The sequence below is a fragment of the Athene noctua genome, chromosome 2, assembly GCF_965140245.1.
Source record: "Athene noctua chromosome 2, bAthNoc1.hap1.1, whole genome shotgun sequence".
Lineage (NCBI taxonomy): Eukaryota > Metazoa > Chordata > Aves > Strigiformes > Strigidae > Athene > Athene noctua.
In genome coordinates, this window is record NC_134038.1 from 95436947 (window position 1) to 95509035 (window position 72089).

At 38.5% G+C, this 72089-nt stretch overlaps 2 protein-coding genes across 2 annotated transcripts; both read right to left on the reverse strand.

The window, feature by feature from the left end:
* Positions 1 to 11889: 11889 nt before the first annotated feature.
* BLOC1S5 (biogenesis of lysosomal organelles complex 1 subunit 5) lies at positions 11890 to 31228 on the reverse strand. Its single transcript, XM_074899654.1, has 5 exons — positions 31049 to 31228; positions 29724 to 29806; positions 27137 to 27266; positions 22915 to 22973; positions 11890 to 13985 (listed from the first exon to the last, which is right to left on the reverse strand). The coding sequence occupies exons 1-5, from the start codon at positions 31158 to 31160 to the stop codon at positions 13806 to 13808; spliced, it is 564 nt and encodes a 187-aa protein (XP_074755755.1). The 5' UTR covers positions 31161 to 31228; the 3' UTR covers positions 11890 to 13805.
* Positions 31229 to 39106: 7878 nt separating this feature from the next.
* EEF1E1 (eukaryotic translation elongation factor 1 epsilon 1) lies at positions 39107 to 56276 on the reverse strand. Its single transcript, XM_074897892.1, has 4 exons — positions 56137 to 56276; positions 54184 to 54384; positions 46549 to 46644; positions 39107 to 39776 (listed from the first exon to the last, which is right to left on the reverse strand). The coding sequence occupies exons 1-4, from the start codon at positions 56242 to 56244 to the stop codon at positions 39636 to 39638; spliced, it is 546 nt and encodes a 181-aa protein (XP_074753993.1). The 5' UTR covers positions 56245 to 56276; the 3' UTR covers positions 39107 to 39635.
* Between the last annotated feature and the right edge of the window lie 15813 nt (positions 56277 to 72089).

Here is a 72089-nt window from a genome sequence, read left to right on the forward strand (position 1 = left end):
GCCTGCAATGCAAGCTTGGCTCTTGGTCGCATCCTGCTGTTTATCTGTGGCAGGCAAGCAGCAACCTCTGTGCTTCCAGAGCTTCAGCCTCTCCCTGCACTGGTGATAAGTTACTCCCTGAGTCCTTTCTGCCAATTGTTCTTGGCAAATGGACCGGGGAAGACTATTGTTGTTGCTGGCTGTTATCTCTGCCTCTGACTCCACTTGGCGGGGGTGCAAATCCATCTCTCTGGTGTGGAAACAAGCTGCTGGACTCTGGATGAGTCAACTCATTAATAAACAAAGAGTTACAAAGGAAATGGGAATCAGTCTTAACAATATAAATGCATAAAAAGTTTATTGGATGCTAGGGTGTTTGTCCTCCCCAGCATGACACTGCTTTATCTCAGGCCCCAGCCTTCCTATCAGAAATTGGGGAAGTTAGTAGTTTATCAAATTTTAATCAGCTTAAATGTTGATGTATTACTTACATAGCATGGAAAGTATTTTCTGTGTTGTTACTGGTGAAGGTGGGTTATTTTAAAGTATTAATTTATGTCTGTTTCTTCATTTCTATACCTTCTCAGCTTTGCGGAGTATGCCAGTGCTAACTGGAAAGCCTTCCATCACCTACTGCTCACCCCGCCTCTGTGAAAGAGCCCAAGCCAGCTGCTCTGTGGGAAACTCAAGACAGAAGTATTAAATTCTCATGAAATTTTCTTCTGAGTTGAAGCAGAAGTATGTGATCAGATTCAGGAACGGGGGATTTGCCGGGGGGGGTGGGGTGGGGTGGATGGTTTACAAACTTTTGGTGTGGGGTAGTGGAGTTTTACTTCATGGGGGTTTTTTAAGAAAAAAGGAGAGGATTTTTGTACTTGCTCCTTACAACAGCAGCCTTGTCCATAGCTCACTGTTGGCCAGGGGAGATTTTATTTGGATTGGGCCTTAGTATTGGCCAGCAATACCATTATAGTGATAAAAAGAAAGCCTGGCTCTTCTCAGGTCACTTGATACTCCTTATACTAAGAATAGTACCACCACTTTTCTTGCAGCAGCATTGGGAAATCCTCACAATTTGCTCATTTGTGAGATGTCCACAGCTATATCCCCTTCTCTCACGATCAGAAGCCAGTCTTGCTCTCCAAAAGACACTTCAACAGTCAGCCCCCACACAAGCGCACAACTATTCCAGTGGTGTTAAAATAAAGCAAGATAGATACATTACACTTCAGAAGAAAAGCTAGAAGCAAAACCAGCTGTAGGCAAACATGATGCTGGACCATTAACTTTTACATAAAGCAAAGCTAGCTAGTTAGAAAACTTATTTAGAGTGAACTCTTACTAAGCAAGAGCAACAAGAATTACAAGTTTGGCACAGACAGCAGTCACCTTGTCTTTCAGTACCTTTGCAAGGTAAATTTATTTCAAAGCCCCAGAAAGTCTGTCAAGTAATTGCTCTGCAGGAAAAAATGGGATTATTTGTATTTTCCTAACAGGAGCATGCTCTCTCTCTCTCCCCCAAGTCACCATACCATGTAGTTAACCCCTGTACCACCTTTCAAAGTCATGCAGGATCCAAAGCCATCCCACAAAGTATTCCTAACAAACAGCACTGCCTTAGTTGTTCTTCTTGCCCAATATTCACTGACAAGTTTAACTCTGGAAATAAATCAAAGATGACCAGCCCTATGCATTCTCCTCATTAAGCATTTTGTGAAATACACATGAACCTGTATCTGTAAAGTACATTGCTTGAAAAACTGAAGTCCGTGGAAACTGCATACTTAAAGCTAAGTGTCTGATGAGATACCCTCATCTGTGTTACAAAGTGTTGTGCAAAGGATAGGGCTCAAGAGTTCAGAAAGGTCACGATGAAATTTGCCTAAAAAAGCCAATAGAAAGTTTCCTAAGTGGAGTCCTTCAATAAAGTGTGGGCAGTTTTCTCAGAAAGTTCATCTACAAAGCAGGCAGTCGATGGCAATCTGTAGTGTGGATTACAAATCAGTTGCATGTCATGTAAAAAACAATTTCTTAAATCAGTTGTAAGACTCAAATAGATTTAATCCATTTTTCTCTCTACTCTTGAATAATAAAGAAATATAAATAGACATATGATTTATTTTCTGTATTAAAGACTATACTCTCAAAGTTAGACCTCTACAGGTTTCTCCCTGCATACACACTTCTCCAAACTTCATTTTATTTTCACTGTCCTTTGCTTTTCCCAACTCTTCTGAGATGAAGCAGGCTGTATTTAGTAGTCTATGTGAGTACATACTATATGTCATGATATTACATTATTTCATTTTTATATTATTCCTTTCTCTTAATACTACCTAATTTCCCATATATTTATTTGCTTTTCAGCCAACACTGCATAACGAAGAGATGGTTACACTCAGTTCTTCACAGCAACGTGTGTATCTTTTCCCTAGCTGGTTCCAGTAACTTTAAAATCTAGTATATATACAGTCAACATTGTTCTCTAAATCTCATTACACTGCAATTGCAGCTCCATCATCATGTCAGGTTGTCTGCTCTTTGTTAGGTTTTTTTACATTTCCTTCTCTTCCTTTCTAAATGTGACCAAGCAAATCTTTTTTTGGTCATGTGTTGATTTTACCACCCCACTCCTTGTGCCTTCCTCCAAATCATACATTAGACAGTGCCAGCACCAGTACAAACCTTGGGGGAACTCTGTTTAACTTTACTTAAAACTCTATGAAAACAACGTGCATCCACCTTTTCCATTATGAAGTCTTTGACCTTCTACCATAAAGTAAACCAAACTGACCTTTTCATGTTAAACAAAAAAAAAAAAAAGGAAAAAAATAATTGGAACTGTGCAACCCCTGGTTTAGGCTTGTTGAAGAAAAGCATGGTCAGGGACAAGGTGGGTAAAAGAGGAATGTTAGAGCTCAGAGGGCAACTTTGTTCACTAGGAAGCCAAGTACAGAACAGAAACGAGAGGAGAGAAATGACAGAAGTGTACACACCCCTTGGGAAACAACTCTGGGGGGCAAGTCCCACATCACACAAGGAGGCCATACACATGATGTCCACTTTCTCAGGCGTACCACTTACACACTACATGGTGAAAGAGGGGACTGATCATTGCTGGAAGCGTACGTGTCTGAGAGGATCTCGTCTCCTCCAAGTCCAAAGGCAGCTGTTGTACCCATTGCCAAAGGTTTATGAAATGCAAAAAACAAGTCATAAAAAAGAAAAAAAAGTGAGGAAAAAAAAAAGTGCTAGAACTCTCCAATTCTCCTAGGTATAATTACTGAAAATAACACAAAAATAAGGTGGCTTCTGGCAGTTTTGGTGTTCCGAGGCGTTTACTGTTTTGAGTCTCGACTGCGGTAATGTGTAGGACGCATAAACAGCGATGTTGGCCAACCAGATGGGGCACGCAACCTGCTAATTGGGGAAAGTCTGCCCTAGCATCCGGCCACTGGTTGACAACACAACAGCCCCCAGAAAGTTAATTTTTGTTTTGATTTTTTTAAATTATTATTTTAAATGCTGGCTCCACCACTGATCTAAAAATTAAATGAATATGCATTTGGTAAGCCAAAGAATTTTTCTTTCTATGTATTAGCTTTCATCACCTCTTCATTTATAGCATCATTTAACAGCAAGAAGTATAGGAAGAGAATCTAACTGCAAATGCCTTATCTGTCTATGTAGTACCACTACCCCTACAGCTTTGTTTTTTTCCTTTTCCTTACTTACACAGAAATTATACAGATCCCAGGAGCAAGACATTACACTTATCACAAAACATAGCTACTCCAGTAAGACATTCAGGAAAAAACCAAATACCTGCCCCAACATCCCCCCCAACCCTCCGAACCCTACTACCCTTGGATGCATGGTACAGTTACCTGTTCGAAAGAAGCACAATTTGAAACCTTTTCTTTCCCTTTCAATTTTATAGAAAATAAATTTTGAGACTTCATGACTCAATTATTTGCACTGTAAGAAAAGGCGACAATCCTGTTTTCTACATACATTAAAATAACAGATAATAAATTCCACTCTTCTGTAATAAATTCCATGTTCTTTTTAAAAAAATAGATTGCGTAAGGTTTCCAGACCATATGTCCTACAATATACTTTGTTTTTAAGCAAGCTGACACTTGAGTCTTCTAATCTTTAGCCATTTACCACTCAGTTCAATTTCTTCTGATCAAAGAGCTTAGCAAAGTATCAATAATAACAAGTAGCTTGTTTTACTCAACTCTCTGGGAATGTTTTTTTTCTCTTTCTTCTTTATGATCCTATAATGGAGTGAAGGTCTGATTCTCAGTCCAGGTTTTAATCCTTTGTGCATGCCTAATTGCATGGGGCCACAAACACTCAGAGTATTATGTAGGTAAACTACATGCCTGTAATTGTGAAAGGTGGCAACTGAAATAGTGTTCCACATTGTAAATTATCTGACCTTTCCGTTAAACATCTGTTACCAGCTTAATGGCCACTAAAGGTGTTCTTATAATAGAAATAGTTTACTACCTTTCAATCCTTTAATAGTACATTGCCAACTCAGCAATGAGCTGAAATAAAGCCAGATTGACAGTACTGGTGAAAAGCAGAGCACCAAGTCCTATGGCAGGCCTGAATGCTAATATCAGTCACAACTATGAGACCATTTGAAAAGGATGGGAGGGTGAAGCCCTCCACCAAAGAGCTCCACCAAAACAACTGCAGAAACTATTAGTATATCATCTCTTTACCATGAGCAAGAATACAGAAAGGAAAATGCAAATAAGAAATTCACCTTTATATACCCCTGTTTACGTGTGCAGGGCTGGCAGGTAGGAAAAGAAAGACCTATTTAACGATAAATTTTTCTTATTTTTTGGTTCATATAAAAGTCTCTGTGACATTTTGGTAGTCTTGCTATTTACACTTTACAGGTAGCACCAACCAGTCTGCTGTTCACAAAGCGTGTCAGGAGCCATGAAACATGCTAAAGGTGTTGGCCTTCATTATTGATGAGATGCCTAGCAATTCTAAATGCTTAGAAAAAGCTAGGGTTGTGATGAACTAATCAAAGCTTGATACAGCAAACAGCATGACACTTTTCATTATTTCATAAAAGAGAAATAAGTAGATAAATTGTCCCCAGGGAAGTGGTGGATTCCCCGACTTTGGGCACTTTTACGATTCAGCTGGACAGGGTGCTGATCTTGTCTAGATCATGTTTTGCCAAGGTTGGACCAGATGATCCTTGAGGTCCCTTTCCAACCTGGTATTCTATGATTCTGTGAAATTACAAACCTGCAACAATAGATTCAATTTGAAAAAGATCTAAATAGTATGGGCATGAAAGTGGTACGAGAGTAGTGATTACATTAATCACATTTCTGTACCATAATGCAACGTTATTTAAAAAAGGGACTGCTTCTTTTGTCCTTGAAGAGTCACGCCTGATTCCAAAAACACTAGCTAAATTCTAGCTGCAGTGAAATTAACGGGAATTTTGCTAAAGATTTCAACAGGAGCAGGATTTTGTCCTTCTGTTTTCCCTGGCACAAACAGAATATGCTGTGGATACATGCAAACCTCTCTGCTGAGTCTAAGTCTTTCTGGCCGAGTGATCCCCTGTAAATGCTGAATCCACTTCAAGATGCTAAGTACAGAGCTAGATCCTGCAAGCTCTGCTGGCATGCAGCAAGTGCTTATACACTTGCCCCTGAAACTGATAGGACTACTCAGTCAAGTTGTCTCAAAAAAGTAGAAAAACATCTCTTAGAAGAGCTATATGATATGTGTATCTTCTCATTAAATCAGAACTCTTGTTTTAATCAATTAAATGTGATTTATATCTTTACCATTTAAGAGGATGTTCTTTGAGCTTCACCCAGCAGCAAGAACGAGAGCAGGTTCAGTTAAGAGCTTCTGGTTTAATACTATTTGATTTTTGATGTGCACTGATTTGCTGTTTTCTTGCTGTGACTTTGTAAATTTAATAATGCAAGGTTCCCAGTGCTACCTTGCTAAAATGCTTCACTTTGGATCCAAACACACACTTCTTCAGAACTATCTTCCATCTCCTTGATTATTAAATACCTAAAGCGAGCTCTTCAAAAACCAAGAGCATCAACTCTTTTCTCGGTAACAGCATTTCACTTTTCTATATGCCTATATAATGTTTATCATACAATCCGAGTTTATAATCCATCTAAGAACTATTCAAACACGAAATGAGTAAGCTGAAAATTACTTTCAACAGAGAACTTGCAAAACCAATATCTGAACCCTCTTTGAGTATATTTACTGTTCTTTCCTTTGCACTAACCAAAAAAAAAAAATGCATACAATGAGTATGGACAGCAGATGTAGCTAGTCATTTCAGTGACAGAAATGGGACCAGGATAAGTCTGGTAAAAATTGCTTTCCTTGAGATGCAAGACAAAGAAGTAAAGATGCTTTTTCAGTACTCATTATTCTCCTGTTACAGTCCAGTTCTCAGAGCATGTTACTTTATTTCACAGAGGTAAAATGGAAAAAAAAAAAAGTCTTTATTATACTTTCCTATCTCTCAATAAATTTGGTTTGAGGTACTTTGCTGCCAGGTTCCTGTTTCTTCTATGTGTAATTCATGCGATTGCTGCTGAGAGCCCAGTAAGAGCGAGCCATGCCTGTCACTGGACAAAGGAGGATGTAAAAGCACTTCATTGTTCCTGCTCTGAAGAAAAACAATTTGCCACAGCCAGACCCCCCTCCCAGCAGTGCCAAGTGCACAGTAATTTATTACCTCTGGATGTCTGATTCCAAGTGAAGGAAACTGAAATGTCATACCTTCATTCATAACACCGTCTCATGGAATTATTTTTTCCGGATTCCTGGGAAGTTGAAATATTTGAGAAGAATATCAGGAACTGTTGTTTTAGCCTGTTTGGTGAGTAGATAATTGCCTTCCAAGTCTATTCTTTCAGGAAATGATGTGAGTGTTGCATTGTTCCTAGATGGGGGCAGCAATGTTTTTTAACAAGACACATACATACATATTTTTAAAAGAAACAAAACACAACAAAACATGCAGTCTAAGCCACTGTACTGAACCAGACTTTTTGAATCTGGTGCAGATAAGAAGCTGGCCCAGACAACGTGTCCACATTTCACATAACTAAGCGCATTCTTTAGAAGGGATGTAAGCAACACTTTTTGTTGAAGGAAAAAAAAAAAAGTCTAAAACAAAACCCTTTATGATGTGGGAGTAAAAAGCTCATTATGTTAAGTGATATCAAACATGAGCAGAAAAGACCCTAGGGAGAAATTACACTTTTTTATTGGATTCTGTGGGACAAACTAGCCTGGGAACTTGAAAGCACTGGCAAGGTGCACGTGGAAATCACATCATATATGAGGAATAATTTCTTACCGTGTGAAAATTATTTGCAAATAGTTTTCAGCCTAAGGTTTCTCTTTATGGCAGCCATTTCAAAGGGAACATACTGAGGCAATGACCTACAGTAGCACTAATACAATAGCTGCTGGATAATCTCCTTGCAGAGGTATGTAGTCCTAGTCCAGTTCCATGTCGACAGGCAAACATATAATCAGCACTAAAACTTGTAACAACAGAGGCTCAATTTGAGACTCTTACTTTATTTTGGCTGAAGATAATGGCAAAAATTCAATTGAGTTTTTGAATTTCAATTTAATTTTTGATAAAAGTGAGCCTGGAAAGAGAACTACTTTTTCTTCTTCAGGAGAGGCTGCAAGGGACAAAGGGGCAGCATACTGCTATGGCTTTTCATGCTCTAGTTTGACCCCCCCACACTTCTCTAGGACTTGCATTCTCTAAAAACAAACTGAAGACAGATTTTGCATTCTGTGATGCTGTGGTGATGGTGACTGCCACCTCAGTGACAAATACCAACCACCACTGTACAGCAACCTGATGGAGTGGGCTGCATTATCCATTTCCTCCCTACTTCAACATCTGGCTAAGAAACAAAAGGTCAATAATTAAACAGTTTTATTACATAAAATTCTATCTGTTCATGGATGTTTTAGAGGAAATTGTATTTGCTGTACCACCTGCAAGTCACAGACAGCTGCAAGAAAACTTCAAGACACATACATTCTGGTCATCCCACATTTTTTTAATGGATATATATATATATATATATATATATGGTTTTTTTCAATCAGAAGTGGCAGCCTGTGTTTTGGTCCACTTTCCCTGGAAATATGGATATGCAAGAAGCCTTACACAAAGTGAGAGAAAGATGCTGTCCTACACTAGGTATCTGTGCAGCATTTGTATTCTGTACTTAAGGTGTCCCCCAGACAATTAATTCAACACATTTGCTTAATATAATGAGCGCCTCCAAACTTGCTCAGGACACAAACATCAGTGTCCTACTAGTCCGAGTGCTTCCTGATTCCAGAAAATTTTTCCAACGTTGCGATGTATGGTGAGCTGCTCGTTCTGAAAAAAATTTTGAACCATTTAAACTTTGATATTTTAAAGGATAATTCCTTCTTAGGATTCCAAATGCTAATTAGTTGTGTGAAATAAAACTGTTAACTAGGTGTACTACTGTAATTCTACTGTAGAATTTCTAACATTTTAGTAAACATTTTCTAAATTATGCTCAATTTTCTTTCAAATCAGTACACTGGAGCACATTGGAAGGATGCACAGTATTTCCTATTTTATGTAATTCAGCTTAGAAGCTTTCTAGGTGACATAGTAAATATTGGACAGATTTAGAGCCATCTGGAGAGGGGATTTTCAGGAACCGGAATTTATTTAATGAGGGCTAAAAACATCTGGAAAGGACAAACTTGGGTCCACTCATAAAGGACTTCCTATGACCTCAAGCAATCCGGAACTAAATTTCCCGAAGCTGAAGCTACTGAAAAGTGCTGTGCATATTCTAGAACACATTACAGCAAGAGGCATTTTTGCATATCCTAGTTTGGGAGAGCACTGGCTAGGGACTACCAACAAGCTATGCAAAGCAGCCTTGAAAATTTGTATTACTACTAACTCAGAGACAACGAAAAACGCTTATCCAAGTCCTGTAGTATTTGCTGAGACAAAAACAAAGGCTATTTTTCTCCAGATTACAGAATATAGGGACCATAAATCATGAAATGCTGGATGAATTTATAGATTATGTCCATCTAAAAAAATCAGTAATGATTAACAAACAAAAACCTCAAACAGTGCTTTGTTTCTCACTAAATTCCATTGCATCAAGTTAAATACAGTGTCCGCTAAAAACCCAATAATACTCCATTGCAGGTATCCTTGTAGCTACCCAGAAAGTCATTAGTGGAGAAGACTGAGGAAATGTAAGGCTTTATTTCAAATCACAGTTTTAAAATAGAGTATTATACATCCTTCTGTGCAATGGTCCTGAAAATTCATATCTAAAGAGTCAGCTTTTTCACCATCTATAAAATGATGTTAAATAAAATTCTGAATCATTCAGATTTTGATTTGGCCCAGATAAAGCATTTAAGAAAGCAATCTAAAACCTAGGTGGATAGCTCTACTAGATTCCTAGTTAGGAAGCACAAATCTGAGCCCGATTTTCAAAGCTACAGCTTCAAGCCCTAGCATGGCTTCTGCAAGCTTCTCTTCTTTCTAATGGTCACCATTATCTTGAGTAAATTTGTTCCTAACTTTGCTTATTACTATACAAAAAACCACAACGGTCCTGCACGCAATACAATACACTCTTCAGAACTGGAAGGTGCATACATGGAGTAACGTATTTATAAAAGATTTCTTTCAACCCTTATAAAACTCTCTTTGTTAATTACCCAAAGCAGATTTAAGCATTTTTGACTTCTCCCTTCTCTTTTAAATGTCTGTTATTTGGAATTTCTGAATAATCTTATGACTATGAAAGTTGTGTTATTCATTAAAATCCTACTACAGCAGCTGCAATCCCATATTCCTGCAGATTCTGCTGTATCTTGACACACAGACCATAAGCTAGACCAACAAGCACTGAGTGTACTACATCTTTATTACTTGAGAAGTTGATTTAATTATAAACAAGTAAAATAATCGGCCCGTTTAAAAGTGTGTGGTATAACTTTGTTCACAAAATTTTTTGCAAAAGTCTCCAATTCTTTATTATGGCACAGTCTCTACCAATAACCATAAACTTTTGTCTCAAACCTCTAGAAAACCTGACCCACTAATCTGAACAGCAGTGTAAGAATTAAGCATTTGAAGGTTTTAATCTCTGACATTGAGTCTAACTTCAGATTATAATAAATCTTAATTAGAAAGCATAAGTATTGTGAACAACATTGTTCAGATCAGCACACGTTATAAAAATAATTTTAAGAGGTACCTGTTGTAAGCTTTTTTGGGGACAAATGGGGCAATATGCTGCTGATAAGTAGTGCCATTTTTTATATAAAAGCATGTGGTTTCATATACAAAAAACTGTTACAACTGAACATTACATTCTATACCTCGTTAAAACAGTCTTTCTAATTTTCCTTCTAGGGCTTGCACTGACACCTACTGGGGAATACTTGTAAATCTCAAAATCTATAGCCTTGGGACATAGGAAGCTTTTCAACTCAGGAGTGAACTATACAGGATTCAATTTTTGGCTGATTATGACATGTACTTGATACTTTGACTACTGAAAAAAAACCCAGTTTTTGAGGAAAGATTTAACAAGCCATAAATTGAAATATCAGACAAGATGAAATGTTCCAGCTGTAATTATGGAATTTTTCTATAAGAAGTATTACCTAGTCTTAGCATAGAAAGAAGCAGAGTAAGAGCAGATAAATCATCTCTCTCTCTCTCTCCTTCCTAAGATTAAAAAAATGTGATAGGCCTTAGATATAAAACATTCCAAAGAGAACAGCACATAAGTTCATTAACAAGGCAGTTAAAACCAAAACAAACCCTTAATTATTTCTTCAGTTCCTCAGTTTGTTATTACTCCTAAATATAGCAGCAGCAGGAGATGCTTTCATACAGCAGTTTCAAGGCAGATACCAGTTTCTTGCTATGTATGCTTTAGAACAGAAAGACTAAGAAAATATTCCAGTGACATGACTTCCAAACCAACTTCCAGTTACAAAGAACAGTTAAACCAACAGTTCAGTGTAAAAAACAGTGCTAATAGTGAAGCAAAATGTTATCTGTCTGGTACAAAGACAGACTGCAAAACTCACCAACCATACTAGGAGTTCACTTAAGCGTTGAGGACCCTTTCCAGATTCTATTGGAATCCAGTACAAATTTCTAGTGAGTTTAACAAGGATTAAATGAATTATCAAGCTTTTTAAAACTATGAAATTCAGTCATGTAAATATTGCAAGTATAAGGTAAAACACTTCCTTCATGCACCAGTGACATAAAACTAAAGCTGTTAGTTTTTCTGTTTCTCCCAAATGGTAAAGATTACCAAATAACAAGAATTTGAATCTTACAGAGTCCCACTGTGGAGAACTACTGTGTCCAGACAGACCACAGTCCCACCTTGCAAAAAACCTGCTGAAGATAGGAACCTTTTTTATGTCAGATGTGTTCTGAGATAAAGTTGGACACATCAGGTTTGCAGATTTTTATTATTTTTTAAGCATTTGGACAGAAAAAATAGGTTTTCCTGTAAATGTTGGCAAGTTGCTTCGAAGACAATTAAGCTTTTCCAAGCACCTCAAAACCTACAGAATATCATATATAAAAAAAGTGGAAGTTACTGAATAATTCATCAGCAGATAGTTTTCAGGTAGTACCCACAATGAGTAAGAGTGGGCCAACAGGCAGATATGGACTATGAAGAAAAAAAAGTGTTTTCAAATGATCTTCGGCATGAAAATATCTGTATCATTCTAAAAGGGGAATACATTTTCAGAGTTAGCATTTAGAAGCTTTTCAAAGAATCAGGAGCACACATCCCAGAAGATTTTGGAAATACTACTTTATTTTCCAGTGAATTATCTAACTTGCAATACTGTATCATTGCTTAAGAGCCCTCAAATTGACAAAATACTAAAATCTACAGCTCCAGTGCAGTAAATTAGATATCTAAATCTTAATAAAAATTATCAGTGCAAATATAAAAGTGAGTCCAGTATGCAGTTAAATGCATTTTGTTATAAAGATGTTTGAACTTTGAGCACATATACATCAAATAATCTAGTAAGAGAAGCCATTTTCAGTCTGTGCTCAAAACAATCAAAACTATTTCACACCCAATTCTGAAGACAGGCAAGAACTAACTTTTTTCTTTTTAAATTAAAGTCTGCACTTAGTTACAACATTCATCACGGGTACATAAGCTGAAAAATATTACAGAGATCACCTTCTACTCAAATAAGGGTTGTTCTAAAAAAGGCTTTCCTATTTTTCATGTGTGGGTTACTTACTTCTGAGATATCTATTTTTTTTCCATCCACAACAGAGAATTAGCAACATTCCAGCATGCCCCAGTGTCAGGAAGTCCTCTTTTCAGTCCAGATACACCACAATGATTGATGAAGCTGTTGGGGCTACAGTAGCAGGCAGAGCAGCTTGGCAGGAATTCAGTGTTATTGAAAGAAATCTCAAATACTTATTCCATCTCCTCTACTAACTTTAATCACACTATCAACATGCTGCCAGGAACGGAGCCTTGACACCAAGCCATAAACTTACACAAGCAACCACTGTTGGCATATTACTGTTGCAATACAGGTAAAGGGTAAATTCTGTTTGTTTTTACCTGTTTCCATTCTATATTGGAGAGCAGCTAAATTATGAAAGATATTTCCTGTACTAATGGTTAGTTTGCAGCAAATTTCATTAAGGTACTATGTCTCTTTTTGCTTGGTTAATGAACTGATTAAATTAACTTCTTCAGTTACACTTCTGTTAACTACAAGTTTCAAATAAAAGAAAGCAATACAGGGGTTTCACATATCCTGTAAGAGTAACAGTTAGCAAGAAAGCAGATCAGTACTACTGGTGTTTTACCACTATCTGCTTCTTTGTCATGCTGACGAAGAAACAAAAATCTTTTCTCAATTGCTTTATAAAGTTCTAACAAGCTTATTCCAAGTAAACCAACAGCATGTCAGATATTTAAGGTAAATACTGTACTAGCTACTAAGCTAATGCAAAGACCAATATGCTTCTCATGATTACTTTTGAGCTTGTTTTGGCTTTGCTTAGCATAGTAAAAAGAGAGGCCTGAGACATTTAGAGAGACAAAATGAATTGTCCAAGCTCACTTAGCTATTTTTATGTTAGCAAAACCTCATTTAAACCTCAACTCTATATCATAATACTGAACATACAACCCAAAAGTTGCAATTACAAGTGGAGATCTTTCATTGTTAAAGCTTTGAAGTAAAATATTCTGTAAAAAAGGCTGTTTTTCCTGAAATCCATGAACAGGATTTATGGTTTTCCCTGTGAATTCTCAGCTAACTATGGCTGGAACCTATTACACCTACTTTTTGGGAAAGGGCTGTGGCTGCACACTGGGAGTGTTAGTGTTACATTAGACTCCGTTTTCCCAAATGATACGATACTCTCTGCAGATGGGCGAAAATTCCAGTTTGCAACTCCCTGAGCTGATGTAGTCACACAACATAGTTTCCAGTTCCACCTTCCAACAAACAAAGAAATACTGGCATTCCACCTGCCCTGAACAAAAGAAGCATAGATAGGCACTTAAGTTGAAAGTATGCAAACCTCTTCTTCCCATACCAAACCTGTAGAGCAAATTGTCATTTTTTTCCTTCTGTATTTCAGCTTTCCAAAAGAATCTAACTTTTAAGTCAGAAGCAACTGAGTATTGGCACAAACTCAGCATTATTAAAAAAGAAAGGTCTTAAAAAGAAACATATTTGGCCAGTTCCTTCTCCATCTCAGAATACTGCTCCTTGAGGCGCTCCATAGCTTTTCTGTGCTCTTCGTCCACCTCTGCTTGTTTGTTTTCTTGTTCCTTCATGAATTCCTCCCAGTGGGCTATGCGCTTCTCTTCACGAGCCATCAGCTTGTCTGCCTGAAGCTGAGATGAGGAAAAGGTGAAGTTCTAACAAATCATTAAAACAGAGCGTTTAATGAGAGCTACATAATGTTCAAGTATCAGAGAAACTGGACTTTTACTTCAGTAAAGTGAAACTTGCAAGAAAACATACGAAAAGGTGAAACTGAAAACATGTATACTTATAAATTAGTCAACTATACTTTATTTTTATAGTCAATCCAAAACAAATGGTAAAATGTCTATGATACTGTTAATGTGATAGCATTAGCAACAATAGCTTTTCTATGCTACAGTCTGGTGGAAAATAATTACATAAATGGAAAGACACTTGGAAGTTACCAGCTTGTCTAGTTCACTTCTGTTAGTTTCTAAAGATTGTTGCATTATTTGCTCCTCTAATTACTGACAATGTAAGTAGAAGTACTTTAAGCAGCTGATATAAATCTTTATTATCTCACAAAGATTTTATTTTAAAAGGAACTTCTGATTTTAAGACCATACAGTATTCACTGCTTTTAGCCCCTTAGTTATAAGGAAAAAAACCCATTTCATTCAACAAATGAACACTGCCTTCCCCTCCACCCCCATCCTTCTTCTTTTCCTGTGTTCACACATAAAGAAGCTGCCTACTGACATGAACGGATTCGGGGAGTCCACTGTTCTGCAAGTAACCAGAAGAGAAATAATTTAAATGAAATGCATCTGATTTTTGATTAAGTGGTCTTAAAGAACCAACAATCTTTATCTAGTACAACAAGTACAGGCAGACCCATGTTATATGTGATACAGACTAAAAGTGCACTGGAAGCATTGCTGTGTCTGAGTTATGAAAAAACCACTAGGCCCACTATATTTCATATTCGTGAGTGCTAGCCAAAATTTTAGAGAATTATGTATGACTATTATTTAGGTACATACGCATTATCAGAGATTAAAGGATCTACATCAACACTCAAGATAACGTTTCAGATTTTATGTCAAATATGTGTAAATAGAATGATTCTGTGTTTCACAACAAACTATGCTATATGTTAGCCAATCCTGCAACATATTGCTCCTCTTTTCTTGACATTTGCTATTTTCCCCTTGAATGTCTGATTTGTTGAAACAGAAGTATTTTCCACATTCCTGAATACCTTTTTAAAGCTAGAAACAAACCACATTCCTATTTTAACACAATGCTTAGGTTCAGCATAGTCATCAGATAATAGTCTTGATGAAAAGCCTCTAATACAAAAAGGAAAGAGTGAAATATAACAACATAGACAATGTTTTGAAACTGGCAGTTAGTGTTTCTGCTTTAGCCAGTTAGCTCTCACTGATTAATGTCTTCCTTTATAAACAAGTCATTTTTCCCCTCATACTTTCATACTGCTTGGCTTCTGGTAAGTCCGATTCCTTTCACTCTCTTATCTTGAAAAAAACCTAACAACCCCCAAAATAAAAAAAGATATCTAGATATCTATAGAGAGAGATCATACACACATCCAACATGCATGTCAAAGTAAGACGTACTTCTGTGGATTGCTTGCAGACAGTATTAACAGTACAGCCTCTTTATATCATAGATGCTGAAGTCACAATAATCTAGGCAGTTGTGCTTATATTTGCTCCATTTTCTAGCAAGAGAGAGGATTAATCCTTTTCTCTTTTTCTCCTTTTTAATAATGTATCAGCAATGACTGTTTTCTACGTAATGGTACTTTTGTGTAGGAATAAATACTATCATACAGCTTCAATAGAAATCTGGCATTTTTGTCAGCTAAAGGCATTGGGAACCCATTTACGTATTCTTCAGCACTCTGTATGCATCGTTCTTCAAGATTACACATGTTGGGTTAAATACACTGGTTTTGCCATGCAGCATTTTACATACATTGTAACAACATTATGCCAAGTTCCATTTTGTTTGTAACAGATGCAATATCAGCTACTAACAAAATACACCAGTGTATAGTTTGACTACTACACTACTTCATATTTAACAGGTTTTGAAACAATTAGTGCATCACACACTTTTTGAGAGGATTACACAGCACCTACCCAAACCACACTTCAGCTAGTCTAACCCATGCTCCTCACATAAATAGTTTGCAAGGTACATGAAACTCATGTTGCTACTTTCTATTTTCACTTTCCACCGCACCACTTCTATCCAAGGATATAAAACAATTTACCTGGCAAAACAACCTATGAAATTTCTAGAACATGAGATAGCAAAATTTACTTTATCAAAAATCTGTGGTCTAACTACTTTCTTCTCTCAAAACCCCTCTTGGATTCCCCTGTTCAATCATTCTTTAGCTTGTTCTGACACAAGAGAGGTGACATTGGGAAAAAAAAAGGCTATCAGCAGCCTAATCTATGCCTGAATAAAAATTTAAACAGTTGAGTACTGAGAAGCAATTGCTGTAAGTACTTATTCTTTAAATAAATAAACGCAAGCAGCATTCAGCTGAAATAGTAACTAATTTTTAGATTAAGATTTATGCTGGAAATAAAGTAACTCCAAAATAATTGCAACTTGCACCTTTAACAAAGTAAAAAGTTGTGGATATGTATAAACACTCTAGAAAAATAGAAAAGTAAAATGAAGCTATGCTAGAGCAAGCAAGAACGACAAATACCAAGTAAAAGACACCAAGGACTTCAATACGGTTTTCACTCTCCCACCCTGGTAACGATTTTGAAAAATCCCACTGTAGAAGTTCAGTGCACACCTTGAGCTCTCCTTCCTAGAAAACTAATTCAAACCCAACTCTTCTCAGAAGCACCTTCAGATTATTAACACTTACAGCTGCTGAGTGGATATGTTGTGTGGGAGACAGTCATAATCTTGAAACCAGTATTCCTACTCCTACCAGATGAATAGCAGCGTCAACAGCAAAAATAACAAAATGTGATTCCTAATGGATGCATTGCCTTAAGATACTGATCTTTCAACGAAAGCATACGCTGCAACATAAACTTGCTCCATACCCAACTGCAAGACCCAAGCTGCAACAGACACCATCCCTGATGCCTAAGGTACTAAATGGCTTCCTTCCCTCATCCAAGCCTTCTCTGCTGTCTCCTAACAGCTGCTACCATGGTACAGCCTTTCACTTCACAGAACATCACTAACAGTCTCTTAAGGACCCAGGCTCCCATGCAGGACATCAACACCTAGCGCTCCAGCCACAAAAAAATTTGGTTTCTCAGCACAGAAAGATGACTTTCACACTGCAGCTCTGTAAGTACCCTTCAGGTTTGCCCTATATTGTGCTTTCTTACCATGATGCTCTTCACTCCTACCACATCCTCTTCATATCCAGTGCTATTAACTTCACTGTGTTAATCAATTGACCATAATACACAGGAGGAAAAACTAATGAAATCAAGACACTATGCAAAAAATACTGTGCCCTAACTCTAACTGTAGCACTGCTAGGAAGCACAGAGGTCCATATAGGTAGATGAATAATCCCTCTTGTTAAATATGCCACTAACAGTCATGAAAAATCTTTAAAATGCAAAGTTTTGCAACATGTATACACATCTTGGCATGGATTTGTATTGGTTAGGTCAAAAGTCACTCTCAAAAAACAAACAGTTGCCGGAAGGCAGCATATTTACGTATATTAGTGATCTGTAAAGATAATACTGACTGAATTTTATACTATCAATTAGTAATTTGCAAATATATAGATTTGCAATAAGTTTGTTTTCCAGAAAACATTACACCTAGAATTTGATAGTGTGCTTGGCAAATTAATTTCCAGAGTGATTTTGTAAAAGTGAGAAAAATGTCTTCATTTTAAGATAAGAGAACTTCAGGCTATATTCTATCAATTTCTTACTTAGAAAGCTTTCCAATGTCATACTACATTTCTCATTCCTGAAAGCCTGACTACTTAAAATTGAAGAAATAACCTCAATCAATTTAATATAAATTCGTGTTATCATCTTAAAGTGTCAGTATCCCTACTTATGAAGAATTAATTCATTGCACATTTAAATTCCTGCCAAGTAGAACAGAGCACACGAACATCATTTAGGAGAAGCAATCTGTGAAATAAGTCCCTCCTCTTGCTAAATATCAACTGCAAATTGAAACAAAAAGTTAAGGCCCTAGGTTATCTCATACAGCTTGCTGACGCAGTATCGCAACAGCAAGAAGAATGATCAGTCTCTAGAGATCTGTATGACCTCAGTGCTGCTGATATACATAAAACTCCAATGTTCCTTTGCAAGTTAAAAATGAGTTGTCACGACTACAATAACTGTTAGTAATTTACACTCCAGCTTTTGCATGTTCTCAGCAATTTTGTATCCAGGAAATGTTTAGCAGCATTCTAAGCAATCTCAAACATGTTGCCATGTCTCAGTGGTTTAGGTTTAAAAAAAAAACCCCAAATTCAATAAGAGAATAAATATAGTCAAATGAATTACCAGTCCTCCAAAATTGTAATCTGGACATACAAGGTAATAAAGATGGCCATATGAGAGTAGTCCATGTTTTGATAGAGATGGGTGATAAAATAGCTTTTTACTTAAAAAAAAAAGTCTAATCCACATATCCCAACTCACAAGACAGTCTTGGTATTACAGAGCTACAGATTATTGTGGGATCAATCTCTGCAGCTTCCCTAACCTGATGTATTCCCTGGGCAAGCAAAAAAGAGAGAATTGAAAACCTTTTGCTTATAGCATTTATCCTGATAGTGGAGACCGATTTCCAGTTCCTTATACATTGTTTAAGTCCTAGATAACTGATGTCAATAACTATCTTCCATATTAAAACAGATTATTATTCTTACACGCTTTTTTTAGTCAGCTGTTTCAAAGGAATACAGAACGGATGCACAGCCTTTATCTGCTTGGTTATTGTGTAAAGAGTAACCACTGACATTTCTATATATATACACATATATTTATAAATCTGAATTCATCGAGTCAATGACTCATGACAATTATCTTAACTTCCAAGTCAAACAATAACCCAAAGACCTTGAGTAGCTGGGCCCCTGTAGGTGACATATGACATATTAAGGGACTAAGAACTTGAAATTGCCTTTGCATACTGACGGTCAGCTAGGAAGCACTTTGGTCTTATCACAAAATTATAATGTGCATTCTGAATAAATACATATCCATATTTCATGAAGGTAGAAGAATTTTTTTTTCCTGAGGTCCATAAACCACTTGCAGTAGTAAGAAATAACTTCCGATCTGTTAAAATTAGTATTTTTTTTACTGTCATGAAGGAGGAAATAATGCCTGCACATTTGAGAACGTAGGCACAGTTGCATGAGAATGTAGTCCCTTTTTCTCCTTTAAAAAAAAAAAAATTGGAAGAATAGTAACTCAGTGTTAATTTTAATTATTTTTAAACCTGTAACGTTGCAACCAACCCAACTACGTAAAAGATAAACTGAAATAAATTCTGGCCCATGAACAGGCAGCAAAACAAAATGAAATAAAGATTTACAAAACTCTCAAATCACTGAAAACTTCTCATTGCAAATTCTGGATTACTGGTAATGATTAAAAAAACAGATACAGACACCTTGGTTTTTAGGTTTCATTCTTTTGCTTCCAGGGCTGCCAACTGGAGAAACTGTGACTTGTAAACTAAGAAAACATCAAAGAACAGCACATACAAACATGAAAATCAGTATACTTTTGTAGAACAACTTTTCATAGCATAGCCTAATTAATTCCTACCTTTTGTGATTTCAAGTGTTAAACAATCTATAAAATAACTACAGCCTAAACTCACAAGTAAAAAAACCAACAAAAGAGAAAGAACACAAGGCCCTTCAGCGAGACTTCATTATAAATTAGAAAACAGCACCTAATAAACACAACACAGCCACCTCAGAAAACATGTAAGTTTCCCCTGTTCTCCTCATCCAGTCAAGAAGTGTCTACAAAGTTGTTTTGGCATTTAATTGTACAAACATACCAGTACATGATAACAAAACAGAAGGCAATATTATGATACCACATTCGGGCTTCAGAACACCACATTTTGTTCTTAGACAAAACATCATGACCTTTGCAGCATGGGAAAATTGCCATATGAACTAAAGCATGCAGACAGATGTACCTGAGCCAAGAGAAGCCTTAGGCAGTTCATGGTATTGGTACAATACTTCGACAGGAACCAAAGAGTCACCATAATTAGCTATAAATTGTAATGTGTTAAGCATTAGACAATCCAACATTTCCTGCCATGCTGTAGATTTCTATTTGAATCAAAGGATCATTTAACTGTCGGCAACAGTATATTATGCTTTATACTTCTACTGTCTGTGTCACCAACTGGCACTTACTATCATCTGCTGCAAAGAAAAAAAAATTTTTACCCCACCTGAAAATACCTATGAGGTAGTACAAATGGTATTTCTCCATGACTGTTAATTTGGTAAAATTTGGATAGATTTTTTTTTTTTTGTTGGTTTAATCAGAGAATCTTCTCCTCACCCTCTTACACTCTTAGAGTTCCAGCTCTATCCTATAAAGTTTCCAGCTCCAGAACACACTGATAAAGCTTTTTCCTGACTTTGTCTGCTGGTTATCCATTCTTTCAGCATTCCTCTTCTCCGAAGAGTCTGTCAGCTGTTCTGCTAGAAGTGTCTTCTGTCACCCAACAGAACATAAGTCACAGCAAGCTGTTAATCTTCACTTTTCATATGTAACCTGAATACTTGGCTTCAATTTATGTCTCTCAGTATAACTTCATAAATACAAGGGCTTGGGAAACTCAATCTAAGCTTAGAATCTGCTCTATGTTTGTAACAATGCCTACTACTTTTATTATAGGATGTTTACCACTAAAGTTGGAAGATTTTCAGATTTCATATTCATATAAAAAGTTAAAAATACTTTTAAGTTTCATAATTTGGTTTAGATATAAACCAAAGCTCATCTAAATTACAAACATAGCTGCTGCCTTATTAATTCCTGTTCTGGGAATTCCCTTTGGTATGTTAGCAAATTTGCATATTTTGGCAGTGACGTCTTTCATATTCCTTTTGTATCAACACCTACGTTCAGACATTAGTTATTTGGAAAAAATCTAATCTGATTATGAAACCGTTTTTTCACTCAATAGTGCACAATGATTGAGCTTGAAAGACTAGTAAAGCCTTCTTATATACTGTACTGACTCTCATGAGTTGGTTGCATTTGTTCCTATCCTCATCTTACTGTCATTAGCTATGCAAAAAATTAGCATTTTCAAGACCATAAACTTTTTCAGTAAACTTTGTTTTTTGTATTTCTTGAGCTATTTTTTCTGAAAGAAAAAAATCCAAACAAAAACACATCAGAGAAGCCCAAACCAAAAAAATCCACTATTTGAGGCAGACAGACTCTTTGAGAAATGTTACTATACCAGTTCATGCTACAAGAAATTAAAAGATAAGACCATAATGGGAAGTGTTAGGTAGCCTCCAATATAAGCATTCCATAAATGCTTCTTTCAATGACAGTCCTGTAATCACGAATCACTTTACACCTTAAGTGAGAATGTGATAGGGACAACATCATTTCCCTTTTGTTACTTGGCTGATACCAGTAGCTGGAAGGAATTGCACAAAAAGATAATTAGTAAAGCAAATAATTTTAAAATTCATTCTATCCAGCAGAAAATGAATTAATTTCACTGAGGGCTGCTAACACTAATCACTTGACACTAGAACCTACCAAATCCCCCTTATCTTTTCAGAACACATGATTTCAGAAAGAAAAGCAAGGAAATAGTATTTCTCCTCAATGACAACTTTTATCGATAATTTAAAAAAGGTTACCTCTCTTACTACCCACATTCGGAAAGTTTCAAGCCAAAAAGTCTTACTATACAAGCTTCAAGGAGACGCTACAAATCCTGAATAGCTATTAGTATTCCTCCACTGCATATGAAAAAAAAAAAAAAAAAAGAGTGGAAACATACAGCTAATATTTTTAAAAAGAACAGTTACTATTCTTGAGTGTTCATTTTATAAGTTACAAATTTTTTATTAAAGTTTTACTTCAAACAAACAGTACCAGAACTGTAAGAATTTCCAACTTAACCAGTATCTACACTAGTGTTAGACACAAGCAAACTTTGTCAAGGTTCAGCAGTGTGCTGTTCACACAGTACCAGTATTCAGCTGGAACTGGACTGCCCATCTTCATCGATTACAAAAAGGAAAGAAAAACACGCCTATCAGCTTACATAAATCAATGCAGAGCCTGTTTTGCATGATGGTCATCACAGAAATGTCTTCAGTTCTTCTGAACTAAATGATTATAAATAACATTTTGCAAGTAAAAAGATAAAACAGGAACACAATCATGAAGGAGTAATGAGAAACGTGAAACTAATTTCTAGTGTAATTTTCCAAATTTTAGATTCAGAGCACATGTATTTCAAATGAGCAAAGTGTAGCCAACTGAAAAGATTCCAATGATTCGCATGTTCCTATAATGTAGCCCTTCATTAAATAACCCATCCACAAGCGAAAAACACACTTCCTTTTCAAGAAGCAATATATATAATATGGTCAATGTTCTGAGCTAACTAGGAAAGATTTACATTTCCATTCTGGTAGGTTAGTAGGTGTTTTTTGTTCCACAGAAAAATAATTTTTTTTACATTTAAACTTTCCCTCTATGTGACAAATAATATAGTCTGAGCTAGGAGGGAAAATAAAGCAAAGGAAATAAAAAAAAATTAGTTTCCATATATCAGGAGATTGTAGGAAGAGGCAGTGATCCATTAACTTTGCAGTAGAGACCATATATACAGCTGCAGTGTTTTCTAAGTGCAGAAATCACCCCAAAAGTTTTACTGCAAGTCTGTAACATATAGAAAAATATGCTTTTAAGTGTTGCTATACTGAAGGCAGATAAACTTGCTGTAGAAGCACAAGACTCTGAGATCACATTATAAAAATCTACCCATCCATCCATCCTTTACCTTCCTCTCTCCATGCTCCCTCTCTTGGAGTCTACGGAACATATCATTGGCAGCTTGCACTGAAACAACAAATTGCAGTAGATCAATCTGCTGTTCTAAATCAAAGAAACTCACCTAAAAGGGATTTAAAAGACATGAGGCTGTTGCAAGTCAAAGATTATATTCCACTGTGTCACTTTACTCTGCATGAAAAAGATTTGCCAGTACTTGCAGAAAATGCTTTACAATGGTAACTGTATGTAGGCATATCACCAAGTTCAACCCTTGCATGTTCCAGAAGCCAGGAAGAGAAAGGCAGCTAGGTCTTCTTGTGCCCGTACTCCTTAGTGTTGCTGATGAGCTAGAGTGCACTACTCAGCACCACAGAAGGCATCAAAAAACCTCTCAAATCAGTGAGTTGAAACAGGTGACCAAGCTCTATGTTTTAATTGGCTTTTTTTATTCCTTATTTTTTCCCCATCAAATGTAAAAAGTGATTTAGTATAAACAAGCTACATGGAGAACATCTTTACGTTGGAGCCAGCCTCTTCTCTCTTGAGACTAAGCCTAGGAAAACTTCTCAGTGGAAACAGAAACCGTATTCCTATGCAGTTTTTTTCCCTAACTTATTTAACAATTAATTAATGCAGAATTAAATAAACTAATTTCCCCAAAGCAGTTAGTTCTCCTACTAACATATTCTACTATTGAGAAATACCTGACTTACCATCTTAACACAGGTGACTTCTCACACCAGGAGGCAGGGTCCTGCCCCCCTGAGGATTTTCAGTTACAGAACAGGTTCACTGCACTTTCAGCTAATGAGGAGCTAGGAGCACCATGAATGGGAGTGGTGGCTAAGCCAGAGCCTCTCAGGACCATCAGAAGACAGTGGCAAGGGACAGTTGTGGCAGACTTCCTACAGCAGGGGACAGAAGCTCCCTGCCTGTCGATATGTTTTGTTATCTAGAGAGGTTACTGAGTCTCAGACTATTACCCCTGATGCTCTTTCAAGTAGACAGCAGTAGTACCGCAGGGGTGACCTGAGAAATACCAGGAATGACTACAGAGATCTGGGAACACTGATCAAAGGCATGGGGATCCAGGTAATGTTCTTTTCAACCTTCCTAGTGAGGTGGACTTGATGGAATTTTAACAGCTGGTTGCACAGTTGGCGTTGGCAGTATGGTTTCAGTTTCTACATCCATGAGACCCATTCTGAGCATCAACACCCACTTGGAAGAGATGGGATCCACCTGACTACACAGGGCAAAAGTATGTTTGCCAACAGGCCAGCCAACCTGGCAGGGACAGCTTTAAACTAGAAATGATAAGCGAGGGAGTGTTTCCTAAAAAAAAAAAAAGTAAAGAAGTTTGGGATAGGGTAGGCAAACCAAGGGTCTGAGATGATGGTAACAGAAGGGACATAGCACCCTTTTCAAGGATCATCTCCTCCAAGTTCAAGAAAGGTCCATCCCAACAAGTAGGAAAACAAGCAGGAGGCCTGTATGGATGAGCAAGGGGCTCCTAATTGAATTCAGACTTAAAAGGGGAAGGGTATAGGAGGTGGAAGCAGGAGCAGGTGACCCAGGAGGAGTATAGAGTTGCTATGTGATGTGACAGGCTTAGGAAAGTCAAAGCTGATCCAGAGTTGAATGTGGCGAGGGGTGCAAAGGGCAACAAGAAAGGATTCTGCAAGTACATAAACAGCAAGAGAAAAACTAAGGAAAATGTAGACCCTCTAATGAATGGGGCAGGAGAGCTGACAACAATGAACATAGGAAAGGCCAAGGTACTCATTGCCTTCACTGACTTAGTCTTTACCATAAATACCAGCCTTCAGGGATCCCAGGCCCCTGAGACCAGAGGGAAAGTTGAGCAAAGATGACTTACCCTCTGTGGAGGAGGACCAGGTTAGGGAGCACTTAAACAAACTGGAAATATATCGAGTCCACGGGGCCTGATAGGTTGTGTCCACAAGTGCTGAGGGAGCTGGCTGATGCCACTGCGAGACCACTCTCTCTCTTTCAAAGGTCACTGCGATTGGGACAGGTTCCTTAAGACTGGATTCCTATCTTCAAGGGCAAGAAGGAAGATCCAGAGAACTACTGACCAGTCAGCCCCACCTCAATCTCAGGAAAGGTGATGGAAAAAGTCCTCCTGGAAGCATTTCCAAACACATGAAGAACAAGAAGGTGACTGGGAGTAGTCAGCATGAATTTAGGAATGGGAAATCATCCTTAACTGTCCTAATAGCCTTTTATAATGCAGCAGCTAGCTAGGCAGATAGGGGGAAAGCAGGTGATGTTGTTTACCTCAGCTTCAGGAAGGCTTTTAACACTGTCTCCCATAACGTCCTCATAGACAAGCTAACAAAGTACAGGCTAGGTAACTGGACAGTGAGGTGGACTGAAAACTGACTGAACAGCCAGGTCCAGAGTCTGAGATCAGCAGCACAAAGTCAAGTGGGTGGCAAGTCACTAGTGGTTCATGCCAGGGGTCAGCACTTCATCTGATACTGTTTAACATCTTTGTCAGTGACACAGATGCTGGAGCAGAGAGCACCCCCAGCAAGTCTGCAGAAGACACAAAACCAGGAGGAGTGGCTGAAAGAATACTGTTGTGCTGCCATTCAGAGGGACCTTGAGCAACTGCCGAATTGGGCTGAGAAGAATCTTATGAAGTTCAACACAGGGAAATGACAAGTCCTGCATCTGGGGATGAATAATCCCAGGCAGCAATACACACTGAAGACCAAAACACATGCTGCACCTGTGGTAGTCTGTGCACTTCTGGGCTTGCCAGTAAATGAAAGAGATGGACTTATTGGAGCAAATCCAGTGCATGGCTACAAAGACAACCAAGGGACTGGAGCATCTTTCACATGAGGAGAGGCTGAGAGACCTGGGACTGTTCAGTGTGGAGAAAAGGCAACCCAGGGGGGACCTCATCAATGTAAATAAATATCTGATTGGAGGGAGTGATGATGAGGGAGCCAGACTCTTCTCTATAGTGCTCACTGCCAGGACAAGAGGCAGTGAGCACAAAATGAAACACAAGAGATTCCATCTGAACACAAGAAACCACTTTTTTTCCTGTGAGCATGGTCAAACACTAGCACAGGTTGCCCAGAGAGGTTTCAGACTATCCACCTGTAGAGACATTTGAAATCCAGCTGAACACAGCCCTGGACAACTGGCTCTAGCTGCCCCTGCTTGAGCAGGGAGGTTGGACAAAACAACTTCCAGAGGTCCCTTCCCATCTCAACCACTCTGTCATTCTATTACTAATGATGTATGGCACAGGTGACCATTAGAAAGTCAGGGAATAATATCAAAGGTTCACCCCATTTAGAAGGTATTAGAAGACATGCTGTATTTCAATGACTAAATTTTACATTTCAGATATTTTCCAGCAATCATTTTGTGTGTATGGCATCATCTACCATTTGTTATTCTGCATATGTCAGATGACATGTAAGTTGTATGAAATTAAATGCTTATACAATATGCTATACATAAAATATAACACACCCCACACTGGCATGTTTCAACTGCATAAATCTGGCAGCTAGAACTATATAGTTGCACTCCCTTGAAATATCTTTTTGAGAAGCTATCCTGCTGAATAAGAAAAAAAAAGATACTGAAAAATTAGTACAACAAATTTTAAAATTTCTTTTAAAATCTGAGCAATAAAAAAATATATCAGGTGGTTATAATGATGTATCTAGGATTCACATACAACAGCTATTATTCCTACCCTGTTAGTGACTAAAGAGAGTAATAATAGCACATTTCATAGCTATACAGCAGCAAGTTTTGTTTTAAATCATAGGGGGCAGTATTATGCTTTTCCATGGGAAAATTAAGAAACTGGAAGGTCACACCATAGCATGGTTGCAACAAACCAGAAAACTGAAATTTTGCCCATGGCTTTAGCCAACACAGAGCATTATCCTGTTTTTAAGTGAGTAGCAAAAGATTGAGCTGAAATAGCTTCTACTTAAATAAGCAAAAATCTTTAATGTAACCTTAGCAAGAGCTGCGTTGGCTGGACCAATGAATATAAAAAAATGTCCCTGTTTCCATTTTAAAATTTCACAGAAATGAGAGCAAAGCACATATATGGTAGAAAATCTATCCAAGGACAGGGATTTTTCCACAAATCATATTTTGAATCCAAACTATTTAAATTATTCCTCAAACGATGCAACAAGGGAAATAAGAAGCAACATGCTTACATCTCTTGAATGCTTCATTCAAATTATCATGCATTGCCTGCTCACACTTAGGAAGAACATGTTCATTCGTTTCAAAGATTGTGTTCTTTAGATTTTCAAGTACTCGTAGTTCTCGGAGGCCACGTTTTTCCTGACAAAAGAATATAAAAGAAAATGAGTGGCTAACAAGGAATTCCATTTTTCAAAATAAGATGGTTTCCCAGTTGATAAACTAATAGCTTTATCTCAAAGACTATACCATTGTCTATTAAAGAGAAACTCTACTTATTTAGCACAACTGATAAAATTAGTTTTGTGGGGGAAAAAAACCCACCAAAACCAAAGACAGTAATGCTCCATTCTTCATATTAAAATACAGAAATACTTTGAATGACCATTCTGGCCCTTGTGAGAAAAGTTAGTATTTACTAATGAAAACATTGTGTGGAAAATGTGTTGTTATGTATAGATTATTTACAGCATACCAAAAACAACAGAGAGAAACACAGCTTGAAAGCATTCCATTTCTGTAACTCTGTTGTTACAGAGCAATAACATAGCAGTGATTCTGCTTGCTTGATGTCTGACCATCCAGATTTAGCATGGTACAAGATTAAAACAATGAAAGCAAGATCATTTTTACTGAAGTAAAGCAATAAAGTCAAGACTAAAAAATAACATAACACAGCTGACTAAAAAGGCAGCCCTTCTTCTGGCTCACTGCTGATCATGACTAATTACAAGAACAACACGCTCTTGCTTTATTGTTTACATTAAAAAAAAAAGTATCAGTTTTTCTGAAGCCACAGCACTACTTCCACTCTGAATTTCACTTGCACTTTCCTTTAAATAATGAAAAGGATTCTGCGATCTGCTCCAGACTGCTGCCTGCCTCTTTCCTACTTTCCTCTCTTCAGAGTTACAAGTTGCACACAAGCATTCCTGCACTGAAAGTTGTGAATCATAAAGTAGTTCTAGATAATCAAAAATTCCTGTATTGCATGAAGTGGGCAACTGGATCACCATACCTATTTCAGACAGAAGCTTCAAAACTTCAGAAAGAGAGGAGGCACAAGCAAGTAAAGCTGCTTAATTAAACGGGCTCCAGACTTACTGAATGCAAATCTACATTCTTTACACACTAAATGCTAATCATTGAAAGAAGCAACATATAGAATCATAGAATGGTTTGGGTTGGAAGGGACCTAGCTGCAACCCCCCTGCCATGGGCAGGGACACTTTCCACTAGACCAGGCTTCTCAAAGACCTGTCCAGGCTGGCCTTCCTTTTGTCATCCTATTTGTGCACCTTTCTGACCCCTACTTCCCTCTAAAGAAAAAAATGTAACAGCAAACAGAATTATCTACTTTAACCCAGATCCTAGCATAAGCAAGCTTTAGTTTTGTAATATTCTTTTCAGAAATATAGGAAAACTGCTTCCATATGCCCTACTAAAAAAAAATATATATCTGATATCTCTAAGTTGGAAACAAGTGCAATTTTTGGAAGAAATTGTAAGTTGCAAAAATGTAAATAATCATCTGCTTTTCTATTTTTCCCTATAAGTATAAACCAGTTATTAAATTTCAAGAAAAGATACAAGAATATATTAAATTTGTCTAAGAAATAGAACAAAACTTTGGGTGCAATAAGAGAAATATATGAACTATAATTATAAAGATGAGTTCTAATTTTGTAACTGAATTTAAAGTTTTCCTTCTAACGAAAAACCATGTAAAACTATTTACTGTATGCTATAACTTATTTAAGGAAGGCAAAGAAAATAAATAATTCCTTATGATTCTCAAGCCCATACAATACAGATCTAATATGAGTTTAGTTCACATATCTATTTTGCTAAACCAGTACAGAGGCAAATTAGACCTGCTCGAAATATTAGCTACAAATGGAGTGCAAGAAGACATTTTAATGTCATTTTTTTAAAAAAATAGCTCTTCATACTAGAAGTTTGAGGTATAACTGTATTTTCAGGACTAATTTTAAGATTTTAAATTCCAAATTCTGCAAGAATTAAAATCTACTCATAAAGAGCCTTTTGTTGACACAAGATTCTCTTATACTTACCTAAACTTCTGCTGCCATCTTGTGGCAAGTCTTCCAAGGAAATTTGTATATAAACACTTCTACACCTTCAGTACTTTAATATTACTTTCTTTCATGCAACAAAAATTAAAGCAAAATTAAATCATAACTGTACTAGCTGAATCTAGCTAAGGCATAAAGCAATTTCTTAATCACATGGAAACCTATGCTGGCCAACAATATTCTCCTTGAATCCACCAGACTTCTCTCAGATATTAGGACTACATTGTTCTTCTATATCAATATTCCTGTCATTTTTATTTTTTTTTTAACAGGAAAAATATTTACGCCCCTTTCAAATTTTTTTAAATAAAAAGACCTAAAATACTGCCTTGTTTACTAAAGATGCAGACATATACTATAGATGTGTTAAATTATCTGGGGCAAGATGTCAGGTCTTTCTAAAGAAAATTACATGCATATTATAATCTCTAGAAAGATGCTAATACTGTTTAAAGTCTCAGACTTTGAAGATTACAACACCCAATAAGATACAAATACTTACTTCAAATTCTTTAACAAAGTAACGTATTTCTCCCTGAATTACTGGTCTGTGATCCAGTAGTCTTGAATAGATTTCCCCAACATCTAGAAGATTAATGAAAGTCAGATTTTCAGTTTCTCTCTCACACTTCATACTAGGCTACACAACATAAGGTAGCACAGCCTACTTCAATGCAAGAAGGACTACGGCTCACCGAATACATACAAAATCAAAAGAACACCAGAAAAATACTTGTTGGCTATCCTATCTATTCAGCGAACCACCAACTTAGATAAAATGCAATGAATCACTATTCCAGATGCCACAGACACCTTTCTGTGAAGGTGAACGTTCTCCTCTGTCTCCCAGCACCCTCTGTTTTAAACCTCCTCCTCAGGACAGCTTCCAGATGTGACTGTTAATGGTGGTAAAAGAGCAGAACTAGACGCTGCAGCCCAACAGGGATTCACAGCTTAAGCTGTGAGAGCTTTTTGCAGCAAGAGACAAGAGGAAAGCTCACTACAAAGGAAAACTGTCAGCATTTTCTTGTATTCCAGGGCCAAAGACTTAGAACTTTGTCTTGAAGAAGAGTATTTACAACATAAATATGTATGAAAAATAGGCTTGGCTGTCATACATGAAAAAAAGTGCTCATTAAATTTAAAAGCACTCCGATAGCATAGCAAATAAAGACTATTTCAAGAAGCAGACAGTGTTGTGCCATAAACACTTCAAACTGATGCTGAAGTGACATGGCTATCTAAAGAGCCCTACTTTTTCCTCCTGCCCCTCCGTGGCTCTCCCTCTCTCCTGTACCCACGTGTGTTTGCTCAACACCCCGAATCCCACCCCACTCGAAAAAAAGTGCAGAGCTTTCAAATTTGAGCAATGATACGATTGCGGTAAATAAAGCACAGGCTAAACCACTTTCCAGTTCAAACGCTTCCGTGTGCGAATTCACTAGGACAAAACGCGGGTGCTTGGGTGAACAAAAGACCTTCCCAGGAAAGTCGGTGGCGGTGGCAGGGACGCGGCGGCGGACTCGGCTCCCCCAGATAACACCACACAGTTTCAAACTCCGGGAGAGGAAAGCCAGGAGAGCCTCCCGGGCGCTCAGCTCCAAACCTCGGGACGCTTCGTGGAAGGAACCGCAGCAGGCTGGGCAGCGGCCCAAGGGACCCTTAACGCCTCATCCTCCTCCACCGCCGCAGGGACACTCCGCCCCGCTCAAGGGCCGCGCTCCCCACCAGGCCCCGCGGCCCCCCACCCCGCCTGTCTCCGCTGCGCGCAGCGGGCTCGGCCACCACGGGCACCCAGTACCGCGCCGGCCCGGTCCCGCTCCTTACCCTTTATGATGGGCTGAATCGGGGACCCGGCGACGAGCGCCTCCCGCTTCCTGTCGCTGGGCAGCGGGGCCGCCCCGCTCCGGCCGGGGGACGCGGGGCCACTCCCGCTCATGGCGCTCGGCGCCCCGCTCCGGCGGCGGCGGCGCCCCGCGGGCAGCACAACCCGGCCCGGCCCTGCCCCGAGCGCTGAACTTCCGCCTCGCCCCGGCGCCTCCCTGTGAGGTCATCACCGCGCGCCGCCCCGTGGCGGGCCGGGGGGCAGCGCCGGCCTCCTGCCGCCACCGGGCCGGTGCCGCCCGCTGATCCCCCCTCGGCTGCGCTGAGATTCTTACAAGGGAAGGAAGGTGCCTCCACCTCAGGGGCCCTGTGCGGCCCGGCCCGGCCGCGGCTGCCCCCTCCTGGCCTGGGCGTCAGGGACATCTCCAGCGCAGAGCCCGGCACCGGGCTTTCTCTGGGCCCAGCGGCCTGCATTTCTGAAAACAAACCGACCAACCAAACCAATCAAAATCCGCAAAAAAAACCCAACCCGGTACTTGTCTGTTTGTTGGTTTTTGTTTTAGGAGAAGGGATATGCATTCAGATGAAACGGTTTGCTTCTAGGTGAAGCGAACATGAGTAACAACTGTTGGACATGTGGGCTACAAAAATTTAAGAGCAGCAACCGATTTTACAAAAAGCAAAAAATGACATAAAATCCTTATATATTTCTTTTAAAACCATTTAAGAGTGTGAGGATATTTTCAGCATACTTACCCCCTTAACAAATGGCAGTATATTAACTTTCTCCCAGGACTTCCTTTTTCATGCTACCTATATAGACTAAATAACTTTTAGAAAGCTTGATCCTATTTAGGTAACTGCATTTACAGCTTGGGGTTTTTTTTACACATCTCTCTTATTTGCAATACATACCACACTGCTCAGTGTTTTTCTCCAGTCAGTGAAGGAAAGACTGGACCACAAATTCTGCTACAGCTGCTGCAACCTTCAGTGTCCGGATACGGAATACCTGAAAGGAGCCAGTTTAGCTGGAACAATTACTGTTTTATTAGTAGAAAACAGAAGCAGAATATATTTATTTGTTAGAAATTAGCTCTGCCCATGTTCTACGCTGTATAGTTTTTATAAATAGGAACAATTGCCTGGCTGAGGAAAAAAAACGCAGACTTCTTTTGCTGTGGTGTGAAGCTATTGCAACAGACACAAAAAATGATCCTATTCTATTTCCCATTATCAAAGCTCAGAAATTGCTCATTGAAATCACTATAATTTTTTGATAATACATATGATCATCTAAATTCATTAAAAATGAATGAATTGGTTTTGCTGAAACATTTTCCCCCCAAATCAGTCAAAATATGGTTAGATCTTTAAATAATAAAATGAATCTTACATCACAATTTCAACCAACATTATTATTAAATTCAGCACAAATATATAATCTAAAATAGTTTTTCACTCCTTCACTGTTACAGTCTGTATATATTACATTAAATAGGTAATTAGCAGAGGTAAGAACTATTATTAAAAAATACTGTTCCCTTTCACATATCTTTTTTTCCCTCAAAGTAACCATCTCTTGCAACCTATAGATCAGTATTTATATTTTTCCACTTGGATCCAAAGCACGTAAGCACTTGACAATCACGAGTAAATTACACTAGTGCTCATATATTAATAATATCTGTAGGATATTCCAGCTGGCATGATGATCACTCATAATTACGGGTAAAATTGTTCAAATGTTAATTTTATCTCTTTCCAGTCTAGCTGCCATCCTTTCCTAGTCTCTCTCAAACAAGTTATTTCCCCCTCTAAGCCCTATGCTCCAGCTATTTTTTTTATTTGACAAGGAGGAAATTCTGTAGTTAAAGGGGTTTAAAATTACTAGGAAAGAATTTTTACATCATGAGTAATGTCAGGCTTGGAATTACGGGACTGCAACAAGAGCAAATCCAGTCACAGGTAAGTGCATCAGTTTATAGGACTACTGTCCTGAAACCATTTCATCTCTTTGTTTGAATACTTTTTTTAAAGAATATGCTTTAGTTGCTGCATTTATGCCTGTTTGGTTGTTTTTTTCCCCTTGCTTACTCTCACTGCCCCATCAAGCTTGTTCTCAAAACATATTTTAAAAAATTCAGGAGGACTTAAAGAGGTGACGGCTATGAAAAGACAGTACTTGTGGAGCCCCTAACCTGTCAGTTTGTAGGAAGTAGTCATCAAGTCACAAAAATATGGAAATAGCTATGGCTTGGAGCATGAAAATCAACATATGTAGTCATCATGTATTTTTTTGGAAGAGAGGCTAAACAACTTCTGTCACTTTTGCCATGCAATGGAACCCGCTTTCTCTTTTAGGGATCACCCTGCCACTTCCCATTAGCGTTAGCAGCACTCCGGATTGCAAAATCTTCAGATGAACGTGCCGAGTCCTGTCATTTCCCCCACAGGCTGTCTGGCGATGATAATCCACTAAAGGATTGTTTCATCCGAGTGGCGGTGTCCAAGTCAGATGCTGGCAACAGGCAGGGAAACCCAAACCTGTTGAGGCAGACGTCTGCCGGGACGGGAGGAATTGGAGCGACGGCCCTTAAGCGGGTGAGGCGGGGGACATACTTTGCGCCAGCAGAATAAGTCCATGGGCTGCACCCGTGATGGGAGACCGAGACTGCGATCATGATGGCTGGAAGTTTGAGGGCTGCAATGCCAATGCTGGCTAAAGCAGGCCCGGGGCTGTGCTGTTTGGAGGACTGCCCTGTCAGATTAGCTGTGCGGCTACTGTATTTGATGCTCAACCTGGACAGACAGGCCTGCCAGGCAGAAACTGCTCAGGCAGATGATGCTAGGGAGGACAAAAATCATCCACCGCGAGACTAAGAAGACAGATGACACCCAGCAGGAACAGCAAGCCAAATCTGCAGAATCCACAATGCAGCTGGCTAGCCCGAGGCTACCTGCCTCTTTGAAGTGGAATAGACATCACCGACGAGCTGTCAAATTAGATCACCAGCCTGGAAATGCTGAAAGAGATTTAGTTCTTCCAACAGAGAAAGGAAAGTTTAATAGATGAAAATCTTCCTAAAGGGGCCAAGGTAGCGTGGGAGGGGAAAGGGGAATCCTTTAGATGCCGCAACAATGAAAAATTACTCACCTCCCGCCTGCCTGCAGAGTGAGAGATGGGATGCATGGCATTCTGCAGCAGCCACAGCTGCTGTAGTCACTACCAGCATGGAAAATAAAGGCCACGCCTGTAGGAACGCGCACAGAGCAGCAACAAGTAACCCCTGATACAAAATTAATTCCCCCCCAATCTGTGATATCTTTATATATAGCTCTGGAGCTGGGCTCTGAAGTACTGTAAATCTAATATTCGAGACAGGCAGCGGTGGGATACAAAGACCATCCTGAATCCGAAAGCTCGGTGCAGCAGAGGCACATGATGGCATCTCCCCTCACACATCTTCTGCAATAAAATTCAAGTACAAAAATGTGCAGAATACAATTACATTTTGATAAATCCAGAAGAAAAATTAAGATTACCAAGTGACTTAAGCATGTGCTCAGGTGTATGGTGAATATGAAACCTGGTGTTTCCACTAGAGACAGCAGCAGCACGATCCAATTATAGATGCAAAGAAGAAATACCGCTCTTAGGGGGAAGATATTAAATGTATTAATCCATTAAGCAGCTGAATCATTGCAATTACACTTTGAAGTTAAAGACCGTGAAACACACTAAAGATTAAAAGTGATAAGATTGAAACGCAAAAGGAAAAAAAAAAATCAGATAGTCCTACAGATCCCTCTTCCTAGCAAAAAAAAAAAAAAAGCGGCACAAAAAATGACACACTAGGTTCTGTAGACACATACGATTATAAAATCAATTTATAGCCATACCAAGGCAAATTTACTTGGAGAAAAATCATGATAATGTCTATTCCCAACTTCAGCATTCATGTACCAAACAAACCATGCATCACCTGCAGAGATGCAAACAGAAGATGATGGCAGATCAGAAAGAATATGAACCAGACCTCTGACTAGAAGAGCTTACAATGGATTTCTTGATTTTATAGTGGTATCCATTTTCATCTCTCTCAGCTAACCTCTTTTTAAGTACTTTGACCTCTGCCAAATCCACAGCACTGAGGAGCAGTTTTGATTATCTACTGCTTTTTAACCAAGACAGTAAAGATGCCTGAGTTCTACAGCTCTCTTCATCTGTTATTTGAGTGTATTTTATTTCATGGACAAACCATGTTAACACTTCTAAGTCACATTTTCATATAAGTTAATATAAATGAGTGTCTTATATGAATTGCAAAGTACTCACATCCATCTTAAACCTTAGTTAGTCTCTGTTTCCTACTAATAACCCAGGATACACAGCCACGCTGATGAATCTAGATTACTCCTCCACCAGCTATAATTCAAATTAATGTGTAGGTGTGTGAGAGAATGTAAATGTGTATGTGTGTCAAAGAGAAAGAAAGAGAAGCTGAAGAATTATTTTATCAAGATACTCCAATAAACTATAACATCTATTGGGAAGTTTAAGATGCACCTTACAAAAAATAAGTTCACCATTTCTAGGCCTATGTTCTTTCAAAGATTCAGATAGTAGTAAGAAATTCTTGGGAGAAGGGCTACTACAGTTTAAAAATATTTTGAAGAGTGGGGTAGGCTACAGAGAAGGATTACAGGATTAAAAAAAAGATTTAAAGGATGTGAAAATATCACCTCTCACAGGCAAACAGCTAAGAGACCTCACTGTGCAAATGTTACATACTATACTCAAAAGAATCTCTGGCAATTCAATAGGGGAAACCTCTGGAAATTAAGTACTTACTGTGGGTGGGCTGTGAAGAAAGGTAACAAAACTTGCTTGATTGGACTGTTTCGGTTGCTAACTGGAAGTGATACCTCCTCACTTGTTTTCTGTGTGGAAAGAGGGGATGCCAACCTGATGACACAAAAGGAACTCAACAAAAAGCATGTTATATACTAAAGCTATCATTAAAGAATTCCTTAGAGGTTTGCTGCTGACAAGCCTATGCTTCAGTTCCATCTGAATGGTCAGATTTTCTTAGTACCCAGGTCTAAACTAGTTTTCTAATTTGTTCAGTGTAACACATCTCAAATTTCTCATTCGTACTCACTATTTTCTAATCCCATATTAAACCTGAGTTTTTATACAAATCCCTGTTGCGCAGTGCAAGAACTGCTCCTGGAGACTTCTGAAGTCAAACTGAACTCTCACTTGTAAATGAAGTTACACATACAATGATGACTAAAAATCACCAGCACATTTCTAATATCTGATGCAATACTTGAATACCTGTTTCAACCTGTCTTGTCTGCAAGCAGTGGTCATCTTAGCACTGAGGGGAAAAAAGACAAAGCGGTAAGTGTAAGATTTCACTGAACACTTACAATTATCATATTTATTTCACTGTTGAATTCTTCAGTTGCTGAAAGGCTGTCATGCAGCACTATCTCACCATATGGCAACAACCTCAAGTCCTAGAGGCACATACTTAAAAGACCATAACATGTCAGGCCCCTTGAATAAATTAGATAGAACAATTATGCAAAATAATAATACTGCAATGATGAGATACATTAACAAATGAGAGTGTCACTGTTCATGAAATGCTGTGAAAATAAGTTCCACAGATCACTGCGGTCATCATCATCATCAAACTGTGAAGGAACAAAAGTAAAACAACATCACAGTATTTACTGTGCCCTTCAGCAACTGAAATTTTAAGAAAGGAGAAGGGGGTTGCAAGGGTGGAAAGTTACTTTTACTAATGTTCAGTGAAAGTATAATAAAATATTACAGAAGCAGAAAGGCAAGCAGTAGTAGCTTTAAAAACAGCAGAACATTTACTCATGCACACTTTTCATATAGACCATCAATGTTCATCTGAGAGCTCACATACAGTATACCTCATCTGTGAATAATATGAAGCATCATCATAAAAAAATGTACCTCATACAGTCTCAGATAGACCAAGCTACATTTTTATAATTTTTCAGAAGTTTTTTTACAGATGAAGTTGTCCTTGATGATCAAAAGGCATTAGACAGAAAGGAGAAGAGAGGAGGAAATCAATACCATGTAGTTGTCCCAGTAATCTCTCTAAAGGCAATTCATCCTTCTTTCCTTTTAACCCTCTACTCCCTTAAGCTTCTCCATGCAGGGGAGAGAAAATCAAAATGCTCAAGTTAGCATATGATAATGACCAAATGCTTTTTAGATAGCATAGAGTTAAATTTTATTAATCCACTTCTAAACATTTTTATCTTTGTTAGATGAACCTTTTTTATTCAACATTTCAGCAGCAAGTAACACTTCTGTGCTACACCAGAGAAAACAAAACTGGCACAAGAGGCTAGGGGATACTGCAACCGTAGCATGTAGCCACCTTGAGAAATCCCAACACTTGGAAACAGCGGCTGTTTGGGATTAAAAAAAAAAAAAAAGACCCTTTGTAGCATCATCCCTATGAAACTTGTCTGACAAGACAACAGTATTGTTTCCAGCAATATTTTTAGCTCTGGTTCTGTTTCAGTATTCTTAGCTATAATGTAAGCTGCTGTTTTCATGGATGAAGGCTTGCACATACACTTTAAAAAACTTAAATCATTCTTATTTGCAATAGCATATATAAAACCAAACAATCTGTAAGGTCAATGGAGAACTTCCCCAAACCCTGACCAAATGCACTGATTATTCCCACTCATGCTCCCATTCAGAAGCAGAAAATGGTTCATTATAGTAGAATTTAGTAGAAGTGGAGCTATTTTTCTAAGTCTCATAATCTCTTGCTCCCAGCCATAAGTAGGGGAAAAAAAGCAAACTTGCTTATATACGTACTACTAGGTAACAAATGTTCAAATAAATTGGAAATTAAGAGCCCAAGTACTGACAGTAAAAACCTGAAGCCCTTAGGTAGTCACGCATGAAGAGTTTGGGAAGGGTCTAATGTACATTTGCCCTGAAGCCCACTCCACAACTCTTGAACAGATCTCAAGATTTCAGGAAGATCGTCATAATTAAGTACACAAGGCCTGCCTCTAAATAGCAAACAGGAGTAACTAACAGGAGAAATGGTAGAAGCTGAGAATTAGGACCCCTGGGAAAGAATGAGAACTTTTTCAAACAAAACATTAATATTTTCTCAGCAACATGAGACAATCCTAAAAGTGACACTGTGTGCTTGGTAAGCCCTCTAAAGGAATTATGTATATACAGAAAACACCTCTTACAGAGCCTGGAATTGTCCAAGTTAAAGCTTACTCATGCAATTTGCTTCTGTCCTTTTATGTGCTAGGATATATTTTAATTACCTCATTTCACTTTATCTTAAGGCCCTGTAACAATCAAAATGCTCAAAGAGCTATCTAAGGCCTTACTGGGTGGGAGGCTCTTAAAGCAGCATACAAGTTAAGACAAAAGAATCTACAGCTGAAGTTGTCGTAGAAACCAACATAGAAGATTATTAAAAAATAAAAATATTTTTGTATTTGTCAGTTTTAAAAGAAATGTTAACTGAATTGTGCAGAAAATCACTCAATTCAGACGTATCCTTATGACTTTGTCATCATTTTTAAATTTATTAAAAATAAAGGGACAACATTCTACAGTGAAATGACCTGTCCCCATGTCTCATTCAACAACCATGTCTTCCCTTTTAAACAAACTTTAAAACATTTAGAGTGAATTTGACTAGGTTATTATCTTAAGCTAAGGGTTTTTTTGGTTGATTGGTTTGTATTTGGTGTGGGTTCTTTGGTTGGTGGTCTGGTTTTTGGTTTTGTTTTTTTGTGGTTTTTTTTTTTTTTTTAGATCTTGTAACTCATGTTTGCACTTGGGTGGAAATACCATATGAAGCGAGACTTGAAAAAAAGTTACTGAGTTTGAAAGAAAATGCTCCTAGAATCAAAATAATAGGCCATATACCACAAAATGAAGTAGCAAGTGAACTAACATTTAAAGAATCTTAAATTTTCTTTACTGAAGAAAAACTAAAAAGTTTCACAGCCAAATTAAGATTACAGTTTTAAAATAATTTATTCAGTCACATAAATACTTTGTAACATTTGCATGTTCCCTTTTTCACATCCTTGGCACACAATATAGCTCTTAACTTTTACAAAACTAGTGTAAACATCCATGGAAAAATAAAATGAAAAGAAAGTGGGACATAGGTAAAAATTCAATAAATAGCAGAAGGAGTGAATAATTGAAGGAAAATAAGTATTTTTTTCCTACAAAGACCATGTAATTACACTTGAATGTTTAACTGAAAGAACTTTTCATTTTTAAAAAATAGTGAATTAAAACTCAATTTCCATCTTTCTGCCATTGTTGCATTTAATCAGATCCATGACACAATTCTTTAACTAGTTCAAATTCTTGAAAAAACAATAGCAATGCAATTGTATTATTTGAGGCATCAACAGTTTTCGTTCACATACAGAAGGTTACAAACCAGTATTTGCAAGTTAGTGGTTTTGGACAGTATATAGCTTCTAAACTCCCAAACACCCTTTCAATGTGACACTAAGATTTTCCTTAATGAGCATTAGTGTATAATCTGTTCTTGATGAAGATGACATTAGACAGATGTTGTCGGACACCTGGATAATGTTGAATGTGGTTGAACCAACGAGACACATTAAGGTATTCCTCCTTTTCTTGCACTGTGAGGTCTGCCTGCATGGGGAAGAAAGATAAGGCACCAATAACACAAGGCACTGCATCATAACTGTCAATACATGTGGTAAGGTAAAATAAAAGTGGATAGTTTTACAGCTGTTTTCAACTCAAAATGCTGTTACAGTCCAGCAGTATTCTAAATTTCACATATTAGAATTCACAGCCCAAAATATGTATTTACTTTTAATTTACTCAAACATACCTGGATGGTGGAATACACATTTGTATGATAGAGGACGGTAAAAAGAGCATTAGCTTGCTGGAATTTAATGCACCTATCTATTCACAGTATTGGGAGGTGTAGGGAATAGTTCCACAACACACACAATCTAGCAGATGGTCTTGGCTGACAGGCAAAGTGACTGCCTTGTATTTCAAGATGTAAGATTTTTTCAGGCAATTTCAGACTAGATGGAAAGATTGAAGGTAGTTTTCCACTTAACACTTAATTGTTCAGATGTGCTAGCTCATGTTAAGATAGCAATGGCATGATTCAAATTACTACAGTAAAACAAACTGAAAGCCTGTTTGTAATTCCTAAAGACATTTAAAGTATTATCATTTACTTCTACAGTGTGAGGTCTTGTTGTTCACCAGAGTTCTCAAGTCAATGGCATAGTCACTTGCTTATTTTAACCCTGATCTAAACAGCTGCAAGATCAGTAAGGAAGATGCCTCCAACTATCATATAGCTATTGCAACAGCTCCCTGACACAAGAATCATGGTTCAGATTAATGAAGAGCTTCAAGCCTACCTTTACTTTTATCAAAGAACTGGCTCAGACCTTAACTGTACCTTTCAAGGTCTGCTAAGTTCAAGTCAGCAACATCCTCAAAGCTCCACTAGAAAATCTTTTATTACTTCAGAGTCTTTCAAGCCAGCTGTAAAGCTATTTCCATCCTGTACCATCTCTACCACTGTTCCTTGACTAGCAGTTTTAGGTCTCACTCCTCTGTAATGAAGTTAGCTTATCAGTTTTGACAATAATCTGTTTCCTCACATTAACCTACTACAACTTAGTTACAAATGGGGAGGTAGTCCTCAAAACAGACTACAACTGCATCAGGAGCAAAATGTAATCTTCACACCAATCACCCTATCTTATCTCACCAGTACTGAAACTAATAAGTGCAGGATTCACCTCACTTCATTTTCAGTTAGCTAAAGTTAACCACCAAGCTTAACTTAGTCATCCTGACAACACCTGCAGTCAATGAAAAAGGGCACACCTGTAAAAGATAGTTTTAACAGACAAATCACTAGCTAGACATGCCAAATACTTTTCATGCTTAGACTCCTAAAGCTAATCAAGGTTAATCCCCTCAAAAGCTAAACAGATGGCATATTCCTTATGCCTTGTTCTACAAACACCAGATTTCATGGATAATACAGGTTCACTGCAGATTTGATCTTGGGCACAGGACAGCTGGAAACAAATATGTTCCAACAAACTTTAAATCACAGGAAGAGCTATACTTACTCATTTACTCAGCTGTACGCGTGAAAAGCTAAGTCTCATGTTAAATTCCACCTCATAACACACCAGCCCTTTTGATTTTAAGAGCTGCCTATAACATTTGCTACTTCTCCTTACTGTTCTCTCACAGAAACCAACACTTGGCTTAGAATTAATTGGAAAGCTTTAAACATGTAGAGGTAAAGAGAAAGTAAGGATATCTACACTAGAAGACAAACCACTGGAAAAATACCACGGAAGAGGAATTTCAAGGCGTTGCAGGAAGGAATTCTAAACCAATGCCTTGTAGTACTACAGCTCTTTTAACAGAAAGTGAAGAACTGCGGCAATAACCAAAAAGCAGGGATCTTGCAGTTGCTCCTCAACTCAAGTAGCATTTCTTCCTAGAGGACTCACCTGCCAGAATACAAGCATAGAACTGCACATTTATTTCCACAACCACTTCTGCAGATTTGAACTGTTATGAACCGCAGTTCAGACAGTATGAGAAAAAAAAAATATCTGTTTTTCTTGCTGCTGGCATGGAAATGTAAACACTATTTCCTACAGCTGTATAGTCTGGTAGAAGTGCACAGACAAACTGATTAAAACACAGCCACATATTTTTGCTGAGCTAGAAGCATAAGAGAGTTCATCAGCATTAGCCAAGTAGAAGAGAATAACAATGATAAGGGGAAAAACTTCAGAAATTTTAAAGACTTACAAACAAAAAGTGGAAGCTATTGAAACGTAACACTGAGTAGTACTTCATAAATTGCCTGAGCTTCTGCAAGTACAGTATATTCGGGGAAAAAAAAACCCCATGCAGTACCATTTAGAGGAAGATGCAGTTTGTTACAATTAATAGTAGTTGGAAGCTGGTGCTTGGTATGAAGCTGCAGAACCATTTACAAAGCAACAACAGAGCATGGGAAGAGCAACACTTGTACTCTAAGGCCATTTAGAATTACTGAAAGTGAAGGAAAGTATTTAAGCAGATAGTAAAAATACTAAGTTCTGTTGAGTGTTGTACACCTAAAGTTATAATTACAATACCCTTTTTCAAAGTCTTTAAATGGGTAAGCACTTGGTTATGAAAATGCTGAACTAAACTTCAGACTTTGCAGCAGATACAGTATTTTCTCCCCATAATTTTATACTGGTAATTCTTCACATTTCTCTGATGTAAATCAAAACCAAAGTCTGGAAAACTAGTCCTCCTCCATTCTGTTAGTGTAGTGAAAAAACATGTGAAGGGCAAACCAGACAGCTACTCTAATAACAAAACCCCTTTTTGTACTCTAGGCACAACAAGCAAGATATTTTTACTTATTTACATAATGTACTCTATCAGTGAAATGTATTAAAAAGCACTTTGTGGCATGCTCTACTTTTTACTCGGAAAATAACTCTTAGGTTAATTGTTTAGAGATCACTTCCATGGCATTTTTTACAACATTTTGTTAGATGGGTATTTTCTGTTCTTCCTCATTAAATTAGATAATTCCCCCAAGTTAAGAAAGGCTGCTGTTCTGCTGTTAAAATAATTATTTGCTATTAAAGCAATTATTTTAATAGCAAAGAAGCAGACACTCAATTTGACAGGCTTTTTTTTTGTGTCATGTTAAAAAAAAAGGTCTTATTCTTCTACCACAAAGCTCACAAAGGGTAACCGAGGTGGTCATCACTCAATGTAACTAGAAGAGTTTCTAGAAGGGCTATAAATACATGAGTTTTAATTATATTTGTTTTTAGTAGCATTGGGGTTGCAGACAAATTCCCAATCCCATACCCCAAATGTGCATGGGAAGTCTAAAAATACCTGCCTACATCTGAAGTTATTCAGCCTCAAGAAAAGGATAAGATACTATCTCACTTTTAAAATTTAGCCTTTAGATATGAGGGAAAGAGAACAGTTGACTGGTGTATTTCATGAAATACATGTACTTTCACATAGTTTTGACTAATTTTCCACTGTTAAAGGAACATGCTTAAAATTAAATCTCTTCTTTGAAGTCAAACTGGTATTTGTAATTCAGTTTAAGTACCAGTCCTAGCATCATTCTTTAGAAGGAAAGCCTGTTATCCCAGTACTAACATAAGCAGCATATTGGTACATATTAACAAAAATTCATGGCAATCCGTTTATTACAGGAAATGTTCGTTATGGGAAAAAATTAACTGGAAAATAAGCTACTACTGCAGTCTCATAGTTCAGTATTAGTAGTTCTGATCAAGGAGAGTAACTCTGTTTTGTATTTGACTTGACACCAAAATTTTGACTGAGGCTTCTTCCATTTGCAGATATAAATTTTACCCATAAGTTATTTTCTAGGCTTTATTAAAGAAATATTCAGGACAGACATAGATTTGAGACTACTTCTTTGGTTCTGACAAGTTTTTTTAAAATCTAAAACTAAATAATCAATCCAGAGATTGATCTATCTTAAATAGAACTGGACTTGTGCTGCTTGAAAATACTTAAGAATAAAAACATAGGTAAATTTATTTTAAATTTAAAAAAATGATGTGAAAACAAGTTTATTACCACAGAGGGAGTATAATGCTTAGTGATTGCCTGAGCTGTCCTCAAGTAATGTTTCCAATTCCACGTTTTCTCTGCAATTTATGCTTTAACCTCACAGAACTTCATAGTTCATCATATTTATCCATATACATATTTAAGTAATCAAAGCATCTAAAGACAACAATATTTATATTAGACACATGGAAACATGGAATTACAAATGACAGTGTAACTCACATGGTTTGAAAAAGTTCATTTAGACCATTAGTATCAAGCATTAGTTTTGGGTGTTTGTGACCTATATTATGATGCAGAACAACAATGTATACAATCCAGTTCCTGCTTTATTATTACAAGTGTGTATTTCTGATTAATAGACTCCAAACAGACTCAGTCTGCAAGAAGCCTGAAACACTACCTGTGAATCTGACTCTTGCTCACTAAAATACTAATTCCTTTCCCACAACATGGATTTTTAAAACACATAGTACTATTCTGCTTAAGATAACTACAAGGGAGAGGAAGAATAAAAGAAAGGCATGGAACTGCAAAATTAAGAGTTGCTGCTTTCCAGCAGACAGAGTAATTAGTAAGTTCAAATGGACAAGCATGGACAGTGAAGAATCAATCACTAATGTCTGTGTTAGCATGCAGCTGTTAGTCTATCAAAAGTAGAGAGATTAATCCTAAAGGTCATTATCAGTAACATTTTCAGATCAATTTTCTGGACAGCCTGATGGACAGAAAGAACTGTGGCTTTCCCCACCCTGTGCCTCCCATTTCTACCTCTATCTTGAAGAATTACAGAAAAGATTTACTGTTATTTTGCACAAGGCTTAGCTGAAACAGTGGTGGATATGCCAAACTGCTTCCCTGGACCACATCACATTAAGAGATACAGCGGCTTTCCCCATGTACCATCCCCCCCTTAAAGCTTAGGGCAGAGAAGCAGCTCTGGACATACTCTCTTCTCATTACAGGAAAAATAAAAATAACAAATAAATCACAGGATTATACAGTTCAAGATCTTACCTCTACAGTTAAGTACTAATATTAATCAATTGTGAAACCTTCAAAATACATATAATTCCTAGTTGGTAGCCGCTAGATTTTCCTCTCTATTTAGGATAGCCACCCTATTATTTGCCCTTTATATCCTTCCGATTCAGAAAATTATCTTCCATGCAATCAAACATTTCAGAAACAGATGCCGTACTATAAACTTGTCCCAAGTAGTGTCTGGATGGTTGCAGGCACCCAGGAGCACCAAGTCATTTGTTTTTACCATCTGTTCTATTTCCCAAAGCAATAACATATCTTTTCTTCTTGATTAGGTGGTCTACTCTAGAGCAAACTCTAAATTTAAAATACGCTTGATTTTCCCATGCCTAAGTTTGTTGTTTTTTTTTTTAAAGTCACATTTGAAGTCATATTCTTACAGCATATACAGTCAGATTTTTAGGAAGTACTTACATGGTTTTTTTCTATGTCTACCTATCATGTGAAAAGTAACCCATTCTAACACTCTAGTCAACACATCTATCTTACTAAAGGTATTTTACAAGGCAAACATTATTCAACACAATTAATTTTAAGGCATTTACTCTAACATGCTTTCAAAAACCTTATAAAACAAAGCTTCCCTTCCCTCTCCTTTGCTTGACACTCATTTGAACTTTTACTCCTGGACAGTCAAGATATATACACATAAGTTCTTTCTAATTTTTGGTAGTATTTCATTACTTGATCCTTCCCCTGCCCCACCTCTGTCTTCCTTTTGAATGATAGTGTTCTTGCAGTCTTTCAAGAGCCCTGCTTTTAATTGTAAAAAGTAACCATTCACCCAGCTGACTGAATTCACTGGTTCTCAGACACACATGCATTTGTCAGAGGCATCTTTTTCTGATTAACCCCTCCCCTTCAATTTTCTAATTTAAAACTGACCAATTTTACCTTCTCCCAAGAATTTAGCAGACCTTTTTATACCAGTCCTTTGGTTTGTCTATCAGTACACACTACAGATAAGGATGGCTCATTTACATTTACATTCAGTCACCAAAATATAAATTTCTACTGCTTCACTGTTAAACTACCACTTGGGATTCAGAACTGAGGTGCAATGATTTATAAGCACTTTACAGTAAACCCTGAGCTGACTACAGAGAATCTCAACATCTTCTCCACTCAGTACAAACTTTTTTTTTCCCTCCTAAGCACCAGGTCCGCATGTTATTTTCACATTCATGTTATCAAGTATTATCACTAAGTGTTGAAGCACAACTGACATTTTGTCATGGCTCACAGTTTTATATACACTCGTCCTTCAGGAACTTAGTTTACGTGCATCTTTCACAGCACCAGCAGCATTTCTCCAATACTAACAAGGTTAGTACTTTCAGCTCTGACACATCCTTTCAGTTTCTATTATCCCTTCCCCCATGCAATTCTGTAAGCAGTCATGTTTCAGACTTGAACAGATAAGAGTCCTCATACCTAGAAACACGGGGATAGGCTTTTTTTTGTTACATTACATAGAAGAAACTACTGCATTCCAGACCCTACTGACAGTACACTTATTTTGATCTATAGCCGAGTATTAAAAAAAAGTAAAAAATTAACAACTTAAGAACAATTTTTATTTGAAGTTCTTATAAGAAATCTCTGTGTTTTTCTGTAATTGTCATTGATCAATTCAATCGGTCAACTTCTACAACAATAAACTGCCCCTTAGATAAACTACAATTATGATAATTGCACATACAAAAATAATGCTGGTACCACTTACCATGACATGATGCAATCCATAGTACATCAAAATGTCTGCTAAGGTAAAAATGTTTCCTGCAAGATAGACTTTATCTTCAAGATGTATATTAAGATCCTAAAAAGGAAAAAGTTATTATACTACTGTAGTATTAACTTTGTAAGACAAATTATGAAGGCAATTGTTAAAAATAATAAAAAACTTCCTCTGGAGAATATGCATATAAAAATAATGCCAGCTTTAGTTTATCCCAACTCAAAGGAGAAAGACATTAAAACAATAAAAAAATTCTAGAAAGTATCAAGATAATAAACTAAAATATTTTTTGACAGCAAGAATCTAATAAAATTTAAATGTTGGTCTCCAAACAAAATGCTAGCCAGCTTGCTGCTGGCACAATTTTTCATAATTCCTCCACTTACATACTCTCAAATTTTTGTAAATACAAGTGTAATTATTTTACGTATTAAGCTGACTCCCAGAAATACTTTCAAATCTGTCTTGGCTTCAAAGTACTGGAATTCAAAAATGCAAGAGTTGTGTTATTTTTTTTTTATTAGTGCATATGACTCAGAAGCACCACTGTTACACATTTAACATTTGCTAAGTAGAAAATGAAGTCCTATGATCAAAGGAGAGCATAGTGCTCTTCCAGCAGCAGCTTCTCCTGTCCTCCAGGACTCATTCAATGCAGCTGGTCAGCAAAGTCCTGGAACTGAAAATGTGTAAGAACCAAGAAAACACAAAGGGATAGTGAGGTGGGAGACAAATAAATTTCTGGCACCGAGCTTGAAATATGTTGATACCCATCAGCTGGTATCATTTGGCACCTGCTTTTATTAATGCTGAAATCACTGCTAGCAATTCTTAACAACCAATAGTGTCAAATTCAGTTGCTATTGAAGTTCATATGAAGAGAGCACTTGTTCAGCATTTTGAACATCTCTCAACAATTCTGTATCGGGAGTAGAAGCCTTCCATTTATGTTCAATGAATACATATTTCAGATCTGAATTACTGAAAGACCCTTTTTCATGGCTTTTTGTATACAGTCATTCTCTGCTAGAAAACAGGAAGCTGACAGACTCATCATTGCTCAGGTGTATCACTTCTGAGAACATAGGTATCACACATCAGCTCTAACTCTTTATTTGTATCACAGAATCTAGTCCCAACCCCTCTGCCATGGCAGGGACACCTTCCACTAGACCAAGTTGCTCAAAGTCCCATCCAGCCTGGCCTTCCTTTTCTCCACATCTTACCTACTTCTCATACAATTTATGCACCCTTCTGACCCCTACTTCACTCTAAAGAAAGAAACATAACAGCAAACGAAATTACATATTTTAACCCCGATCCCAGCATAAGCAAGCTTTAGTTTTGTAATTTTATTTTCAGAAATGTAGGAAAACAATTTCCCAGCTTTTCCTTGGATTTGGAAACTGTTAGTATTTCTCTGCTGGTTGAAAAGACCTAGATAGTAAATGCCCTCGTTCCTCAGAGATCTCCTTAAGTCACTCCCACCCCCTACTCCAGAAACAGAAAAAAGCAGCTTAAACATAACTAACATTTTTCAAAACGTTCCTGAAATAATTTTTCAGTCTCAGTTACAGCATGTTCCATTTTAAGACAACCTTTTATTTTAAAATAGTCTAGGGCAAGGAGAAGGAGGTTAATAATTAGTGAACAATTTAAAAATTACATTTATCCTTAAGCATACTGCACTTTTCATGGTTCCATAGTTTCACTAATGCGGAGATATCCTACAGTGCATATGTAAAAATTCCAAAACACAAAACTGAAATGCTGAGACTTTAAGACATCTGACCTTGTATTTAAATTTGACAAGTTTGACTCCATTATGCCACCTTATTATTTCTTTGATAACCTCTTCATGACAGGACTCCTGCACTTCTGTAATATTTAAACATACTCCTGTCTGCTTTGATTTCTTTTATTAGTGCAAATCAGGGAAAAATATTAACCCCTGCATAGTTAAAATTCTATAAGGTCATCTGCCCCTGGCTATGTACCTTCTGTTCTTTAGACTGGTTTACTGCTTTGTTTGTGTTAGTAAGCGCTCAAATTACTTTAAACATGTAACTACAGTTCTGCAGAATTTCATACACACAGCACAGAGACAAATGCAATACTAAGAAAAAGCTTGCAGGAAGAAAAAACATATCCAGAGATTTGTTTACTAAAAAAAAAAAATCATAAACTCATCTATTCTGACACCACTTCTCTGACCAGCAGTTTTCATTTTGATCAACCAGAAATTCAACATGCATTATAATGAGAAGTAACATCACTGAAATTATACACACACACCCCCCCTTAGTCTAGGCTATGGAAACAGGATTCTGTAAAGTAAAAAAACCTCATTATCTCTGAAGGTACTGAGAACAGTTATTTCCCTGCCCAAAATTTGGGATTTTTGCATCAAAGTTATGGCATGCTAATTCTTAGTTTTATACATCTTCAAGAGGTAAGATAGTTTCTATGCAGAAATACTGTTTGTTTAGTTGTTTCAGGACAGCTTAATATCATGTTACTTATAATTCGTTCTTTGAATATACAGTGCAAAACATCAGTAAAAAAATATCCTCAGGCTTTAAAGGTAAGGTAAGACACTACAACATGAACAATTATTTATTCTGGTTCATCAAATTTTCTGGAGTCAGTTAAATGAGAAAATGGAACTTGACAAAAATGGTTTAGCCTTGGACAAATCAGCATTAGTTTAAAATTCTGTTTTTTCACATGTACCTTCCCCGCATAAAACACAGACAGGTATTCTGATTTCATCCTGTAGCTCAAGCTAATTCAGAAACACCACTTTTTTTTCCTCCATGTGCACTAGGCACATTTAGTTAATCTTGCCTCATGGGTTATGCTTCCCATAGATGATTATATTATTGGCTAACAGCCAACCGTGTTAAAATTCCTGCAAATCAAGCTTTCTTAAGTGACCACAGTATTAAATTGAAATAGTGTTCCTGTCCTGGAGAGATTAATGAAAATATGAATACAAAACTGTACTTGAATTTCTATTACATACAGGAAATTCAGATGTTAGCTGTCATTTGTATCGTCTTTCACATACTGAACATCAATAAAATTGATTACGTATACATAATCCCAGTATCAAATGACTGAAAGTGTCTTGGAAGTGGCTTTCAACTATATGAACTTACTGTTGCAATCCCTTAGGAAACCCCTTCTCAAATTTCAGACAGGTATTTAAGACATAACTGCAGTCTGATGCACTAATATGCATCGAACAACTGCAGGAATTCAAATTCCCTTTTTAGGTATGAGGGGGGAAAAGCAACAGAAAGATGTTGCATTATTCATGGACTAACCAAAGGATTTACATTTGCTTGTTCTATAAAAAAAATAAATCCAGTTTACAGCACGTATCTAGAGTGACAACTCAACACAGCACATCCAAGGTACACTTCTGGCTACACCCTAGTGTTGCTTGCTATTTTTTTGAGTATGCAACCTAATTGTCCAATTCATCCATTAGGTGATTGAATCCCTTCCAGTCACCACAAGTTGAGACAGCAGCTCAGGTAAGTAACAGCCACTTCTTGCAATGACTCAATAGTTTATAATAGATCTAATCCAAACCAAAATCAGAGTACGGTATTTTGTCCATAACAACACACTGCTGCTCTATGTACTTCCCTTACACACAGAAGCACGTCCTTTCAGTCAGCAATATTCTTGAGGTCATTTATGCCCTAAATGCCTTTATATCACACCATGCAAAGACAAAGAGAGGAGCATTCTCAAATGCCTCAGGAAAGCCTCTGACAGTGCAGAGCCCAATAAAAGGATTCTGCAGCCATATGCAAGAAAAGCAATACCGCACTGCTGGGGCACGGCCTTATTTTTAATTCTAATGCAAGACTTTTCTGTCTAACTGGCAAACTCTGAGCTAAACCTGGTGTGGAAGAATATTATATTCAACATACTGAGTTTCCTGTAAAAGATGAAAAGTAATCAACAAACATTGCTCAAATAATCAACATTCAATCTTCTACACCAGTAAGCATATGAAAATATCCTGATGCCAAAAGAAAAGGGAAAGAAATGAACACAGAAAGTTGAAATTTAAAAAAACGCTTGCTGGACAAGCTTGCCAGAGTGGATAGGCGTTCTATTTAGAAGTCTGTCAAAAAAACAGTTTACAAGAACTGTGGATTAACAGCATAGACAAAGTATGGATTAACCTGCTTATGTGTTTATGGAAATAGTAATTTTTCAAACAAGCACGTTAAGAATTGACGTTCTCTTACTCAGATTCCTAACTGGTTTTCATGATTACAGCCAGATAGCACAGGAAACTGGGACAAAACTAGTTGAAATCATGGAACATTTTTTATATGAGACAGTAATAAACAAAAATTCTTGGTTCTAATTATCCTTCAGAGATTATAGAGCTTTTCTGTGACATGTAGTACAAGCTCCCAGTTATTTGGAATATGTCTCTGAAGATAGGGAGTCGGGATCAGGGGAGGAACCCTCAAGTTTTGAATACCTAAAATTGACAAAGCAGAGGCATTCAGATCTCCCTAATGGAATTCATTAACATCTAAGTAGACATTTGATGGCACAAGTGTTTCACGAAGGGTCACAATCCCTTCCTAGAAGAGTAGAAAAACTACTAGTTATGAAGCATAACTACTCAGTAATTTTCAGATTTTTTTCCCCCCTATACAGCTTAATTTACCACTAACCAAGCATCAAAGAAGCTAAGGAAAATACTCTCCCCATGGAAAAGAAAGTTAACATAATGCATTGGGTATGATGTTATCACCTCTATTGACAACCATCATTCCTTCCTATCTGCTGAAGAACAGTCCAGAGGTATTGCTGCCATTTATTTTGTCCAGTACAGGAACATAAACTGAAGTTAAACAAAACTCCAAGAGCACTTTCATTGGCCAGTTCTGAACAGTATGGCATTTGCTCTGAATGAATATAAAAAACTTGTTTGAGATAGTCTGACTACTTCATGGTTGCTTTCATGCCAATTCAATACATCAGTAGGAACAATTCAAGAACCTATTTTTCTAAAGGCCAACAGAAAACCCTTCCTGTTCAAATCCACAAGCATTAAACTAGTTATTTACTGGCATTTTTCATAACCACATCATTTCAGTTAAGGGTTAAACAGAGGCAGCCTAAAGTTTATAGCAGAAGTGACTGAACTGTTTTTGGCACAGCTTATTATAAATTGTGGCTCTAGGCTGCAACTGTCCCAAGACTGCCATTGTGTATTCCAGACACGTTGTAAAACTACAACCTCAGACTTGCCTCTCTATTTTAGTTTTTATTTTTTTTCACTCGTACTCCCTTTTGGCATAGTATACTTTAATGGTAGGCTGCTTCTTTTTCTGATTAATCATGGTGGCAAGAGAACAAATTGGAAAAAAAAAAATCTTAATTGCTATACTATGAAATTATTAGTGTTGGAACAATTCCAGATCAGCCCTGTGTCAAAATAAATTCTGGCTATTCAACATCTGCTAAGAAAAAAAAAATCTATAGCAAAATTTTAAAGCAGTAATATCTATTAGAATATACTTAAAGGCAGAGATTCTCCTTCAGGCGACACTGACTGCTCAGTAAGGAAATTTTGCTTTGTTTAGAAACACTTGATTTATCTAAGTTTTTGTATTTCAGTATATTATCTCAATTTAATCTTAGTGATAGTGTAGAAAAGACATCAGCTTCAGCATGAAGCCATCATATCTCTGCGTCTGGTTTTAATACTCAGATGCAGTTTTGCAAATACCCACACGTATGTGCTGACAAAGCAGGTATCATCATTTAAGGTATCCAGAGCAAATGTATTTTGTTGTAACAAAGCAGAAAACTTCCTTTTGGTTTTTATCATAGAAGGGCAAGAAAGGTAAATAAATGTTACATTATTTATTCTCATATGGTCTTCTCACAGTTTGAGAAAGAATAAAAGGCATCACAAATCTGTCTGAAAAATGACTGAAATTACATACTTGTCAAAGTTTTTCTAAAATATTAACTAGACAACAGGGCCCTTTGAGGGCCACCAGGTTATATCACCTGTTCAAAGTACAACTAAGCCTGAATTTAAACACCAATCAGTCAATGCCTCATCCGATCAAGTCCTGAAAATCTCAAAGGGTAGACAGTTTTCATGTGATACCTGTAGAGTAACCATGACTGTAAATGTTTTGATAGCATTTTCACATAGAAAATTAGACCACATATGTTACAAAAAGAGAAGCAATGTAAACAAAGTCATGCTTAACCAACAGAAGACATTCCATAGATACAATGAGATCAAGATAATTCAGATTATCTGGGGTCTAAGGGAGAGAGATGGCTCTTTAGGGCTTTCACCAAATCGATCCTTGTAAAGCAGGCATGATACTCCAAGTCCTCAAGACCAAAGAGGCTGTCAGTTTGAAAAGAACAACAGGTTACTAACAAGGTTTAGCGTTGCACCATTCTAAGATGCATGATATTCCTTGATTTTAAGTAACACAGTGTTAACTCTTGAACACTGCTTCTGTTTATCTTAGGTTTTTGTAATAGTTCTAGTTGACTCAGACCCATCACATGAACAAGAGTGAAAAGTATTATTTAAGATTTTGCTAGGCTCAAGTAAACTCAACTAATACCTTGCAGCTCAGAAAGCTATTTCTAAACCCAGACTCACTAGTAGCACTGAGCATTGTACTTTCCATCTAAAAGACACTTAAAGTTAGAAAAAATAAACACTTTAAAAACTGATTGAATTTCACTGGTTTCATACACTTAGTAAAGAGCCCTTAGCACTTAACAGTGTAAAGTAAATTCTCTCTTCAAGCTCTGTTCCCACAAGACTGCAGAAATACTAATTACCAGTCACAAAGAGTAAGAAGGAAAATAGAGTAAGTTCTGCTATCTACTCCCTGCCATCTGGCTGCTCAAATAACGGGGCGACCCTTGAGATTCTCTTTTCTGCTTCCACCTGTTTAAAAGGAAGTAAGCTTCAGACTGTAAGAAAATTTTAATACAGTAGACCAAAGCCTCCATACAAAGTAGCTTGATGTGAAAGGCAGGTTCCTTTATGATTTCATTTTTCACACACAATTCAGGTATTGATACCAAAAGGAGTTACTGGACAAATACCACAACATCAAATATAGCCTGTATTCCATAATTACTAAATCAGTAAGAATAGCTCTTAAAACAATCAGGGCAGTGTTTTATCTTGAAATATGACACAACTTGTTTATAACTGAGGTTTTATGATGATAGTAAGAAACTGGTATCTTATATGGCTAATAAGAGACTAGACAACTGAACAATCTCTAAACTATCTGGAACGCTCTATGTTGTTTACAGCATTACAGCCCTAAAACTCTGTAAGAGCCCTGCTTCACATACTTTACAGTTTAAGCTGTTTTCCCTCCTGTTCCAGGTTGTTTGGGTACTTTTATTGATAAAAATGAAAAGCAGCAAACAGAATAAAAGCCAGCACTTAAAGATACTGACAAGTCTTCAGCATTTTCTCAGTTTTATTAATTGGTTGTTCATACACGTATTAGCACTGTAATCTTCTTCAAGATCTAGTCAGTCCCAAATTCAGTGTCAAGGTAACTAAGTACTCCTTACCTTCAGAATTATTCTAGTATCATCTTTACTAGAGCGTCCATCTACTCTAGTCACTCTATATTCCAACCACTGCTGAACGACAGCTTTCTCTTCTGCAGTACTTCCAAGCAGTTGGTCTTTCCTAGCCTGTTTAACTAGGTGGGCAGCTATGGTCATTAAGCCTGTCAGACCAGGACCATTGTTTGTTTGAAGAACAGGAACCTAGAAAAGGAAACAAAAGTGTAATACTAAACAACTCATTCAAAAAGTAGGCTCTGTAAGAATAACTATTTTATTTTTTTTTATAGGCCCTCAAAAGGATCTTTAAAGCAATGTATCAGAAATTAGAGGTATTCATACTAAAGATAGTAACATCAAAAGAAAGTGCATCTTCTCTTTTCACTCTTTGGAGTGGTTTATTTTCACTTTTTACAGAAGAAATGTATTTCACACATGCACAAGGACAAATCAAATCACCTTTAGCTCCAATTAATCAAATTCTGCCAATATTAGCAATAAATAGTAGCATTCTAACACTGGTGGAAATCTTATCAACTAACTTTTAGCCTATTTCCAAACGTGGGACTCTGACTTAAGATTGTAAAGTCAGCAGTAACCAATTTCTCTCCGAGCAGACTGCAGTAGTCAGACTTGCTGAAATGCTTATTCATACTTACTGTTCTATTGCCAAATGCTCTGACAGAAGTTAGCAGTTCGCTGGTATTAGCGGACAGTAACACAACACATCCCTAGTTCTAACCGTGTCTGTTAGTGACATTACCGCATAGTGAACTGTGGGAAAGGAAACAACCACTGAGTCTGAAATGAATGAATTGAAACTCACTGCAACGGACTAAAGCCCATTCATTTATGACATCAAATGACAAAAGAGAAACTGATTAAAAAACCCTCCAAAGTACTGCCATTTAAAGTGTCTGATCACACAGGAGAACCTGTCTATGTTCAGAATTAAGATGCAGACCGAAAGCACAGTAGTCATCTTACAGCAGTACGAAGAGTCCTTGACTACTACTCAATTTTTCCACTTAATGCGCAGTCAGAAAAACTATGGACAGATTTAATTATTTGATTTTTCAGACTTATGCTTTACAGTAATAGCATTAAAATACCATTTGGTTAAATAAAGAAGTATTTGCAACTAAAGAATGCATATACTGACATTCATAAGTCATAAACAGTAAAGTCAAGGCAAAAAAAGCAACGTATAAAAACATAAAACAACTGGACAGCTTCCTTCCTCTGTTGTCTTTCTTGAAGGGAATCACATAAAGGCCCTCACACATCTGTGACACCCTCAGCTCCACATTATATTTTCATGCCTCGGCTAGCTCTTAAACCACAAAACTTAATGCTTCCGTACAAACTTCAAGATGTCAAGACACCTATTTTAAAAGAGCAAAATATTTAAGAGCAACAGTTCTTCACTACAGATGCACTTCTGGCATTAACAACGTATCTTTTTCACAGTTTAACCGCACCAGCAGATATAGCTGCACTGGCACAAGACAAACACAAGGACAAGGAGAACGGTGTAAGGACAAGTACATTTTAAGCCGACATCCCTCCAACGACACACGATAACCCTTCCACAGGTAGAGGGAAGGGGATTCCAGAACTTGCGAGTAGACAGCGAGGCCCGACAGCCACAACTTCAGGCGGGTGCAGAAGGAAAAGGTTGAGGGAGAAAAGCTGAAACCCCCGCTCAAGAGGAAGAGCTGATCGTGCGCGGATGCGCAGCTGAGGCCGGCACAGGGCCCGCCCGCCCCGGAGGGGGGCGCCAGGGGTGAGAGGCCCCAGCTACCGTGGCATCGGGGAACTGCCGCGCGGGGCCGGCGCAGGGCAGGGCCGGGCCGGGGGAGAGGAAGCAGCGAGGGACGAAGCCGTTGGGGAAGGGGGTGACTGGAGGCCCGCGCGCGCCGCTGCCCGCTCCCGGCCCCTCCTCGCTCCCTTCACCTTCCGCTCCCCCTGGACGCCGTACTTGTTCCCTTTCGGCAGGCCCAGCAACTTCTCCAGCAGAGCCAGCTCCTCCGCGCCCGGCCCCAGCCGCGCGGCAGCTGCCATCTTTGCCGGAGAACCACCTGGGAAAGGAGGGGCCGCCGCCGCCGCCACCTGACAACAACCACCAACCCCATTGGAAGACAAGACCACAGCGCGGCCCCAGGAACCGTCACTGCTATTGGCCTGAAGAAGCCGGGCAGCCAATCAGACGCTCGGCGCAGCGGGCGCACGCGCAGATCCAGGCTCGTCTTTGAATCCCCGCGGGGGGAGTGCTGCGGGTGGCTGGTGGGCGTACGTGCGGCCGCGGGCACGCGTTCCCCGCCCACAGGGTCGTTTGCGCATGCGCGCTCCGGGGGCCACGCGCCAGCCGGCTGAACCACGCCCCCAGGGCGTGGCCTCAGCGCTGGGCGGGGCGAGCCCTGGCCGTGGCGGGAGCCGCCTGGGCGGCCGCGGTGACAGTGGGGGAACGGGGAGACGTCGAGGCGGCGGCCTCCTCCTTCTCCTCCTCCTCCTCCTCCTCCTCCTCCTCCTCGCCGCTCCACGGCCAGGCCGCCGGCGGCGGGGGCTGAGCAGCCCCGGGGCCTTCCAGAGCAAGGCGCTCCCTGTCCCGCGCCCTCCAGCCGGCCCTGCCAGAGTGGGTTCGTAGCTCGGGGTGCAGACAGCCGCCCTTTCCAACGGAAATAACGGCCGCTTTCTTCTCGGAACGGGGCAGGAGCTGCTGAGGGCTTCGTCGCCGTGTGCCTCTGACAGGGGCCAAGAAAAAGAGGAAAGCCGGTGGCTTCCTGATGCCGGTGCGAGCCCCACGCAGTCCTCGGTTCGCGGCCCTGGGTGTCTCGGTTGGTGGAGGCGTTCGGGGGCCACACGACACCCCGGGGTGCCCCGCGCTCGGTGTCCCGAGACGTGCTGTCTTGGGGTGCATCTGCGGCTACCGTCAGGTTAACCAGGCAGGCGCGTCTCCGCTCGCTCCGGCTCCTCGGGAACCAAGGCTAAAGAGATGACACTGCTTACCCATCCATTTACCAGTCCTGCCTTTCTCCACCTGGTAAATTCTGAACTTGGTGTCGCAGGTGTAGCCACATGCAGCAAAGAAGCTGAAGTTTCAGCGGGAGCTACATTACAAGAGATTTTGTGAAATAAAGGAAGATCACACAGAACCGGGCCATTATATGCGCCAATCAAGGGCATCAAAGGAAGAGGAGGGATAGAAGTAGGGTTAAGAAAAGCATGTTAATGAACCATGATTAATGATAGTAGTGAAATTAAGAGATAAAAAACACAACATCAGAGCTGGCCATGAAATAGCCTGATTTAAATGCACATTAGTGTATTTCAGATTTCTTAAAGACATGATTTAAATCATCTTTCTAATTGAAGATACTCTGCTGCGAATGTCATACCTCTACATCTAATCATAAATGTTAGAAATTAAAGCAATTTTGGATTGGCAGGTCTATTTGTGCAGAACATCAAAGTGCAATTCTTGATAGAAGACTTAAATACCAAACTACCATTGTTTTACTAAAAACAACGAGCTAGTCTTGTCCTGCTACTGACAATTTCAAAATACAGACTCAGGGCTATCACTGCATTAGTCATCTTAAATAAGATGATCCTGACAAATGTCCTGGTTCTTCAATAAAACGCTTTGATACAAGGTGACATTTAGATTTGTACCTTCTGTTGTAGAAAAAATCTGAAAGTGGCCACAGAGCCTTCCTCTGTGTGGGGACCAATTCTGAAATCATGAGTGGATTTTTAAGTTTTTGCAGGATTTTGTCCGATCTTGTATATTAACATCTGCAAAGCACTTAATTTTAGAAAAAAAAAAAATTGTTCTGCCTTGAAAATGACATTGCTCTTTGCAAAGTTATTTTAATAATTCAGCCCTGTTCCTTTAGCAATATTTTGAAATGGTAGTGTTCTAGCTGTGTTCCAGTGTGATATCAATGAATGATCTAGAAAGATCATTCTTTAAAGAAAAAAAAAACCTTCATTTTCAGTGGGTAAATTGATAGAAATGTTTTACCATTTTTCTAAAAAGCTAGTTGATTGTTTCATTATTGAAAGATTTCACTTTCAATAACGAAACATCAGTAAATATATACCTCCATTTAGAGCTTATTTTATGTATTTATATTTTTTAAATGCTTTGGAACCTAGAAGGTGAGACTAGTCAGTGTGAAATATTAGTATTAATGGATTGAAATATCTATTGGTTACAAGAAAAAGTTTACAGTTTCGGTCAGATGGAAAGCTAAAGCAGCTTTCTCTTTTTTTTTTTTTTTTTTGTTGGCTTTCCTCCCACCTCAAAGTTTTAAAGTCCTTGGAAGGGGAGACTTTATCAATTAGGTGGAGGAAATTAACTGCTTATCGTAGCGTAGCACTTTTCCCTCGGTAACGGTGTTTAGCTGTGTCTCTCTCCTTTTTCTGGGCACAGTTCTCCCCTCCCTCCATTAGGTGGAGCTTTGTGATTAAGACTGAAGAAGAAACTTTCTTCAAAGTGTAAAATAATTCATCACGGAATGGCTGGGGGAGAAGGCGAAAGAAGCCTACTTTGCTTAGAGGTATCAGTGTCCTGTACGCAAGCTCGATACACAAAAATCTGAATCAAGACCCTCACACAAGGAAAATAACTCGAAAAATCGATTCTGTCAAACGGAGCGCTGCTCTAATCTGCTGTTATCATAGTCAAGTTCCAAATCTAAAATACCTAAGGTTATAAATTAAATGTCAAATATAATTAATTTGGTACTTGAAACATGAAGTGGATGACTGTCCTTTAGAGAAAGCCTGACAGCTTTATGTATGTCACATTGGTATCTGTTAAAACGAGCTTTACATGCCAGATGATCCTTGTGTGAATCATATTGCTGTTAGCTGTACCAGAATTTTGTCAATGTAATAAGTCTCAGAACAGTTTTCCCCTTAATTGTCTGAAGCTTTTGCAAGACAATATAAATTAAGTGTCATCTGCCTCATCTGTGCAAAATAATGGGTTTATCATACATCAAATAAGCAATTTATTTCTTATTCATTACTAGAGAAGTTACTGTTGAATATTTACATATAAATCTATATTTTATACAAATGGAGGATGTTTTCTGCCCTGTGCCTTGGACCCACTGCAGTTACAATCTGAATTTGGTTTTCCTTCCACCTTCTTATATTCAGCAGCAGCAGCTGTAGTCCCACAGTTCCCTTCCACAGAGACGTCCAGGTTATAGCTGCGTGTCCCATGCCTTCCTCAGCTCACTGCCCCAGTGCACGGAGACCCCTCCCTGCCACAAACCAGAAGCAAAGAGGCCGTTCTTCACTTTTTTTCATTTTGTGTCCCTGCTTTGCACAATGAAGTACATTAGCCTTAACGCTTATTTATTCCCCTGGGGAAGTGAAGAAGGTGGCTTTGCACGATGGACACTTTTACACAGTTGTTGAAATAAAAATATCAATGAACCACATTATTTCCCACTAATAGGACCAGTAGGACCTTCCTAATCCAAACCTCATAAAAATTCCCCAAGCAAAGATTTAATAGCAGAGTGCTGCAGCGAGGTTTCATTGCTGTAGTTTCATGATTTATTTTTAAATGCATTCAACAAAGTGGCCAAATGTTTGTGACTGATACCCTTTATACTGCCTGATCTACAGCCTGTGTGAGCAGAGCTATTCCTTTAGCTTAGGAGAAAAAAAAAAAAGAGGCTGAGCCCTTGCTGCTGTTACTCCACTCGTTGAAATGAGTGCAACCAAACTAAAAGATCCAGACTTGTTCCTGGTTCCTGTGGTGGCTGAATGAAGCAAAGATGAAATTGGCTCTTTTTTTTTTTTTTTTTTTTTTTTTTTTTCCAAGTTCTCTTGGAAAATTGAACATACAAAAAGAATGATTCTTATAACAGCCATTTCGCCTCTGCTTCAGCTTCCCTCTTTTGCTGAACCCTGCGCTGTATAACAGAAACATGAGCCCCAGGTCAATGTTAAAATTTAACCACTCTTGTATGTGTCAGGCAGAAAACTCACAAGTGGTATTTTAAACCTAAGAGGCATAATAATTTTATCTTTTTGTCTCATTTCCACTAGGTTACACTGAAAAAAGGACTTCTAGTTAGAAGCCTTTCTGTAGGCAATGATTCAGAGATGTTACTGTCCCAGCATCCAGCAGCTGATTTTAGCCTAAGTGCATATTGAAGGGAACAGGGAAGGGAAAGTTGTTGTGATATTACTGCTGTGATAGTGCAACAGCAAAAGTAGGGCAAGGCAGACTTGTTATACTCCTGAGAAGACTGATCTCATGCACATGTATGTCTTAATTTAGCAAAATATGTAAATGTTTATATTCATGGAAGTTGGAGCGACAACAGAATTCATCACTGACCATTACGGAATTGACTTAATTCTTTTTGCCTTCTGTTCCAGGGAAGATGACTGCAAGTCACGGTGCTGCCCAGGCATTACAGTGATCTAAGGTCATCATCTTAGTTTCAAGGCAGTGCCAGATTCACAGGCAGGATAGCTGCATTACTGTACTGCTGCATAAAAGCCAAGTAGCCCAGGTAGGAGGCAATTAGCCTGTGCTGCTGTGCCTGTTTTAGTGTGTTCCCAGAGCTGACTTGTTCATAGCTTGGAGTTCCCTGAACTTTGTCAGTTGCAGACATGTCTACATTTGGATCTCAGAAGCATCGTGACTCAGTTTTGAGATTAAACAACTGTTGAACATGGGTGTGAGTTTGGGTTTGATAATTCCACAGTAATTTTGACTGTTTTTCATGGATTTGGAGACCAATCAACAAAGAGTGTGTATGTATTCATATATATGTATGGTCTATTAGAACTGTCTTATTGATGTTCCTTTGAAGTGTTTTTTATCAGAAGGCCCAGGTAACTTTATTGTTCCATAAGGAAATAGTCAACTCTTTGGCACTGATTGTCACAAATTTGATTTCCCTGAGACAAGAAAATATAGATCCGCACAGAAAATTTACTGAGAGGTCTGTAGAGACATATTCTACTCTAAGTTCCATCCTTGTTTCTTAAGTCAAATTTACTATCCTTTATCACTCACCTTCTAGATTAGAAGATGTCTTTGAAGAAAAACAATCGAAATTGATGGGTGTACAGAAGTGAAGAATTATGGTAAATGGCTGATTGTCACAGAAGGGAACAAACTGATGTCTGATAGACTAATGTGAATGCTGGGTTTCAGTGTGGCAGAGGACCACTGGTTTGTTCAGTGGCTGTGCATATCTAGCACAAGCAGTTCTGTTCCTGAGAGACAGCTATATAGATGAAGCAGATAACTACTTTTAAAAGTAGTATACCTGGAACACTACACTTAGTTTAACTATCATGTGTAAATGTGGTACATTTGGTTGTTGAAAATGTAATCTGCTGCTTCTTTACAGCTAAGTGAGTGCTGGGTTCTGTCTGCTGTTTTTTCGAGAACGAACATGATCGTTGTAACTGAATCAGTTGCTGCTGGCAAGCTGTTTTTTGGGGGCTATGCCCTAGTTACACAACGCAGAGTCCTGAGGTGAAAAGGCTAAACTGTTTCAGCATACGCTATCAGTAACATGCCACGTTAGTCCAGAAAACTGTTCTTTGTTCTCCAACGATTTCTGCGCTGAGCAGGAAATATGTCCTGAACATACACTAGATGGCAGGCGGGTCAGGTGGCTGGGAATGAGCCATGTCCATTCATCCCACAGCCTCCTCTCCTGACTCCAAAAGATCAATTGGCCTCCTCGGGCCTATACAAAAGCACATTTGGCTCGCTGTACTGGGTATGAGTACACAGTCAGCAGACTAGAAGCTGATCTAGCCCTCTGCCCACAAGATGCTAGGCCATGTTGTTTCCGACAGATTTGCTTTTGCCTTTTAGCCGACAAGGAGAAGATGCCCGATCAGTAACAGCTCGATCAGTAGCAGCTGTTATTGAGAATAAGGCTTGTGTTAGGGAAGTGGATGTGTTAAAGAAGCGCTGTCAGCACCTGAGGCAGGCTCTGATGGCTTGTCTTCAACAGTAGACTCCTGTACTTGCCCTGCAGGAGATGATGGCAGCTTGTCGCAAAATTTTTGTAGCAGAACATCTTTCCAATGCTCTATGTTTGCCCCAGGATGAAAGATGCCCTCAACGTTGCCCTTAAAGTGGAGATCTCATTGTGATGCCTGCATGTACAATGTTGAATACATCAGTGCTTGCTGTAGGATCATTTGGGAGCTGTCGTGACACAAGGTCAGATTCAGCCCTCGTGTAAACTGGTGTGGTGCTTGCTTGACCCACAGCTCTGTCAGTGTAACAGAAATGCTGTCAGCTTTCACCTCTCCTCATGTCCTTGAGGAAAGGATGGATTTGAAAGGAGATGTCACATCACTATCAGATTATGCTAATGTCATAGGTGAGTCTCACAGGGCTCTAAGAGTAAAGCACATTTTTAAAATAGTCTTTCCAATTGTTTTTTTTCCACTAGTGATATTTGCAGGAATGCCATGAGTCGTCACCGATTGTTGTTTTTTCTCTCAAACAAAAAGTTTCCTCAGTGTTGAATTGCAATCAGATGCATTTAGGATTTCTACTATAGCATGTGAATTCCTGAATTGGTGCACCTCTTCTGATCTAATTATAAATTAATCTCCAGATTTTAAGGACACGACTACTCTACAGTCAGACTCATGCTAATGGAGTTATTAGCACAAATAAAACAAGCTTGTACTGAGGATTCTAGGGAGTTTATCTATTGCAGGGCTAGAGCACTTTCATAGAAGCAAGGTAGTTTTTGTTGCCAGTTCATCTAAACCTACTCTGCACATCTCTAGACAACAAATGGTGGAAACCTTGCTTTTTTTCTAGACTTTTCTCTAGAGTAAACTACTACTGCATGCGGCTCTGTATCAGCTGAGAATTATGGAGAAGTAGATGCTCATATAGCTTCAATTGCCTTATTCACCAAGTCAGCTAGTAAGATAGTTGGGACTCTTGAGAAGTGGGAAAATATCAGTTTAAATAAACAGACATACTTAGAAACTAGGACATTTAACCTTCAGTTTGTAAGTGGCTCTAAATACAATGGTTTTCTGAGTTCCAGACAGGTTCATACTGAGGTGGGTTAAACCCACACCTGGATGCTGTACTGATGCATTGTGCATCATTCTGAATCACTAATTGCCAATCCCAGCAGCTCCTCTGCCCCCTCTTTTATTCTGTCCATCTGCACTGACTACACGGTTATGCAGTGCTGTTCAGAGAAACACCTTCTTCTGGAGGCAAGTCTCATGAAATAGCAACCCTGATGGCTCTCCAGGGCGGGTATTGCCTATATCGCTGTGTATCGGATGCACTGTGGTTATGAATTGTTGTGAGAGAATTCTGACTCTATGCTTCTCTCCCAGATGAAAAGCCTTCATGGCCTTCTGTATTGCATCCTGTAGCATTTAGAGAATGCAGTAGTTAAATCAGTAATAAAAAAAAGAGTAATCAGCTTCAACTGTTGCTAATCTGACCATCTGACACTTCCTAGTGCATCTCTGCATTCTCTCTAACAGGACAGAAATGATCAAATACTACACACAAGCACATTTTTCTTTTGATCTTTTTGAGTCAATGAGGAACCACTCAATAACACTAGGAACTGCTGCAGAACAGAAAAATGAGAAAAAAGTAATACAGACTTGACACCGTGAATAGGCAGGTGTATTTATACAGACATGAACGCTGAGAGGGTCCTTCACTGAGTGGCAGCCAGCCTCAAAGGAAAGCTTACAAACCCTTTCTCCTGCAAATGTGGTTCGAGACAAGTTGCATGAAGACAACAGGAGCGAACATCAGGACACAGCCAGACAAAGGAAAATATGGAGCAAATGACTCACCACAGTTTGAGTTCTGTTTTGTATACATGCAATCACAAGGTTTATCTGCGGCAAAGCCCCTTGAAGCCAGTATTGCTAGTGAAAATAAATGTTATATCTCTTCATTTGTTATCTGTTTCTCTTTACTAGTGTCTTTCAACTTTGAATTGCTGGAGATACAAATCTACAAAGTAAGCAAGCATATTCAAAATATAAATTTTAAATAAAGCAGTGCATTGTATAAGTTTTAAAATGCATTTTTTTTCAGTAAAGCAACTTTTGTAAAGATAAAATGTTTGGAATATATGTTATAGATCCAGGCCAACACAAACTCTGTCTGTGGGAGGCTGACTTTGTGAGAAGAAATTTACATTTAGCTTTTGGCAAGCATGTTTGTTTGACATTAGCACATACATCACCCAAAGGAAAATCTATATTAGTGTGGAGATGACACATGATGCCTGACTCAGGACTGCAGAAAGAATTACACACAAAGCTTATGAGTTTAAGAACTTCAGGTTATGTTGCACCATAACCCCTGAGTTTGGTAATGGATCTACCAGAAGAAAACAGGGCTGCAAATAGAAGATTGTCCTGTCCTCCAGAACCTCCGCAAAATCACAGTTTCTCCTTTTCCAGGGTGGTTTTTGGTTTTGTGGTTGGTTTGTGTTTTTTTTTTTAAATTTAGGCTTTTGTAATGAGCTATCCTTTTCTCATTTTCCCTGTTGCTTCCTGTAGTGATCTTCAGTCTTGCTTCCTGTCTCCATACAAAACTTGTCAAAACCATGCCTGGCAATGCAGCATTTTTTTTTTATTTATTTTTTTTTTTTTTTATCAACTGTTTATTTGCTGCTGTGTTTTGGAAAGCATTTTGTGGCAATGAGGAGTGAGGCTTATGTGATGATGAGTATTTGAATTGGTTACAGCAAGGAAGTATAGTGCAAAAGAAGAATGTTATGATTAAAAGATGCTGGGTGTTGTTCAACACATCAGTGACATTGTGAAAAATCTGGTTCAGAATTATCTGAGCTCACTATCTGTGGGACTGTAATTGGGTATTACTTCACAGGAGCTCACAGAGGTTCAGACAATAGTTTATAAAATATACACAAAGATCAAAGTGGTTTGAAATTCAGACTGATTTTCTATCTTTTTTTTTGGTGCGGGAAAAATGAATAAACCCTCAAAACACTTTCATTTAAGGCCAGTTCCTGCCAGCAAGGGAAATTTAATCCACTCAAGCCACCAAATCATTGAGTACATTTATTCATTAAAGTAATCAATCAGTGGAAATAGGTTTTTCTTTTTATATATTAAATGGCAAAACTGATGAGTTCATAAAAATGTCAAGAAATTTTCATCTCTGCTATCTCTTTTCTTAGGTCAGCTGTCTTCAAATGTATTATCCCATTTGTGGGAATCTTACTTATTCTGTCTTTCTTGTAGAAAGCTGAGTATTGAGTATTACACAGAGATTAAAATTGAGTAGAAACTATAGAAAATGTCAAACATAGCAGAAATCATGACACTTGCTCTTTTGACTAGTCACAAAAGCATCAACAGTTGTTAATTTTTTGAAGCTAGTACTCTGGCAGTGTTACATTAATACATCAGTCACAGCAACCTCTTGTTTACATTTTTGCTAGCATCTACAAGTTTGTCAAGATCTATCGTCTCTTTCCTTTACACAGTTGGCTTCTTTTATTTTGACAAATGGATCCTTGCCAAAAAGTTATGTATGTGCCTTGCACATCATCATTTGGAAGCAGGACAAAACATCGCGATTACCATTTTTCTCTACTATTTATAACACAGGCTGCTTCTTTGAGATCTTTTAGTGGAAAAGACCTGGTGATGAAAAACATAATGAAAAACTGTCCATTTGCTATGGTAAATAAAACTACATGCGTTGTTTGTCTGACATACTCTAAACCTGGAACTTAAGCTCCTTTTAGTTTGGGAAAGATGAAGAGCCTCCCAGGTTCTTCTTTGAGCTCATGTTCATTTAGGAAAGTTGGAATGTAAAGGGACCAACTGTGTGTTGTGAAATTCAGTGTCTTACATCTGCAGGCAGTCCTGTAATATAGACTCACCAAAATTTATAAAACACCCCTTAAGACCTTTGAATGACAGACCTTACAATTGTTATAATGATTCTAAACCTCAAAAATGGTGTCACAGGTAAGGAAGAGGTGAAATGGAAGGCATTGCCAATATTTTGGATGAAGCAGAAATTTCTTAGGTGGTTTCCAGATCTTTGCAGGAAGTCATGGCACCATGGGCCATGCCCCAAGCTCCAGAGGAGGATGGATATTCCTGAAGTAAAATTCCATCCTGAAATCAAGCTCCAGAGGAGGATGGATATTCCTGAAGTAAAATTGCATCCTGAAATGTGTAGTTATGAAACCATCAATTTGTTACTATTGAGTCTGGTGACAGGTTTAACCCTGAAAGTGTGAAAAAGACATGCTAAAGAAATACCTGTTCTTTCTCAATAGTGCCAGGATCATCACCACCTCCCCCAGCACCGCAGCTCCATCTGTGGCCAATCTTCAGAGGAAATTGATTGACAGCAGCCCTGAAGTATGGACTAATTAAATATATCATAAGTAGGTTGCAGTGAACACAAATCAGCTTGACCCAAAAAATTTTGGTTCCCAGATGTCAGCAAGATTTTCTGTTTAGCTTTTTAATATGGTCAGGGTCCAGAAGCAGTCTCTGTAAATAACAGGGGGATCTTTGTTGCAAATTCTTACTCCTCACATCTTTAAAGTTGACTAAAAAATACCTTTGGAGCAAGCAGACTCTAAAGGGCAGCCAAAGGCCTGTTTATATGGGGAAATCAGCATGTGGTAAGGTGAGATGAAAACTGATGGTACAGTAGCTGTCTGCACTCATTCTTCATAGGGAGAGTGGTGAGCCCTCAGGGTGCGCTCAGGTGGCCTCTGCCAGCACTCACTGAGGTAAGTTTAAGGGGTCGGTGTCCCTGATATGTGCCTTGTCCTTTTGCTGGAGATTATGGCCCATATTCCAGTGGTGATGGAAAGGAGAACACGGCCACACTTCCACCATCCTCCTTCACAGCCTGCTGCGTTCATTGACATTACCAGTGAAGGCTAATTCGTCTTAATGAGCTGAGCTGCTGTTGATGGAGGCTGAAGAACTGAACCACATTTGGGTTTACTGCCCCAGCTAGGGGAAGAAAACTGCCATCAGAAGAGTGGGGCAGGTGTCATAGCAACACAAGTCTTAAGAACATCTCTTTGTGAATGGAGTGGAATAAGGTATCATGTATTTAATGATTAAAAGCATCTACATGGGGAATCAGGGCAGACTGGGTAGGGGCTTGCATGTCTGCAGTTTACATAGCTGTGTATATATGGTCTTGCACTAACTTCCTGGGCACATCAGCAGAAAAAACTGCAAGTATTAAAGCTGTTCCTTTTTAGACAGAGCAACACCGTATAGTCTAATTGTTGCATTAGGACTCAGGAGCCCTCATATTCTTGACATTAAACAGAGCAGAACTTTGCCTGAATAAAGGTGTGCTGCTACAACGCATCTATCGCTGACTTACCTCCCTAAACAGGATAACAATGCACTTTCAGATCCTGCTGATCATTTCCTTACATGTGTACTGCATGTAGTGCAAACCCCCCTTTTCCCCTGAGATGTGGATCTACAAGTTTTAATGCATACCCTTTTGAGGCCTTAGGACTGTGCTGCATTGTCTTTCCAAAAAGACGCAGTGTTTAGGTAAAGAGAGCAAAGAGTCTGAGACACAATCTCAAAGACTATCTGTGCAATTTGGAGATCACGTTATCAGTGTGTAATAATTTGTTGGACACTCAACAGCGAGCTAACAGTATCTGTAGGTTGGGCTCACTGCCTTAGCATCTCAGCTCACAGGCTCAAAGTGACTAGTCTTTACTACTCATAAGGAATCTCTACAGATGAATGATAATTAACAATATTGTGAATACCACTTCATGCTTCTAAACTAAACTTATCCTCTAGTCATCGGCAAAACCAATTTTGGACTAAATGGGGTATACACAGACAAGACTGCTCTTTATCTGGCCATTTTAAGTTCATGTCTCTCCTCTGTATCCAAGTCTTTGACTATGTGTAAATGAATATACCCACCAGCAGGAAAAATTCATGAGGTTGAATCCAATTAACATACCATGCAACAAATACTAAGGCTGTCTGATGTAGCAACTTCACCAACATTGAAACTTTCCTGACGAAGTTTCGTCTGTACTTGGCTAGGACTAGTCAAGGTGGAAGATATCAGGAACTTCAGACACATCTTTTGCAACCAGTTTCCTTATGTCAGAAAAAATACCTTGCCCTGATACAAATTGTTTCAAGGACACCATGAATTCCTACCTTGAAAGGCAGATAGGTCACTATTAATAACAAAGAGGAGAATGCTAGAGACCTGCAGTTTCCCTCAGTTTTTTTCATGCACCATTGCTGATATTGAAGAGCAGCTGTTTGCCATTTAGCATCTACAGGGACTTTGCTGTGATGGAGGCACCCAGCTCTGCTGGCCTTGGCAGAGTTGTTTTACATCCTCCGCTGATACTGATGCCAAAAGCTCAGTTCTAACACATCAGGTCAGTGTTTGTTTGATGTGCGAATACATGAAAAAGTCCTTGGGGAAGAAAGTAACTCTGGATTTTCAGAAAGTTTTGTTTATTTCTATTCCACAACTTGTCTTGCTTCTGCTGCATTTTATAACATCTGGATGCTGTACGGGCAACAGAGTGCATGTTGGTTCTGTCCTATGCTCTCTGCCCTGGAGCAACAACAAGTGCTGCTGGTCAAATGACTTATTTTGTAGGTCCACCAAAGAGGGAATGTAAGTGGAAAACAGGTGGAAAAAATCATCAGTGCTGCTTGAAAACGTTCCTTTCCTATTCCAGTACTTGGATTTGATATTTCTTCTTAAAATTACCATATCAACTGGAAATGTTTAGTGATTCACACAGAATCCCAGGGAACAGGAAATCCTGTGAAAACACCCCATTCCAGGCCCAGCCCTACTTCCATTCTTGACAAGGACAGTTTTGCCACCAGTTCAAAGGAGAGCTCTTGGAATATGATACAAAACCTTCTGCAATCACTGATCCTTCTCTTCTAGTGTTCATTCATATGATAACAAAAGCACACTAAAACAGAAGAGAAAAAGTACTTAGAGCTGTTTGAGGAAACACAGGGCAGGTCCTCAGGTAATTAAATTAACACATTCCCACTGTAGGCAATGATATATACTGCATTCACTGAAGTTATGCCCATTTTTCCTCGCAAAGGCTCAGACTGACAGTGTTTGAACACATCGCTGTTCCACAGGCTGCTGCTCTATCTGTATGTCTGGGTGGGATAGAAATCAGAGGCCAAATGCAGTCTTCAGGTAAAACTTCAGAAGTGTTACAGAAGACTGCATTGCATTTTGTATAAAAAAAATGTAAATTATTTTCAGAGTGGATTTAGTTCATTTTCATTGGTTTTACAGAGATGTGTAACTGCAGCAGGGTACTGCTTGTACTAGCTAAACTATACAGACGTGATGAAGGTCCAGCCACTTGGAGGGCTTGCAAGTTCAGCTGATAGGTCCGTGCAGCCAGACCTGACATACTGGCTTTCATCCACCTACTTAATCTCACAGATAAAAAGCAGAAACTTTTCATCTGGTCTGATATCTCGCAGATGTACAAATGCACACATTCATTTATAGGCTGCAAATCACTTACATATTTAAAAACAATCAAAATGAAAGCAAACACAAAATTGGGATGTATGATGTGAAGCATATAGGCATGTTGGAGGTAAAGCCCAGTTTCCAGAGGCTACTGACAATCCTGTCATGCCACAGGGAGAGGTGCTACTTTCCATAATGCACAGAGCCAATGATACCAGTGCCTTGACAGAGAGGAGGGGGAAGAAATCATTTGCTGACCCTGACAAGACAACAAAGTTGCACCGTGAAGCCTGATGTCTGATTAGTTGTTCAGGTTTTTTACATTGCATGGCTGTTAAGTAATAAAATAGTTTCTTCCTAAAACCAATAGCATTCCATTTACCAATATGCTGTTTGGTGCATTCCTCTCATTTCGTTTCCAACATCAAGTTAAAGGTCTGTATCTCCCCTCCTGAAGATGTGGAATTGCAAACTGACAAACCTGTTAGTGGAAGCTGAGTCAGTAATATCTCCAGGGATTAAGGGGACAGATTATTTATAGGCAATCTATTGTTTTAGAGTACTTTTCATTTTTAAAAATATCTAGCAATTAGTTACTAATATAAAAAGTACTAAATATTAAATTACTAAAAGGTCATGTTTACATAATATGTTTTGCCCACTAGCCACATAGAGAAAAAAGTTAAGCATTTGATTTCACTCTGAACTTTATGCCTTTGATAAATTTAAGATTATTTTAGTATTAAAGCCATTTTATGTCCTCAGTGGGAGTTAAGGCACTCGGCACTTGCAGGATTGAGTCTGAAGTAAGGATGGGAGCAGTAATGTGACCGTTCATGAATCGTACTGCCTAACATCTGAGAAGGATCAGGAAGACAATCCTTAGCCCTGAGCATTATATACAAATGAAATAGGGGTTATCTGGGGGCAGCATAATTCATTAAATGTGCCTTCTAAATGTAAAACACCAAATTCCCTCGACACAGTCAGCCTTTCGATCTGCAGTCTAGTTGTGACATTAAAACCGATATTACAGTAAGAGTAAACTTAAATTCAGAAAAGCTCAGAAGTTCGCTGTTAAAGCTCTTTCTATTTCTCATTACATCTCGTAACAAATAGCCAGAAAAAACTTAAGAGGTATTACAGTCCTTTGAAAAAGCCTCTAATTATAGAAGATGGGACTAGATTCTCAGCTGGTGTCAATCAGGAGATTTCTATTAATGGTAATCCAATTACCCTGTAGCTCTATCAGCTGAGAATCTGATCCAGGAGCTGTAACAGTCAGTTAGAAATGCATCCATGTATAGCTTCATCTTCCCCTTGTACATCTTTCTCTTACTTCAGACCAGTGCTGGGAAAAAAATTCATACAAATCTTGTGATCAGATTTTCATGAAGACTGGATAAAATGACGTTGTGAGTGTAAACCAGTTTTTTTCAAGGGAGGGTGTAAGGTGATCAGACCATGCAAAGTTCAAAAAACTCTCACAACTGTAATTGTACTGTCAGATATGTACACATGTTACACAGACTGTATGCTCTTCTCATCTTTGACATATTTATCCTTACATCAGACCTGCTCATGAAACAAGGAAGGATTATTTGTCCAGGTTGGTCAAACAGGACACAACAGGGTAAGTGGTTTGCTTAAGGCCATGCAGGAAACAGACTCACACTCTTCTGGTGTATTTCTCATGCTGGGCTAATGCCCCCGCCCCCAGGCCACCTCTGCCTGCCTAGTTCACCTTCTGTTATTTAATTAATAGGGGCTATATCGATAATCTTTGGGAAGTCAGTTATTTATACTCCAGCTTAACCAACACAGAAAAGTTGAAATGTCTGCCTTGTGAGCTGACAAATTGAGGTGCTATACAGAGGCAATGGTTATTGATTTTAAATATACTATCTGTATCATGTCATTAACAGGAGACCAGTCTAAGGACAATTCAAAGACTCTCCCCTCGGCTCCACCAGCACTGCCCAACACCCTGCTCATATTCTGTGTCATGCGAGACAGAGGCAGTCAAGTAGCAACGCTGCTCCCTCTGTCACAGCCCCATCTGCCTCGCAAAGCTGGGACCAAATCTCAGGGTCTGAACAAAGGCTACTGCTGACCCCAGTGGATATTCACTTGTGCCAAATGACACTCACTTTCATTATAAATTGCCAGCAAAATATGAAGGAAAATTAAAGAAGTTAGTGCTAGGGTCTTGGATAAAAGCTTTGTCCCAAATGAGAATGTGAAAGTACTTGTGAAGAAAAGGCAAATGAAAAACGTAACTAAAGAGACTCATTTATGTTTCCTTTATTTTCTTAACTGTGATTTAAAATTTCCTCATGGAAATGCTGCCTGTTCAGCCTCACCC

What these genes read in the sequence shown, in the direction of transcription:
- BLOC1S5 (XM_074899654.1), bottom strand. Translation starts at nt 31,160, where the DNA reads ATGAGCGGGAGTGGCCCCGCGTCCCCCGGCCGGAGCGGGGCGGCCCCG. An exon ending in GATTCAGCCCATCATAAAGG is followed by an intron (nt 29,807 to 31,048) that starts GTAAGGAGCGGG and finishes TTAATCTTCTAG; the next exon opens with ATGTTGGGGAAATCTATTCA. An exon ending in GAATGAAGCATTCAAGAGAT is followed by an intron (nt 22,974 to 27,136) that starts GTAAGCATGTTG and finishes TTGTTGTTTCAG; the next exon opens with TGCAAGCTGCCAATGATATG.
- EEF1E1 (XM_074897892.1), bottom strand. Translation starts at nt 56,244, where the DNA reads ATGGCAGCTGCCGCGCGGCTGGGGCCGGGCGCGGAGGAGCTGGCTCTG. An exon ending in GCGTCCAGGGGGAGCGGAAG is followed by an intron (nt 54,385 to 56,136) that starts GTGAAGGGAGCG and finishes TTCCTTTTCTAG; the next exon opens with GTTCCTGTTCTTCAAACAAA. An exon ending in ATGGATTGCATCATGTCATG is followed by an intron (nt 39,777 to 46,548) that starts GTAAGTGGTACC and finishes TTCCCCATGCAG; the next exon opens with GCAGACCTCACAGTGCAAGA.